General features: G+C 40.2%; 6 protein-coding genes and 2 non-coding genes across 9 annotated transcripts in view; 3 read left to right on the top strand and 5 right to left on the bottom strand.

The window, feature by feature from the left end:
* The first annotated feature begins 23,790 nt into the window (after nt 1–23,790).
* On the top strand, nt 23,791–26,990 carry LOC104447899 (UDP-glucuronate:xylan alpha-glucuronosyltransferase 2). Its single transcript, XM_010061642.3, is given in 5 exon segments — nt 23,791–23,821; nt 24,020–24,246; nt 24,343–24,967; nt 24,970–24,987; nt 25,816–26,990. Coding segments are annotated over 5 exon segments (1,839 nt in total). The 5' UTR covers nt 23,791–23,805; the 3' UTR covers nt 26,769–26,990.
* On the bottom strand, nt 25,635–25,707 carry TRNAR-CCU. Its single transcript has one exon. It is a non-coding gene; the product is annotated as a tRNA-Arg (tRNA).
* Nucleotides 26,991–38,231: 11,241 nt separating the features above from the next.
* LOC104447897 (protein WEAK CHLOROPLAST MOVEMENT UNDER BLUE LIGHT 1) lies at nt 38,232–43,861 on the top strand. Its single transcript, XM_010061636.3, has 4 exons — nt 38,232–38,327; nt 39,641–40,145; nt 40,254–40,420; nt 41,591–43,861. The coding sequence occupies exons 2-4, from the start codon at nt 39,650–39,652 to the stop codon at nt 43,466–43,468; spliced, it is 2,541 nt and encodes an 846-aa protein (XP_010059938.2). The 5' UTR covers nt 38,232–38,327; nt 39,641–39,649; the 3' UTR covers nt 43,469–43,861.
* Nucleotides 43,862–44,937: 1,076 nt separating this feature from the next.
* LOC104447896 (photosystem I chlorophyll a/b-binding protein 5, chloroplastic) lies at nt 44,938–47,049 on the bottom strand. The gene is made up of 6 exons (XM_010061635.3): nt 46,764–47,049; nt 46,526–46,658; nt 45,780–45,892; nt 45,589–45,696; nt 45,368–45,456; nt 44,938–45,270 (listed from the first exon to the last, which is right to left on the bottom strand). Exons 1-6 carry the CDS (start codon nt 46,988–46,990, stop codon nt 45,128–45,130), a joined length of 813 nt encoding a protein of 270 aa, XP_010059937.1. The 5' UTR covers nt 46,991–47,049; the 3' UTR covers nt 44,938–45,127.
* Nucleotides 47,050–47,613: 564 nt separating this feature from the next.
* On the bottom strand, nt 47,614–49,946 carry LOC104447895 (pentatricopeptide repeat-containing protein At2g04860). The gene has a single exon (XM_010061634.3). The coding sequence runs from the start codon at nt 49,828–49,830 to the stop codon at nt 47,632–47,634; it is 2,199 nt and encodes a 732-aa protein (XP_010059936.2). The 5' UTR covers nt 49,831–49,946; the 3' UTR covers nt 47,614–47,631.
* Nucleotides 49,947–49,966: 20 nt separating this feature from the next.
* On the top strand, nt 49,967–52,196 carry LOC104447894 (thioredoxin-like 4, chloroplastic). 2 transcript variants are annotated; one of them, XM_010061632.3, is made up of 4 exons: nt 49,967–50,108; nt 50,567–51,192; nt 51,307–51,360; nt 51,808–52,196. In XM_010061632.3, the coding sequence occupies exons 2-4, from the start codon at nt 50,707–50,709 to the stop codon at nt 51,916–51,918; spliced, it is 651 nt and encodes a 216-aa protein (XP_010059934.1). In that variant the 5' UTR covers nt 49,967–50,108; nt 50,567–50,706; the 3' UTR covers nt 51,919–52,196. The 2 variants fall into 2 exon arrangements, with proteins under 2 accessions (XP_010059934.1, XP_010059935.1); XM_010061633.3 differs by having other exon boundaries at nt 50,106–50,178.
* A 1,088-nt stretch (nt 52,197–53,284) lies between these two features.
* On the bottom strand, nt 53,285–56,410 carry LOC104447893 (abscisic acid 8'-hydroxylase CYP707A1). The gene is made up of 9 exons (XM_010061631.3): nt 56,092–56,410; nt 55,668–55,989; nt 55,331–55,480; nt 54,977–55,225; nt 54,756–54,845; nt 54,577–54,655; nt 54,036–54,142; nt 53,823–53,941; nt 53,285–53,596 (listed from the first exon to the last, which is right to left on the bottom strand). The coding sequence occupies exons 1-9, from the start codon at nt 56,283–56,285 to the stop codon at nt 53,500–53,502; spliced, it is 1,407 nt and encodes a 468-aa protein (XP_010059933.1). The 5' UTR covers nt 56,286–56,410; the 3' UTR covers nt 53,285–53,499.
* A 13,842-nt stretch (nt 56,411–70,252) lies between these two features.
* The window catches only part of LOC104447892, a 2,059-nt gene continuing 1,868 nt past the window's right edge, over nt 70,253–70,443 (bottom strand). Inside the window, exon 2 of the transcript XR_005545272.1 lies at nt 70,253–70,443. This exon is cut by the window's right edge and continues 225 nt beyond it. This is a non-coding gene — a transcript (uncharacterized LOC104447892).

The following is a 70,443-nucleotide window of genomic DNA, read 5'->3' as shown; positions in this document are numbered from 1 at the left end:
GGCCAAAACTTCAACCCTTAGATTGTGCGCTATGTGGCGCAGAGTGAATGCGCCTTGGTGGCGACATGAGAGCTCTCCAAAAGTTTTTCCATGATTGGCAAATGTACCTTCAAATTTCTCAGATATTATGGCTGATAGATTAGAAGGGACATTCCCTATTTATTTCTTTGATTAATTATGTAATGCTTACTACCTGATTGTTATTGATGTAGCAACCGATATATTAGTTGTATCATGTGAAAGCATTGTTATTTTATTGGATGTTAAGATTTTATTTGCTTTCGCTATTGCTGGTTCTTTGTGGGTAATTAGCTGTGGGTAGTAATAGAAGTTTTTGTAACTTCATAGAATTTATTTGCATAAGACAATTATATTAATAATAATTTTGAGTTAGGATTTTTGGAGGATGATTGGAAACATAGTGACCTTTTGATTCTGAAGCCTTACTCGAAATTATTCATTAATATGATGGGTCTATGCAAATAGGGATGCATGAATGATAGGCATTAATTATTCGTGCATGTATGTCTGATGTGTTCAGAACGATGGTTCAGCAACTAAGAATGTAATTGCTGATATGAACGGCTACAATTGTGAAATATTGAATATGAAGATTCAATATGTGCTGGAAAAGCAAGAAGCACTAGAAGCTCTTGACCATGTTATGGAAGATCTTGAGAATGCTGTGCGCCACTTTGAGCTGGTAGAGGACCGCTTAACGGCATTTGAGCTGAGAATAGATATTTGCAATGCTGGTTCTAGCTCATAAAGGGTTTTGAGCTCTAAGCGCAAGCGTATTGATTCGTTCAATATGTGAGAATGCAAAGGATCAAGTCCTTATTGCAAGAGATCAAGAATTAACCAACACAAGAGAGGAAAACGTCCTCAAGTGAAGAAAATGTCAAGGGTGAAATGTTACAACTGTGACAAGAAGGGTCACTATGCTCGCGACTGTCGTGAGCCAAAGAATGTAAATACCTCTTGTACATTTTAGAACTTTGATTATGTGTCAAGTTCTAAATTATTGGCTGAATCCAATCCTTTGTGGTGTAGATTCGGGAGCAACAGACGATGTAGCGAAGGATAAAGGATCTTTCGTGGAATTTCGACGAATACCAACTGGAACTGAGTGGATCTATGTGGAAAATAACTCCAGAGCTAAAGTTAAAAGGGATTGGCACCTGCCAACTGAACATGTGTGGTGGACGCAACTCGTTCCTACATGATGTTCTAAATGCTCTGGAGATTCGTCAAAATTTAATTGTCTGTTTTGATGTTGGTTAAGTTTGGTTTTAGTGTGAACTTCCGTAATAACGATGTAGATTTGTATTTGGATACAAACTACTATGGTTGTGGTCACTTTCTGGATGGTTTTATTGTACTGAATGTTGACTGTGGTGATGTCAATATATTATTCCCTTGTTTCACGTCTTCTACCTTATATGATAATGATGTGAATATGGTGGCATGCTAGACTTGGTCATATGGGCCAACAACATATGAATAGACTAGCCAAAGAGGGCTTGTTGGGCAATATTGAAAAAGTCGATTTGTCCATATGTGAGCATTGCCTAGTAGGGAAAATGACAAGGAAACCATTTGGAAAAGGTAAAAGAGTTGAATTTTCTCTGCATTTAATCCATTATGACGTTTGTGGTTCAATGAATGTGAGAGTAAGGCATGAGACTGTTTACTTCATCACTTTTAATATATGATTATACTCGATTCGGATGTGTCTATTTGATTTCTCATAAATCTGAAGCATAAGTTGTTTCAAAAGGTTTATGAACTTGGTGGAAAATCAATTAGACAAGAAAATAAAAGTATTGAGATCCGATCGAGGTCGAGAATATTTATCTGATGAGTTCAGAAAATAATGTGATGAAAAGGAATAGAAATATAGTTGTCTATTCCATATACTTCTCAACAAAATGGTGTTGCAGAGAGAAGAAACAGAACCCTACTAGAAATGGTTAGGTCCATGATGGTGTATGCTAACTTACATATCACTTCTTGGAGTGATGCGTTGTTAACTGCTGCCTAAATACTTAACCGGGTGCCTTCTAAATCAGTTAGTTCCACTTCATATGAGTTATGGATAGGTAGAAAACCGGACTTAAGTTTACTTAAGCCATGGGGTTATGCTGTCTATACTCATGAGTTCTCTCACAAGTTTGGGAAATTAAGTCCTAAAGGAAATAAGAGTATTTTAATGAGATACTCCGAACACTCAAAAGGGTATGTGTTCGTAGGTGAGCAGGAAAGTGGGAGAATAACTGAATTTGAATCACGAGAATGTCACATTCTTAGTGGATGAATTTCCTAAGAATGGCAAAATAGGGAAATATTACTTCCTATTTGAAACCTTGGATCTAGATAATGATATTGGTTGAGTTTCTCCAAGTGGGAGTAATATGAGATGTGATGAATTGAATTCAACTCATTCTCAATTACAATCACATGATGAGATGATATCGTCATTATCTAATCCGAGTGGGAGCATAATGGGGAATGATGTGCTAAGTGTACAATCTCCCATATGGCGAACAAGTCGCCAAAGTATTCCCCGTCGACGTTTTGACATTGAAGGGAAACTTTTATGATTGCTCCGTAAGATAAGGATGAGCCAAGAAATATTAATGAGGCTCTAAATTGCCCTAGTAAGGAAAAATGGATTAATGCAATGGAAGAGGAAATGGAGTCAATGAAATCAAACCAAGTCTGAGAACTGGTTGATCTGCCAAAAGAACGCAGAGTTATTGGAACAAATGGGTTCTCAAAATAACGCGAAAGGCTGATGGCTCAATAGAAAGCATAAGGCTCGCCTTGTGGCGAAGAGGTATAATCAACAGGAATGAATTGATTATGTAGAAACATTCTCTCTTGTAGTAAGATTTACCTTGATTCGCATAATTCTGGCAATAGTGTTTGGTATGGATCTTGAGTTACATCAAATGGATGTAAAGATTGCTTGCCTCAATGGAGAATTAGAGGAAGAAACATATATGGAACAACCTGCTGGTTTCATAGTGAAAGGCCAAAAGAAAAGGTATGTCGACTTTGGGGGTCGATATATGGCCTTAAGCGATCGTCAAGACAATGGTATATACGATTTCATAATGCCATAATGGCATATGACTTTACAATGATAGATGAGGATCATTGTGTATATATCAAAAGATCCAATGATTAATTTGTGATCATATCATTATATGTTGATGATATGCTAATTGTCGGAAGTAATATGGAGTTTGTCGATACAATCAAAAGTTGGTTGTCTTCCAATTTTGAATTGAAGGATATGGGATATTAAACCCATAGACACTCCTATTGCAAAAGGTGAAGGATTGAGCCATAAACTGTGTCCAAACACTCCACAAGAGAAGGAACAAATGAAACATGTTCCTTATGCTAGTGCTGTTGGGAGCTTGATGTACGCTATGATGTGTACAAGACCTGTCATGTGTTTTTACAGTTGGAATGGTGAGAAGATACCAATCCAATCCAGGTCAAGCACATTGATAAGCCGTTAAGAGAATACTGAGGTATCTAAAGTGGACTGCTGATTATATGTTGAGTTATTATGGAAAGGATCTGTGACTCTAAGGCTATTCGATGTTGATTGGGGAGGAGATTTAAATGAAAGGAAATCTACCTCTAGGTTTGTTCTCTTACCGAATAATGGCACCATGTGTTGGAGCAGTAAGAAACAAAAGTATATAGCCTTGTCCACGATGGAATTGAGTTCGTGGCATTATCAGTAGCAGTATAAGAAGATGTTTGGCTTAAGAGATTATTGGATCATTTAGGTGTTATTGGAAGTGCTGCAGATTTGTTATTAGTTAACTATGATAATCAAGCAGCAAAAGTGTACACTAAAGATCCAAATATCATGGCAAGACCAAACATATAGATACCAAGTATAATTTTGTCATGGACATGGTTGCACGAAAAGATGTGAACTTAAAGTACATACTACGCATAGAATGGTAGCAGATCCTATGACAAAGCCAATACCTAGAGATGTGTTTTGTGGCTATATGAAATCTCTAGGATTGCGTAGAGGCGATGTACTTGAATATTGCAATTTCCCTAAGTGTTCACAATTTGATGAATTTGTGTTTTCATCATTAATGTCTATGAATCTTTGTATGATCTTTATGCATCTTAATGCTCAGTGCATTACTTTAAGTTGAGGAGTATGTCGGACAGATATAAGATTAGCCCACTCACACGGGTAATCGCCTCTATTTACTATGTGATAAATAGAGATGAGACAGTATTTAAGCTTATTATCTAGGTGATAATCGAGAGCTCAAGCTTAAAATACACATGTCGCCTTAACTAAGTGTTAAGATGAGGACATAATACTTGTGATGTCCGAAAGTAAAATACCCCACATATTTTACTTTATCTGTCTAAGATGCCAGATGTGAGTTCTGATGGATTTTGTGAATGAGTAGATACGTGAACTCAAGTTAGACATTGGGTATGTCTGAACTATCATTTGTACGGTATTGAAAGTGTAGACATACGCTCCATGGGAAAGGAGTTGATATCGTAATACGTATTTCATACTACGTATGCATGAGACGACCAATAAGAGTGGCAAAAGTTTGATCTCAACTTTTTTTTTTTATGTCGTGTGAGACTCTTGAGGAAAAGAGTTCCTCAATTTTTTAGTCCCCTCATGACTCTTACTTATTCTCAAGATTTCTATTTAGTGTTTGCTATCTTAGGATGTTGCCAATGGTCATGAGTTTGATTCGATCTAATGGGACATTTCTAGAAAAGCAAGTTGAACTGAAATTGAAAGTTTGAAGGAAAGAGGAAGACCGATTTTGGAGAATCACATTGTAGTTTTGTATTCACCGGTTAACCAATTATGACTGTCTTTGTGATAATCATAATTGTGAATACAATATATATATCATTGTTTGAAAGAGATCAAGAGAGATATAAATGTGATCGATCGATCTAGGGTACTGCATACTAAATCTACTCGGAGTGTGATGCTCATTATGAGCTGCTATATATTCCTAACATATGTATAGCAACGAGCTCTCAAAGTATGCTGGTCGCACGGATTATTCACTGGTATGAATGTTGAAGAGAGGAAAAGAGAATTCTGTTCGGCCCACCATGTTAAGAGAAAGTCTATGATGGATTTTTCTCTGATGAGGCTGAGTAGGGCCTGTCCGCCCATGTTGGTTTTGTACCACCATGTGTGAGTGGGAGATGATGGATTTATGAGATGGGCCTGAGTTGGCCCGTCCGCCCAAGTTGGGCCCAAAAGCCCGGCCCACGGGAATAGGGCCCGTGGATGGGGGAAGGTATAAAAGGGAGAGAGAGAGAGAGAGAGAGAGAGATGCACCCTTTGGCACAATCAACGTACGCTTCTCTCCCGCGCGTTTTCTCTCCCGAAGAACAGTAGGCATACGGCTTCCAATTTCTTCCCTTCAAGGCTTCATCGACCGGATTTTCTTCCTCCATTGACGACGGTGTTTAATCTGTGGCTAACAAGGTACGCTCAAATCCGTGGTGTGCTTTACGATCGGTGATACGTGTTTTCCCGGGCTTCGTCTTCCGCATTCGTTTTAGGGGTTCGATTTAGTGTCGAATCCGGTTTTCGGGGATCAGTCATTCCCAACAAGAATCAATCGCAATCAATTTGAAAGAGTTTTGAGAATAGACATGATAGCAGTACACGACATCTAATGTATCTTATTGATTACTACTTTGCATCCCCAATTCCATTTTGAATAATTACTAAGAAGACGACACCCACATTCTCGGGAGTACATTATTCCAGCTTTGTCTTCACGAAAAGGGATTCCGATCAGTGGTCGAAAGTGCTTCCGAAATGACTGAAGCTATCTTTTTGATAGATGTTCGACATTGATATTTCCCCCTTTTTTCTCTTTCTTCAGGGGGTGAGGATGCTGACTATCTGAAATTTGGATGAAAAAACTAAAACTTCATCTGACAAAATGCCCCTAAGGCTATGTTTTGGAAAGTAGAAAATGGGGTAACGCAAAATTTGAGGAAAAGTCGAAAAAATTGCGAGTAGCAAAGAGGGACAATTTTAAAATTCTAAAAAAAAAAAATGATCCCCAATAGCAGCTTACTTAGGACCTGTTTATTTACACTTCCTAATAAGCAAGAGGTATTTGTGTTGCTTTCCTATCAAAATTTAGAACAATGTTCGAATTTCAGAAACCTATAAAAATATTATATGTGACCCTACATAACAACATTAAGTATTGTGGAAGTTTAAGGAGCTTCGGATTTGAAAATGTTAAAATGCATGAGCCACAAGATTTAGATCAAGCAAAAGGTAAAAAGTAATAGTCAGTCTAGACATACTATTAGTTGTTGTAAAACTCTAGGTTTTAACTGAAAATAGGCATAAAATTTCAGAAATATTTCCGCTTTCTTTACATAAAGTTATTAGACATTGGAGTTTTGTGCTTTGAGTCTCCAATTTCTGACACGGTACGGTGGTAATTCATTCTAAACAAAATTTAAATAATTTTATAAAAAATAGACCATGAGATGGATTTTGGACACTCTTATCTTCTGAAGTTCAGATAGTCTATATGGCTCGTTGAATTTCTCCTAGACTAATTCATGTTTTGTTATTTTTGTCATTTGTAAGAAGGGCGCCTCATGAATTCAAGATAGCATGCTTGGAGGTTTGTCCATTGATCACGTACTTCTTTTTATATACAAATTAAAGAAGTGTGTCTTGATATGTGCATACTTCCTTATATTTTTATATTACCATAAACCTGTCTTGGATATGCCTTTGTGGATATAAGATTCTTGAGAACCATATACTTTGAGTTTGAGAATTCTTAGTATTATATTTACCAGAAAATAGCTCCTCATGTGCAGAAAATTGATTTTTGGCTAAAAAATCTAATAGCCTGTTTTCACGATCACTACCTAACTTGGGAAAAACCTGTTAGAACCTGTGAAGTGACAATTGACTAAAGAGAAATTAGCAAAATTTCATTTGTTTAATTAGATTTATGCAATTTTTTGGAAACAGCTCTTGTTCATTTCGATGCTGCTTCATTCACAATTGAAGGATACTTGCAAGTTGCAACTCCTAGCAATCTGGGTGGATAGTCTGTTCTTTTCGAGGATCGGAAGTGATCTTTTTTTGCACAATTTATTCTTTAATTTTTTCATCCATTTTCATTAGTCGCACTAAACTATCTTAAAAGTTTGTGCCAACATGATCTGTCCTTGGTAACCTTAATTTGGGTTACGCCACCGGTGTTCCACTTAAAAATATTCCGTTTCGCTAGGTCCTGAAACGAGGATAGGTCATGTTCCGTTTGTAGGTTGGATGCCCCTTGTGCATAATAAGCTCGTGGCAAGGGAAAACCAGTTTGGTTCGTCGATGATATTCTCATATAATTGCATTAACCACTGCTGTTATCTACAGCGATTTAGCTTAAACAAAGTTCGGCATGTTGATTTATATCCACGATTTTGTCAGCTAAACTCAAGGCATCACTGTTCAAAACTTATTATACGGGTTTAATATATTCATTTTCTTTTCCATAAGGAGCTAGGGATTTCGGAATTACACAGAAAACAGTTTAGGCTGGAGCGACACATCACAGCAAGTACAAGTAATCATACAGGTTTGCAGACAAAAGCGGTTCAATTGGCTACAACAGTCACGCTCAGTTGCTTCTTGGCAAACTCGACGAGGTTGATCATCTCCTTGTCGTCGATGAATCCGTCTCTGTTGGCATCAGCATGACTCAGTGCCCGCTTGCTCTTCCACCCGGAGAACCACTTCCCGTTGCTGCGGATGATGTCCTGCAGCTCCTCCTTGCTTATCCTATTGTCTTTATTGGCGTCGAACTTCTTCAAAAAGTTTTTGAACTCCTCTAGGTTCATGGGGCGGGTGCCATCTGGTGAGGGTTGCGTGATCGTCATGACCAAGGAATATAAATCACAACTGCTCTGGGAATGCTATCCATGGCGATGGAAGGGTGCTTCAATTCATATAGCAGTCTCGCTTCTCTTTGTTGTCCTAGAGAGCATCTCTACCTTTTTCCCAAGGCGGTCATTTCGTTATTATAGAATAAGAATCTGAAGGGCCCCCTTTATTCGGCATTAAATGAAAGTAAAGAGTTCCTAAGAAAAAGAATTTGTCTATTTTTCGGGTTTAAATTATTATCCCTAATTTCCGAAAATTATCAAAAGAAATGCTAATCTATGTATAAATAATTATACATTGTGAGAGTTCTAGCAGTCTGTGATCAAAAGTAAAAGTCAAAGTGTGTGAGTGAATCTTTTAATTAAGTAAAAAGTAAAACTCAATCCGAACGTATCTTTAAAGTTCATGATATCATTATCGTGACTTTGTATAGTTTAAGTAAAATTAACAATATGGCGGTGGTGGTGAACCTGGTGGTCCAGAAACAGTCTGATGTAACTCGCATCCGAGGTGATCTAGAAACAATCTGATGTAACTCGTATCCAATTCATTATTTATACTTTTTCTGGTGTGAAATACTTATGCTGGTTGCATCTTTGCTTGTGGAGTCGTGGCCAAAACTCGAATTTCCCCTTCTTGAGGCAACAAATTGAAAGATTCTCTTATCTCTCTTTGGTGAACTCTATCGACCCTCCTTGCGTTCCGAGATTTTCTCCAATACGATTGGAATCACCTTCTCATATCCAAAGTAGATAATTGAAAGGAAATCTGGAAAAATTAGTGGGTCTTGATACTCATATAGCATGATTTCATTTACTTCTTGTTAGCTCTTCTTTACTATACTTGATGCTTTTTTTTTCCCACAAGGAATTCGATTCTTGCGATTAAAGGGTAAATTAACATCTTCAATTTACTCTCTATTGGTGGTTGTGCGTGATGCGCGGCTACCATCGGGAGAGGAGAGCCAAGGAAAAAGCTAGGGTCTTTTTTCTAGGGGTGAGCATCAATCCGTGGTCAACTTGGACCAATCCTGATGGTATTCGATCAGTCCCTGAACCTAGGACCTCTAGATCTTGCATTGCGTGGGTGGTCTTGGAACCTAGAAGTTTAGGATTAAACCTTGTATATATTATATATAATATATATTATATATCATATGCTTTTGTCTACTCTAAAGCCTAGTGCCTCTTCCCCTATTCTCTTTGCTATTTAGTTTGCCGTGTAAATTAGAAAGTAGAATGAAACTCAGCCCTAATCCGATCATAAAAAGAAAGAAACCTTCTTCACTCGCCTCGCTCGCCTGCTTGCCTTGCAGCCAACCTCTCTTTACTAACCTCACCTCTCACGTATATTTGCTCGTCTTGCGTATTCATTTTTATGATTTGTTGCTTTTAGCAAATGTAAATTTTTATTTTACTATATCTATATTTATATTTGATATGTGTTGGTGTTCATGATTTGGTTGTTTGATGTGGCATTGTTGATGGATATGTTTTTGAAATAATATATTTATTTTTAAAAAAAAATAAAAAATGAAATAAAAAATAATCGGTTGGTCTAGAGATCAATCGAATCGAACTCGTACAGTCAATTCAATCCTCAGTCCTCGGCTCAACAAGGTTGATCCTTGATCTTAAAAATTGGGGACCAATACTGTGTGGATTGGTCCTTGAGTTAGATGCTAGATTAGTCCAATCCATATTCAACCCTAGTTCTTTCTTTTATCGCGTATTGTGTGGGTGAGCATAATCTAAAGGCTAATAAGGGGGAAAATACATAGAAATGAAATGTGGGAATACTGTCCCTCATCTCTCCCTTTTGTGATTAGAAGAGTATTGGTTTCCATTTATTTCATAGAAAATAAATGATTTAAATGATATTTTCCAAAAAACTATCGTATCGAAAGAAATGCTTAGTCAACAAGAGATATTTTCATTATCAATTAAGTTTTAATATTTTTATGGATAATGAAAATATTTTTCGTTTGTTCGTTGTTGTATGCAATACAAACAATTATTTATTCAAAAATATTTTTTAAATTATTCATTCTTAAAGTAGTTCGTACAAACAAAACTTTTATTCTATATTAGGCAATGAGCATTCCGTGCAAAGGCGTTCTCAAAGGATTGAACCCCAAAACAAAGGGATTTTAATTTGGCATAAATGTCACTTTTTCCCTTTTCGGGGAAAGCACACGCTCCAAGCTTTCTTCTTTTCCGGATGACCCGATTCTAATGGTCAATCGTCACTTCTCTAATTTAGTGGGAAATGTCTACTCGGTAGTAGCCAGAATTGAAGTCCTAACATGGTGTCTACCTTCACCACTGTGAAACCCCCTAATTCCTTGTCTATATTTGTCTTCTCGACGAAGAGGGAATAGGAGGACAGCGCGGGGTCTCTCACCCTAGGGCGATTTTCTCGCATGTTTCCTCCGTGAGCCTTTTAAGTATCTGCTCAGGTCCAAACTTCTCTAATTTAGTGGAAAAATTTACATCACAAGCTAGTTAGATGTCGTAATTGATGTACATCATGAGCCCCATAATTTATTTACGAGTGCTTTGCTAACATTCTCATATGTGAATCTTGAAATAGCTAGTACGAGTACCTAGAGGGGGTGAATAGGTATACAAAAAATTTCTCGAAGCTTGCACGATATTTAAACAATTAGAGAATTTGCAACAGTTAAAAATTCAATCGCAAGACTGAGTAAGGAAAGAGAGAATTGAATACTCGGTTTATAGTGGTTCGGCTTGATTCAAGCCTACGTCCACTCTTCTGCACTGACAGCCGATTGGCTGGATTCCACTATGATCAAAGAGTTGTTACAGTGTTGATCTTCCTTGATTTCTAGGTGTAAATGATCTACCACACTCACTCAAGGCGTCACCAAGTATAAACACTCTCTGTATACAATTTCGCTCGTCTCAACTAACAATCAAGGATCTTCGACTCTGGAATTTTTCTATCGATCACACACTTAAGACAACTAGAACGTCTTCCTTTTATACTCCTTCATGCCATCATAGCCGTTGGCACTTACCAAAGGAATTCCTCCAATCTACCCGTTGGACGGAATCAATCAAGAAGATCATCCGAGCTATTTAAGGAATCGATGATAGCCCATCAATCTGTTCACCCATACAATCGGGATCTCGGTTTCCAAGAATAGAATAATCCAAGATTATTTCGTCGACCATCGGATCTTCAATTGATCTTAGATAAGAATTAAAGAATCCGAAATGATTATCCAACCAAAGAATCTATTCCAGAGGATAGGATCAAATCCTCAACCATAAACCTCGGCTTTGGATTTCCTTCAACACTGGATTAGAAAGACTGTCGGTGAGAATGTTTTTGAGTCTTGAGTCTTGAGTCTTGAGATTACAAAGTCTTGAGACTATAAAGTCTTGAGACTTTAACTATCGATATCCAGACTTAGACTGATAGAAATGTTTTGTCAGCTTCAAAATATTCTAGAAAGATTTCTCCAACAATCTCCCCCTTTTTGATGGTGACAAAACTTTCTTGAAGATTTGAACAACTTTGACCTGCAAAAACATTTCTCAAGCAATATGGCTAACTCATAAAGATTAATAAACAACCAGACTCTGCATCCACAGCAAATTGGTTAGTCTTTCATGAGTAATACCATGTAACAATACTTGATATAAATGCAACCAGTCAAGCATCAAAATCCACAGCCAATTCAGTCTAACACTCAAGTTCAAGTTCTCAAGTCATACTCAAACATAAACACAAAAGTCAAATAAAGTTTTAAAATAATGTTTGTTCAAATTGGTTCTCCCCTTTTTGTCATCATTAAAAAGAGGGTGAGAAAGGAGTCATGTCTCGCTTGGGAATGCACACGATCCGGAAATCCCCAATGGACTGGACTACTCCTTCGAGCTTCTTCGAGATCTTCTCGAGATGAGCTACCTCTTCTCTCTTGGCATTGGCTTGAAGTTGCGGAGCGAGGTCTTTGAATTTATCTTCCATAGAGGCGAAGATGCTTGTCCAAAGCATGCTTCAAAGCTTGGATTTCACAGTCTAGAATATATATCAGTTACGCATTTCCGAAGAATATTCATGATACTACGAAGATCCGCAGAATCATCCGTCCGTGTACCGGCATTGGCTTTCTCGGATGGTGTGTATGCGACGATGGCGCTTCGAACGGTCCGGGCAGATTTGGAATCGGCGTATCACCTTCTTCGAGGCAATTGAGAGACCTGAACTTTTCCGGGTCTTCCGGAGATTGTCTTGGATCTTCGGCAGCATGAGGTGGAGACCTCTCTTGCTCGCTAACTCCCCCTGTCTCTAAGACATCGAAAGGGGAAGAGTGATGATCATGCTCTTGATTTCCCTTCTCTCCAGATTTATCAGCAGACTGTTCTTTTTCTTCTTCTCCTTCTTCCTCAACTTCTTTCTCCTTTCTCTCTCGTTCTTCTTCTTTCTCGCTTTCCGCTGAAGTTCTGTCGGATAAGACACAGAACATCTTGTTCTTGTCAGTGCTGGAATAGTGGGATCTTCATCATCTTCATCCTCATCCTCATCCTCCAGGATAAAAGTTCTTTTCCTCTTTTTCGATGAAGCACCAATGGCCTTCTTTCCTTTCCTTTTGAAGCGGATGGACTGGAGATTTCACTTTGAATTTCTCCATTGCCTTAGAGAGTTCTTGCGGACGCATCTTCATTAACATTTTCAACCCTACCACCATCTTATCACACGTTTGAACACAAAAAGTATGTGGCAGTTCAATATTCAGATGTCTGAAGATCTTGGTCACCAGACCAGGATAAGGCAATTGTCCTTTGTCTTTTGACACTGCTCTGTACATATGGAAAAGAATAGTGTGCGGGAGAGAAAACTTCCGTCCTGAGTTGATCGCATACATCAATTTTGCTTCAGAAAGAGACACAGAAGTCTTTGAAGTAGACTTAGGTTTGAGACAATTGATCACAATCTTGTGAAGCACAATGTTGATGGCATTCATCCTGGAATAGATAATTTTCTTATCCACATCCCTATCTTTGACAAGATCCGAGTAGTTCGAGTGGTGAGACTTTGATTGGGAGATAGCGTCCCTGTTCAACTCCAACTATGTTCGCCAACATATTCACATCTACCACATAGACTTTGTCTCAAACACTGAATGAAATTCTATTCGCATCCAAAAAGCTAAGATTTGAATAGAAATAAGCGGTCGATGATCATACCCGTCTCGTAGAGTCGGAGCGAGAAAGTCTCAAGTTGAAGCAAATTCAACTTCTCTCTTAGGTTCAAGTTGATGGAATCCAGGAAGTCAAAATCGACACTTCTAGGGTTGATTACTCCTCTTTTCAACAGACTGAAATACACTTTTTCCTGATCCTTGGATTTAAACAAATCCATCCGATTTCCTTTCACCTTTGCTGCCACACCCATTTTAGGTTTAAATTCAAGGAACATTTTGTCATCATCGTTCCCGTCAATCAGATTTTGTCCTAGCATACGAGGATCTCTTGGAATGTTCGCAAGTGCTTCCCTCCGCTTTTCCTTTCGGGGCAATTCCCCATTCCTCCATTTTCTTCAGAAAAAGATACTCATTCCCATAATTTTTGTCCTTAAGGAAGTCATCTATATAGTTCAATGGAGTACTGTGCTTTTCAATGCACGATAAAGTTTATACATAAAGGAGGGCTTTTGAACTCTTACTAGGTCGGCATCCTCGATTATCTCTTCTTCCAGATTATGACTTGCACTTTGTGGGGCAGGAGATGCTGAATGACGTGGAGGAGAGCGAATCGGACTCGTCGCCGACTTGGTAAGTCTTCTTCCTCGGTGAGATCGAAATGAGTCGGTCCCTTCTTCATTCTTTGTGGTCCCCGTTTGCGATTCTTGATGATTTCCTCGAAGACGACATCTTTCTTTGTCTATTGGAGGATTCCTTCACTTGCTTTCCCAAGAAAATGACCACTTTCTCGACGATGAATAAGCAAGTAAAACAAGATAGAGAGGAGAGTGCCTTTTAGGGTTTTGAAGATTGGGGAAAAGAAAAGCGTATATATATAACTCGGTTTTGAAAAAGAAGTTCAATCGGTGCAAGGAAAGTGAACGATCACTTCTTTTCAAAATCAATAACGCCAAAATTATTAAACGAAGGATCGTACCTTTTCGAGTTAATATTAGTACTTTTTAGATGAAATACAACTTACAGTCTATAGCCATGGATGATTGAGTCTCAGGATTTAGAGTCTAAGAGATTAGAGTCTTAGAGTTGGTGAGTCTCTAGACTTTAATTTCTTCAAGCTTCAAAATGTTGAGTCTCGAGCGGATAAAGTCGAACTGATTCTTCTCCAAAGGCTTTGTAAATATGTCCGTTAGTTGACTTTTTGAATCAACAAATTGAATCGAGATTTCTCCATTTTGAATATGATCTCTAATAAAGTGATGTCGAATCTCAATATGCTTTGCTCTTGAATGAAGGATTGGATTTTTGGTGAGATTTATCGCATTGGTGTTGTCACATCTCGATTTCGTGCATGAGTCTTCAATGCCAAAGTCTTGTAGCTGTTGTTTTATCCATAGAATTTGCGAACAGCAGCTTCCAAGAGCTACATACTCGCTTCGTTGTTGAGAGAGCTACAAGTGCTTTGCTTCCTTGAAAACCAAGACACCGTTCGTTTCCAAGTAGTTGACAAGTTCCGGAAGTGCTTTTTCTATCGATTCCCGCAACCGGCCAGATCCGCATCCGAGTATCCTAGAAGATTAAAGTCTCCCCTCTTTGGATACCAAAGACCGATGCTTGAAGATGAAGCAACGTATTTGATAATTCGTTTCACGGCAATGAGATGTGATTCTCTAGGATCCGATTGAAACCTAGCACGAGATACAAACACTAAACAAAATATCAGGTCTAGAAGCGGTAAGATAAAGAAGTGAATCGATCATGCTCTGTACAGCTTTTGATCTACTTTCTTCCCTTCTTCATCCTTGTCTATCTTACGAGAACATGACATTGGTATGTCGATCTTTTTGCACTTTTCCAATCCAAACCTTTTGACAAGATCATTCGCATATTTTTCTTGATGGATGAAAGTTCCTTCCTTCATTTGTTTCACTTGGAGTCCAAGAAAGAATGTTAACTCTCCCATCATACTCATTTCAAATTCATCCCGCATAGACTTAGAAAATTTCTTGCAAAGACTTTCATTAGAGGATCCAAAAATAATGTCATCAACATATATTTGAACAAGTAAAAAGTTTTTGTTTTCCTTTTTGATAAACAAAGTAGTATCTACTTTACCTTTGACAAAACCATTTTGTAATAAAAACTTACTTAGTCTGTCGTACCAAGCTCGAGGTGCTTGCTTTAGACCATACGAGCCTTTTTCGATCAAGGCGAGTCGGCTTCTTTGGGTCTTCAAATCCGGGCGGTTGTTCCACATAAACTTCCTCATGGATAAATCCATTTAGGAAAGCACTTTTGACGTCCATTTGGAATAACCTGAAATTTTTGTAACAAGCAAACGCAAGTAATAGACGAATAGCTTCTAACCTTGCAACGGGTGCGTAAGTCTCGTCATAGTCTATTCCTTCTTCTTGCGTATACCCTTTGGCCACGAGTCTTGCTTTGTTTCGTACAACTTTTCCTTTTTCGTTCATTTTGTTCCTGAATACCCATTTGGTTCCAATAACAGTTTTACCTTTTGGTTTAGATGTCACTTCCCGAGACATCATTGATGTTGAACTGCTCGAGCTCTTCTTGCATAGCTTCGATCCAGCTTTCATCGATAAAGCTTCTTCTATGCTTTTTGGTTCAATTTCAGAGATGAGAGCCACAAGCACTAGATTCTTCATGCCTTTTTGATCCGGGTGCGGATTCCTTCATTAAGTTCGCCAATAATAAGATCTTTGGGATGACTGGATTTGTGCTTCCGGTTACTGGGTTGATGATCTTTTTCTTTATTTGATTCTCCATGAGCGTCTTGATGATGGACTTCCGAATCCGAGATGCTTCTTGAGATGTAGACATTTGAAGATCTAGAGCGGATTCAGTCTCTTCGCATCGAGTCCGGCTGGATTTATCTTGCACCGAATCTTGGAATTTGACATTCATTGATTCTTCCACAGACGGCTTTTTTGTTGTAGACTCGTAGGCTTTGCTTGATGTAGAATATCCAAGGAAGATGCCTTCATCCGATCTTTCTTCAAACTTACCAACTCGATCATTTGCATTTTTCAAAATAAAGCATTTGCAACCGAACACATGAAAGTATGAAACAATAGGCTTCTTACCTTTGAACAATTCATAGGGGGTTTTATCAAGAATAGGTCTTAGAAAGACTCTATTTATAATATAGCAAGCAGTTGAAATAGCTTCAGCCCAAAATCGTGAAGAAATTTTACTTTCAATTAAAAGTGTTCTAGCCATTTCTTGAAGAGATGTATTCTTTCTTTCCACAACTCCATTTTGCTCTGGAGTATACGGAGAGGAAAACATGTGATTAACACCGCATTTATCACGAGAACCTCGTAAAATCTTTATTTTCAAATTCACTTCCATGATCTGTTCTTATACTAGAAATAGCACATCCTTTTTCATTTTGAACCTTTTTAGCAAACTTTTCAAAGTACGAAAAGGTTTCGATTTATTTGCAAGAAAATATACCTGGTAAAACGAGAGTAATCATCTACAATTACTAGACAATATTTCTTACCTCCAATGCTCGAGTTCTTGTTGGTCCGAAGAGATCCATATGAAGCAACCGTAGTACATGATTAGTAGATACATGATTTATTTGCTTAAATGAATTTCTTACCTTTCCGTAATGCATGGAGTGCATAAGTCGACTTTTGGTATGGCAGTTTAGGTAGACCTCGAACAAGCTGCTTTGAAGAGATTTTGGCTAAATGCTTCTTGTTGATATGGCCAAGTTTTCTGTGCCATAGAATTGCTTCATCTTGAATTGAGATTAAGCATTGTTCTTCATTTGGCTTTACATCAAGGAGGTAGATGTTTCCATGCCTTCGACCCATGAAAGACTCGAGTCGAATCTTTGCTAATTCCAGAACATATGCCTTCTTGAAAGAAGATCTTGTAACCAGTATCACACAATTGGCTAATGCTGAGTAGATTGTAGTTGAGTCCTTCCACTAGAGAGACATTGCTTATTGTGAGATTTCCAATTTTCGCAGTTCCGAATCCCACAATACTTCCTTTGCTATTTCCTCCGAATGAAACTTTTCCACCATTTACTTTAATAAGCTTTATGAAACATTTTGAGTCTCCTGTCATGTGTCTTGAGCATCCTGTCAAGATACCACTTTACCTTCTTTTTGACAGAGACCTCAAATTCACGTCCGAGTCTCGATCCGATCCAGTACGTCGTGTCCGATTGCGCCATTAGACACGGGTTGGCATATTCCTCATCACTCTCTTCACACTCGTATCGCTCCAGGTTTCGGCTTTAAGAGCTTTTCGAGATTTCTCAGCTTTTCCTCTTTTCTTTTTCGAAAGAGGACGGTTGGGTCCGATGTGTCCCTTCTTTTTACATTCGAAGCAAACTACATCTTTGTTTGGTTCCTCATCATCAACAGACTTGGTCCGCTGTCTCTCGAAAACTTTGTTTCTTTGGGATGAACCTTCTGCCTTTTCTATTCAGTTTTCGAATCTTCTTATCATGAGGGCGAGCTCCTCATCATCCATATCATCTTCGAGTCGCATCATCGAATCATCATTTGATTTTAGTGCAATAGATTTCTTACCTCTTGGATCTTCGTCTTCATTAATTCGTTCCACTTCGTAAGATCAAGAGTTCCAATCGGTTCGTCTAGATAATGGCATGATTCTTTGCGTCTCTCTTATTGAAGTCTTTATATGATTCCAGTCCTTGGAGAGTCCACGTAGAAGCTTGTTCACCTTCATGGGATCAGAAATTTTTGTCCTTGGTTCTCAAGACCATTGACAATATCTGTAAAACGACTAAACATGTCGGTTATAGATTCTCCCTGGTTTCATTTTGAAGGATTCATATTGACCAAGAAGAATGTTAATTCTGGTCTCCTTCACTCGACCGTCCCTTCATAAGTGATATGTAACCTGTCCCGAGACTTCTTTTGCTGTAACACAAGAAGATATTCTGTTATATTCAGTTGGTGACAAAGCACAATATAAAGAATAAATTGCTTTAGCATCGAGTGCTTGTCTCTTGTTTATTTCTTCTTGAGACATTCCGCTGGTTTCAACAGTTTCTTTCCCTCTTTCAGAGATTGATGCAGCAGCAGGAGTGATTCCTTTTTCCACAACGTCCCATTCCAGAGGATCCTTTGATCGTAGGAAAGCTTTCATCTTGTTCTTCCAGATGTTGTAATCCTTTCCATCGAAGTAGGGAGGTCTGGTATTGCTTTGCCCCTCCATCAGCCCCGATGCTAGCATACTAGCCATGGATCTTTTACTCGAAGTAAAACACTTCAAACAAAGTAAGAACATGAGCTCTGATACCAATTGAAATAGCTAGTACGAGTACCTAGAGGGGGGGTGAATAGGTATACAAAAATTTCTCGAAGCTTGCACGATATTTAAACAATTAGAGAATTTGCAACAGTTAAAAATTCAATCGCAAGACTGAGTAAGGAAAGAGAGAATTGAACACTCGGTTTATAGTGGTTCGGCTTGATTCAAGCCTACGTCCACTCTTCGCACCGACAGCCGATTGGCTGGATTCCACTATGATCAAAGAGTTGTTACGTGTTGACTTCCTTGATTTCTAGGTGTAAATGATCTACCACACTCACTCAAGGCGTCACCAAGTATAAACACTCTCTGTATACAATTTCGCTCGGTCTCAACTAACAATCAAGGATCTTCGACTGGAATTTTTCTATCGATCACACACTTAAGACAACTAGAACGTCTTCCTTTTATACTCCTTCATGCCATCATAGCCGTTGGCACTTACCAAAGGAATTCCTCCAATCTACCCGTTGGACGGAATCAATCAAGAAGATCATCCGAGCTATTTAAGGAATCTAATGATAGCCCATCAATCTGTTCGCCCATACAATCAGGATCTCGGTTTCCAAGAATAGAATAATCCAAGATTATTTCGTCGACCATCGGATCTTCAATCGATCTTAGATAAGAATTAAAGAATCCGAAATGATTATCCAACCAAAGAATCTATTCCAGAGGATAGGATCAAATCCTCAACCATAAACCTCGGCTTTGGATTTCCTTCAACACTGGATTAGAAAGACTGTCAGTGAGAATGTTTTTGAGTCTTGAGTCTTGAGTCTTGAGATTACAAAGTCTTGAGACTATAAAGTCTTGAGACTTTAACTATCGATATCCAGACTTAGACTGATAGAAATGTTTTGTCAGCTTCAAAATATTCTGGAAAGATTTCTCTAACAAATCTTAATAAAGTCTTCCTTGAAAAAGAAAATATTCGTGCATAAAGCTAGTTACCTTTAATTTTTTAGAAGAGAATGCATGAACCCCAAAGGCCGCGTGCAACATGGAGAAGTACACCCACCTAACGTAGGGGCCCATGAAAAAAACCAAAATAATGGTATACTAAAATATCTTTCGTCGCTTGATAATAGAATTTATATGTTTTTTTATATAGATATAGTCTTCCTTCGCTAATCAACTTAATGTTTTGAGTTGAACTTTTTGTACCTTAATATCAATTCCAAATTCTGCCATTTCGTGCGTGCGTCTACTCCTTTAGTTTCATGTTTTCACGTGTCACTTCTAATCTAATTTGCATATATGTTGAGATATCCCACACCGCTCGACAATGGAGTTTATATACTCTTTATATGGTATAATCTCTACTTATAAATTTAAACATGTATGTGGTGATATTATTTCATAACGCTCGATACATTTGAGAAATTCCTACTTTCCATCCCCAATCCCGTTCTGAGAAAAGACAACACCCTTATTCTTTGGTGTACTTTATTCGAACTTTGTCTTCACGTGTAGGGAATCCGATCACTGGTCGAAGGTGCTTCCGAAATGACCGAAGCTATCTCTATTTTTCCAAAGTCGGTGAAGCATCTTATCTAGGTAGGACACAACATACTCTTTCTGCTTCCAATTCGTTATTAATCTAAAACAGCAGTTGGCTCCTCCATCCATCATCTTGGGCCCTCTTTCCATAGACTCAATCCTCATTTTTGTAATATCATCGCAGTTATAATTGTTATCTAGTTCAAGCAATTTTACATTGGATCGTACTAATTGCAACTCAACAACAGGAACTACCGCATGATTGTTTATACAGACTGGTTTGCTGCATGCTCAAATTGCATCGCTACTGAGGGAGGGATTTGACGCCCAAACAATGTTCTGGTACAATTTTTCACATCCGATTGAGTCTACCTCTTCGATCTGATCAAAGACGGGCCATCTCTCCACGGTCCGATCCCAGGTGGTCAAAAGCCGAGTAGGTTCCGCGTACCTAAGACCTCATATTCCTTTAGGCGTAACATTTCAGCCATCCAACTAGCCATGTTCCATTTTTTTTTTTTTAATCTCGTGGTAGGTCGAAATAGTGACATGTGCAATTGTTTATGCATGATAGTGCTCATTGATGAAGCCAGCCGAATGTTGTCTTGTAGAGAATCACTTCCAGAAGTTAGGACATGCACATCGCAGATTGCATAATTCATCCGATTGTTTATCATTAAAATTTGGATTTAGTCAATGTGGGTTGAAGTATCCAATTTGCAAGGAAATCTGCATTATTGATTTGGCCCAATTGAGGCGTCGATATTAGAAATATGTGAAGATAGCCTTGTTAAGCGGCCCTACATAGTAATATTTATAGACCCGTATGGTATGGGCATACCATACTTCTATTCTCCAATGATAGCTGCAATTCTTTGTCGGTACCAAACCGGTCCTAAATTTATCGTACACATATTAATTCAGCTTTAAACTTTTCAATTTTATTAATACAGTCTTTAACCTTTGGGTGAAATTCCAATACAGTCCTTCCAGCTAATTGTTGCAAGAATTTGCTGATGCAGCGATAAATGCTCGCCGTCTTACGTGACACGTTGGCGCAAACAACTTATAGATCGCTGCGTCAAGGATTTTCAGGCCGCCACTAGCCAAAAGGACTACACTAAAAGTTTACATAAAATTAGGATTACATTGACAAAATTGATAAATTTATGACTAAATTATCATCCGTATAATAGGTTTAGAATCGGCTTGGTAATTTTCCCAAACAAAAACATTATAATGTTGCGAAGCACATTACCTTGATTAAAGCTTTGAGATAGAGGATGGCCGTGGCACTGCATGCTGCAGCAGAGGTTGTGATAGAGCAGTGGAGCATATGTTTACTAATTTTCTTTTTGGATTTGAATGAATCAATTGAAAGATTTAAGACTTCATTTAATCTTTCAGTGAAGGTTGATGGCTTGATTGAGCCAATCGAAAGTTTCAAATCTCGATCGCATTCCTTACGTAAGATTTAAGACTCGTGGTACGATTTTCCCGATCTAAGAGATTCCATCGTATTCAATGATTTAGATATCGTTTTCCCGACATCCCCTTTTTGCCATCCGAATACGCGGCCTGAAGTTGCGCTTGCGCTTGCTCTTGCTCACGCCTAACAGAGGTTGCATCATGCAAGATGCATGCACGGCAATTTACCTAATTGAGGGCTGCTTCTCACTTGTCATGATTCTTGGAGGATCATCCCAAGGGCCGTTTGCTTTGAGTTGAGATTCCACACGTCTCTTGGGCGATCATCTTCTTTAGCGGGTCACAAGTTGCGGAAGATAGAATATGTCATTCATTCTTAAAGCATTTCTGCTCCGGACTGTACTTTTTTCTTGTCCAGAAATAGAACCAAACTTGTGGCCACAGACATTCTATTGATTGGTGATTAGTCTGGGCTTAAGATAGATATCAGATAAATATCAAGAGCAATTAATCCGTCATTTTAAGGTCATTGTGATACATCGCATCATCTTTTCTATTAATTGACAACTGATTTTTGTTGCAGCTTTGTTTTTTTCGAGTATTTATGGCTTTTATGCTGCATAGACATATATCAATTTGGACAATCGCTAGCTGACATAGATGTCGATAGTCTTATGTAACACCATCGATGCTGATTAATAATATTTTAATATATTTTTCGAAATTTTTATATTTTTATATTTTTTCATTTTTTCCCTTTTTTTTCCTTCCCTACCTTTTTCCTTTAGCCAGTCACTAGCTTGACTATCGGTTAGAGAGGTTGGCGGAAGAAGGAAGGGAAGAATTGAAGAATTTTTTTTTTTAAATTGTCGACATCAGTGCCAATGGCGCCACGTATGATGGCCCTCGTCCATGTTAGTACCAACATGTCAAAATTGATCGAATGAACTGAATTGATACAAATACAAAAAAATTATGACTCATTTGGCCCCAAAAAAAAAAGATTTAGTACTAAATTACCATAATTGTAATACATTTAAGACTTTTTTTGGGTGATTTTCCCGCTCCTATGTTCCCCTTTTACCCCTTTACAAATTACGCCTTTCGGTCACTAAAATCATTCTAATCACACGGACTAATCATGGTAAAATACCCATAAAATTGTTTTTCCTAATTCAAGTGCAAAGCTTCTCTCCCACCCAACAATCTTTCCAAACATCCAACTCATCTACCAAAAAAGAGATGAGCCGGACCTTTTCGCGAACCCTCAAAAACAACACCGCCGTCACGTAATCGTGGAAGCCCCCCTACGCATCATCACGATGGCCTACCTTTCCGAGCTCGAATGAAAACCGACAGATCAAATACATCTCTCAGCCCCGATCACGCATCATGATCCAGTTATCGAAAGATCGACATACCGACATTTTGGAAGGGCTTCGTTTCGTGCGTGAGCCACGACGATCGATCGGCCCCCTCCAAATCATTCGCGTGGGGGTGTGAGTTGTGATACCCGACCTACAGCCCCTGATTTTTTTTTTTTTTCTCTAGTTTAAACCCTTTGATTAAAGATTCGAAAATGATGATTATAAAACAAAGAGAAGAGGAGGAGGGAAATGATTAGAAAATGGGCATCGGTTGAAGCCTTTGCGATTTCGTAACGGGCGAGAGCGACGTTTTCATCGCAATGTGCGAAGTTGACGGGGCAACCAGAGAGTTGTTGCGAAGCTTACCCTTCCTTCTCAATAAGCTCCCTCCTTTCAATATCGGTGGCCTAAAATGATTTATCTAAAGATTCCATATCATATAATACGTGATATATATTACTATCTTACCGCCCCTCCATCATAGCCGTCCGATCGATTCAATCCACCAATCGAATTTTTTAATTTATCCACGTCTAGCGTGTTTCTTTTTAAAGGGACCATTCCATCAATTTTCTAAAGTCCACCATATCGAATTATGCTAATTGGGCGTATTTCATCGCCGATCTCTTGACGTGGGGATTAGTGCTAATAAGAAATTACGCTGGCTACGACCGATGAACCTTGGCACGACCCTTTCTTTAAAATTGGCAAGTTCAATTTGAAAGGGTCTCCGAAGCAAGCGAAGTAAAACCCATCTTGGACAAAAGTACTTTTGCTTTTGGTTGGTGGGATTAAGAGAATAGGTTTAAAATCGAAATAAATGTGATTCGCATTGCCAAATGTAAATTCGAAGCGATGATCCACGCGGCAAGGAGACAAAAATGGAACCTTAAGAAATCGAAAATCAAACGAATATTCCTATAAATCACAATTATTTAGTCCTACACCAAGCACCAGTTGTAGCACATAGGAGAGAAGCAGAGCATCATTAGGTCCGAACCGCTTTTGTCCTGAAGTCGAGAAAATCCAAACCGGAAGAAGGCTGACAAATGGAGCTCTCCAAAGGTCCATTTTATTTTTTTTTAAATTTCTTTTCACTATAGTACGTGTTTTTACTTTGGTCTCACTCCCTAATTTCTCCAACCACTACGGCCTAGAAATGACTAAATTAATGTTAATTCTGTGATTAACCACCCCCCAATCGCATTTAAATAAAGGGTGTCCGCGATTTGCATAGTGATATATATACAAAGCCCTCGGCAGGAACCGCAGCTTCCGGGCAGATTAAGATGGGCGAAGGCATTGGCTTTCAAAAGATCATTATGAAGGCCACGCCTTCCAAGTCTCTGGTCGTCAGGATCAACCTGGTCTTCCTCGCGTTCTTCCTGGTCGTGTACGCCGGGCTCCTCCTCCGACCGTCATCCGTGTTCGGCAACAACGTTGGGTCGCCGCTCATCCGGTGCTCCGACGTGCGTGAGTGCCATCACAAGGTAAGGTGAGCCACTGCCCGTGTACCCAAGTGGGTCGGAATTGGTCAAGGAAGCAATGTGTTTGATTTGCGTGTTTCGTCTTTCTGTTGTCAGCAGCGCGAGGACGGGGTCAAGATGAAGGTGGTGCTGGAAGAGAAGGCGCGCGACCGCCGGTCGAGGCCTAGTAGAGGTCACGAGATGGAGCCGCCTAGCTTCATGGAGGAGGTCGTGGGGCGAGGGGGCAAGAACAAGATCGGGATGATCAACATGGACGAGGACGACGTGATCGAGTGGGGGCGGTACGGGGACACGGTCCCGATCCGGTACGACCGGGTGTCGGCCCTCTTCGAGTGGAAGGACCTGTTCCCCGAGTGGATCGACGAGGAGGAGGAGAGCGACGTGCCCTCCTGCCCCGAGATACCGATGCCCGACTTCGAGCTCTACGAGACCCTGGACGTGGTGGTGGCGAAGCTGCCGTGCCGGAGCCCCGAGGAAGGGTGGAACCGGGACCTGGGGAGGCTGCAGGCGCACCTGGTGGCGGCCGGGGCGGTGGCGAGGAGGGGGAGGAGGGAGCCGGGGGGGAGGAAGGTGAGGGTGTTGCTGTGGAGCAGGTGCAGGCCGATGCTGGAGCTGTTCAGGTGCAATGACTTGGTGCGGAAGGAAGGTGATTGGTGGTTGTACGAGCCGGACCTGAATCGGTTGGATCAGAAGATGGCGCTGCCGGTTGGCTCTTGCCGATTGGCTCTCCCCTGTGGGGTCAAGGTAAAAGTCCCCCCCAACAAATTTCAGAATAACTTTAAGTTAATTTTTCTGGAATTTCATGATTAGTCCTGCTAAAATAATTTACCAAGAAATTATTGGTGTCCCCGTTGACCAAATGGGGTGAATTGCGTTGGGAATTTTTCCTCTAGAGATGGATGCTGATGGGACTTCATGGTCGCGTTGAGAATTTAATTTAGCGTGGAGAAAAAAAAATTGGAGAGCCATATTAGCAAATGTGTGAATGCGTCATGCACGTGTAGGAAATTGACATTTGAACAACTTAGTATAATAGTTTTATTTATGAAATCTTTAAAAATGTTTGCGTAATGAGAAGGGGAGTAATTGGTCAAAAAGTACACGGGACAAACAATATGTATTGATTTTTATGAAAAGAGAACAAAGCTTTTGATTTGAAATCTTGATAGGAAGATTTTGCATGGGATAGAAAATATTTAGATTTTAATATCAAAAAATGAAAAAGAAAATAGAGCAAAAGTTACGAAGTAACCCAATTAACCATGGTTAAATGATAGAACAAAATTACGTGTATATGTTTTGGGAATTAGGTTGCTTGCTTTTTTAGCAAGAAGCTTTCAATGAAAAAGATCAGAAGGAAAAAAAAGTTTAAAAAAAAAAAAAAGTGTGAACGCGCCAGGTAGGGGTCGAACCTACGACTTTCTGCTTAGGAAACAGACGCTCTATCCACTGAGCTACAGGCGCTGATTAGTCATGACTGTAATTATTTTATATTTCACCTAATTCCATAACAACCCTTTGCATTATTGGTTATTATTGATGCAATAATGGCTAATGAAATTTAATTCGCAGGCATCAACGAGGTGTACGACCTCTCCAACATCCTCACCACCACCGCCACCGTGCGGCGGGAGGCCTACGCCACCGTCCTCCACTCCTCCGAGTCGTACGTGTGCGGCGCCATCGCGCTCGCCCAGAGCCTCCTCCGAACCGGCACCAAGCGCGACCTCATCCTCCTCATCGACGCCTCAATCTCCGAGGTGAAGCGCGCGGCCCTCGCCGCCGCAGGCTGGCAGATCCGCCTCATCCGCCGCATCCGCAACCCGCTGGCCGAGAAGCACACCTACAACGAGTACAACTACAGCAAATTCCGGCTGTGGCAGCTCACCGACTACGACAAGGTCATCTTCATCGACTCCGACATCGTGGTCCTCCGCAACCTCGACTTGCTCTTCCACTTCCCGCAGATGTCCGCCACCGGCAACGACAACTCCATCTTCAACTCCGGCATCATGGTCATCGAGCCCTCCAGCTGCACCTTCAAGATCCTCATGAACAGCCGCAAGGACATCGTGTCCTACAACGGCGGCGACCAGGGCTTCCTCAACGAGATCTTCGTCTGGTGGCACCGCCTCCCCCGCCGGGTCAACTTCCTCAAGAACTTCTGGTCCAACACCACGGCGGAGCGGAGCGTGAAGGAGCAGCTCTTCGGGTCGGACCCGCCGAAGCTGTACGCGATCCACTACCTGGGGTGGAAGCCCTGGCTGTGCTACCGGGACTACGACTGCAACTGGGACGTGGTGAACCAGAAGGTGTACGCCAGCGACGTCGCCCACCGCCGCTGGTGGCGGTTCCACGACGAGGCCATGGACGAGGGCCTGAGGAGGTTCTGCGCCCTGACCGAGCGGAGGAGGACGGACCTCAACTGGGAGCGGCGGAGGGCGCGGCGGATGGGGCTGGCCGACGGCCACTGGAGGATCAATATTACGGATCCCAGGCGGCTTCGCTCGAATTTGATGGCGTAGATTAAATATGTGATTAATTCTTTTTTTTTTTTTTTTGCCCTCTTTTCCATTTCTTTTTCCTTCCCATGTTTCCGAGTTTAAATAAATATTTTTTCTTCTATTCCTTTTTTGGTGTTTTTTTCTCTTTTAATATACGAGACTAATGTAAATGGGGTTTCGCATCTCACATGTGAATAAGAGAGGAATGCTAGAGTATGGTGAATGTGAGAGGACAATTCTATATAGCCACGTCGCCTCGTTCACAAAGGTCATTTTTAAACTGTCGAATATGAACTCTTTCTTTATCAATAAAAGCAAAATTTAAATAATGTTATTGGCGATCATTGGATGAATCAAAATAGAGGATAAGATACCATGACATAAGCGATGATTCCTACAGAATCATGTGAGACTCCCATTTTTCAAGAACTGAATTTCTAAATAAGAATGCATGTGATCGATTTCAAACTTGAAACCTATCATATTGGGTTTGAATATCAAAAACAAATCCTATTGACCTTGAGACCAGTTGGAGAATTTATTTATTTTTTTTCATTTTTCTCTTTTGGTTTCGATTTATAATATACATGTGCCAAACACGAACATGATTCTTTCCACCTGAGGAAAATGTAACGAACATATTCAATTTCAGCAAATACTTTATGTTTTAAAAAAAAAGTAAAATAACATACAATTGAGAGTAAACAATTTAAAAACTATCTTTATTCCAAATTCTACTATGAAATCAGTCTTGCGGGTCCCAAGTTCCATGTTTTCCAAAAAGGATTTATCTAAAAAATTCTAAATCTATTGTACTTTTGCTATTGTTGTTCTAAATTTTTAGTCATGTTAATCGAGTCATCCAACCAATTCTAACTGGAAATTACCAATGTGGACATTAGTAGTCTATAGGATGGCTGGTGTTGATATGAACAGTTATTTATAATTTCTTTAAAAATATTTTCTTTGTATTTTGTATTTTCTCTTTTCCCTTTTCCTTTTTCTTTCTTTCATTTCCTTTTCTTTTTCTACAAAGTTCGGTGAGAGTTGTCGACTGACGACGAGGGAGGGCCACATGACCCTGATTTGTGACCTGCAAGGCTTGGAAGAAAAAAAAAAAAAAATTATAAAATGATGCAGGAACATTAGGCTTCATCGATTGATTCAAGTAAAAGATATCGATTGCGGAAAAGTTGCCGATTCAATAGACAAGTTGTTGACAAAATGGTTGCCAATTGGCTACCGAGACACTGTACACAAGTTTGTTGTCGATCTAATACTACTAATAGATTATCTAACAATCGAAGGTTGTTCTGGACAATTTCCTTTGTTGTTTGGTGATTTTCAAAGATGTCTATTGGAATGCCCAAGAAGATGAATAATTTAGAGTCTATTTTAATTACTTTGCGTCTAGTCAAGTGTAATTATTAAAGCCATAAGTGTGTTTTAACTTTCAAGTGTCAAAGTTCAAGTCTCTTGATACTTTAATGCATTTTATAGTTTCTAGGACTTTATTGTGCTTTTCTGTTCCTATGTCTTTAATTAATTAGGCAGTTTCTTATCTTCAATGTTTAGTCTCTTTTCTATTTAATAAACCTTTTTATATAATGACGCGAATTCTTAAATGTAAGATAATGAATTTTGAGTAAATGAATTATGAAATTTTTCTTTGTGTGAGTGAATATCTTTATAGAGTGGATTATTCTTGGTTTTTGTATCCTTAGAAAGTGGATTATTCCTCGATGGCTCACAAAAAAGCACTAGATCCTCGACTGGTGGTTTCCCTATAGGCCTCGGTGGTGAGTTTCTTTGGGTGTGCATGGAAACGTTTCTAAGAAACGTTTCGGAACACTTCGTGACGGATTAGTTCGGGGAACAAAAAGAAGCAAGAAACGTGTTTGGTTGCGTTTTTGTTCTTTTTTTTTTTTTGTTTCGGAATGAAATAAGAACAAAAAAAGAAACAACAATTTGTTGTTTCTTGCTCGTAAAACAAAAACGAAGGAAACGTTTCTTCTCTCTCTTCTTATTCTTTTTTCTATTCTTCTTCTTTTTTTTTCTTTTTTCTTTCGCGGTCGCCGGCTCGGCCATGGCCGGCGACCGGCCATCGAGGCTCGGGCTCGCCCAGATCCGGCGAGGCGGCGTCGCCGGCCCGGCGAGGCCGAGCCTCGCCGGATTTGGGCGAGCTCGAGCTCGCCCGGCCATGGCGAGGCTCGGCCTCGCCGGATCCGGGCGAGCCCGAGCTCGCCCGGCCAAGGCGAGGCTTGGCGTCGGGCGGCGAGGCCGAGCCTCGCCTTGGTCGGGTGAGCTCGGGCTCGCCCAGCCCATGGCGAGGCTCGGCTCGGCCCGGCCTCACCCGCGCCGGCGACGCCGAGCCTCGCCTGGCCGGGCGAGCTCGGGCTCGCCTAGATCCGGCGAGGCCGAGCTCGCCATGGCTAGGCGAGCTCGAGCTCGCCCGCATCCGACGAGCCTCGCCGGGCGCGGCGACTCGGCCTCGCCGGGATTCGGGGCGAGGCCGAGCCGCCCAGCCAAGGCGAGGCCGAGCGTCGCTAACCACGGCGAGGCCGAGCCTCGCGAGGGCGGCGAGCCTCGCCATGGCCGGGCGAGGTGCCGACCTCGTCGCCGGTCCGCCGGAGGCCGCGTGACCGGCCGAAAAAAAGAAAAAAAAAAAAGAAAGGAAAAAATGAAAAATAAAATAAAAATGTTTAAAAATTAAAAGAAACAAAAAAGAATAAAATTTACCAAACGTGTTTTTGTTCATTTTTTATTCGGACCAAACGTTACTAAACGCGTTCTTTTGTTCAAAAATTGTTCCCGGAACAAAAACACATTTTTTTTTTCGCCTCTAACAAAAAAAAAAGCAATGTAAACGTTACCATTCGCATCCTTTAATTCCAACGTTCAGTATTCTTGACCGGTGATATCCATAGGTCTTGGTGGTAAGCTTCATCAATCCCAATCTTGATCTTCAGCTAGTGGACGCCTCGGTTTCAATCGTAATCTATCATGCATTTTGTATACATCCATTCACATACACTCACCCATCATCGATAATCACTCAAAACCACTTTCACCCATCTTGCAACCGCATCATAAAATTTGTTTATGTCAGTAATTTCCTATGAAAACTAGCAAGATAAACTTAATTGGTAGAACTTGAAAAAAAAATTTAGGATTCAAATTAGAAAAATTTAAAATTTAAGAATTAAATTAGTAAAAATACAATAAATTCAAGACATTCTAGACAATTTTCCGCCATTTTTAGGTGGAACCAACTGGTTCTAGGTATAGACACAGGCCAGTTTCTAGTTTTCTAAACCATTTCTCGAATTGAACCGGCCTAATCGCTCGCTTCTATAAATTAGACAAGGACATTGACTTTGCCCATAATTAACACGCACAGCACCATCATTCTACTCCTGAGCGGTCCATTGCTATTGGTTTCCCCAGAAACAAAAGATGGCTGAGTGTCAACATTAGGATAGAATGTAGTGGGTGGGGCTAGTGGAGTTGTTAAAAGGGGGTTTCACTCATCATCCAACCAGTACGGTTGAAATTCGGCACCTTTCTCGGCAGAACTCAAGAGCATCAAACCCAAAGCGGTTGAACAAGAATGTCTTAACTAATCTGATAGGGAGGGAAAAAGTGAAGTGTTTCCTAATCCGAACTAACGCTAATTTCACACAAATCCTTGGGGGAAGTTAGCTCACGAGCTCGACCCAACTGGCTAATTACACGTAACTATGCTCGAAGGAGGGAGGAGGCTGGCTTCCCGGATCTACCGTTGACTCGCGTTGTTCTCGCTGGGGCCGCCGTCGATCCGCTTGCGGGTCGTTGTCGTTCCACGGGGTGACTAACAGCGACGGCTCCGTGAGAGATATGATTGGGTGCAAGGCAAGAATCGGGGGGTACAAGTTGATTTTCTTTTTGGGGATGTTGAAAGGATTAGTTCAACAAAACTCTGATTTTTTAGGTGCAACCACCTTAGAAAAATGGGAATTTTTCCGAAGGATCGCTGTTCCTGTGCTGTCGAAGTTTGGTGTTGTTCGGCATATCCGATAACTGCTGTGGACTTGGGCCTTTTTCTAAGTAGTCAATTTATGTCTTCTGTTAAAAAAATATTAATAAAAAGGGTTAATAGTACGAGGGAATTTCAAACTGATATACTCATGATAAATTTTACACAGACTAAATAAAACTCAAAACTAGTACTTTGATAACAAATTTATCTTTTGCTAATTTTCATTAAATTTATTGTTAAATTGCTGAGTTGAATGACATATGATAATCGACGAAGAGGCCACTTTGGAGTTTTATCCTCCGTTTCAATTTGTGATTTTTCATGATAGTAATCCAATTTAATAGAAATTAATAGAGAATAAATTTATCTTGGATATACTGATTTGGAATTTTTGTAGTAAAGAATTAGTTTGGAGTAGAATTATCATATATATCAATTTGAGATTTTTCATAATATTAATTCTAAAATAATAATGTTTCATCTTTCTTTTCTTTTCTTTTCATTTGTGTCCTCGAGAATTCCACACAATCGGCAAACAACTCACCATTTAAGGGTGTGACTACAACAATAATGATCCTGGATATTTTTTATTTGTACCCCAAGTTCTGCACACAACCATGGTCTTGTTTCCAATATCGAGCCTAAGCCAAACCGCGTTGCTTTTCGACGGGGCTTTATCTGGGCAATTATCTTAATGATTTGACTACATTTTGATCTTCTGGATTTTCTTTGTGAGCGCATGACAAAAGATTGGATCAAATTTAATAGAAAATTACCAAAAATCTCATATTGATACATTTGTGATAAATTTACCTTCGTTAATTTCCGTTAAATTTTACTGGTAAATTCTTAAATTGGATGATATATGATAGTTGACTGGTATACCATCTTAGAGTTTTATCCTCCATTTTAGTTTGTGATTTTTCATGATATTAATCCGATTTAACAGAAATTAATAGAGAGTAAATTTGTCATAAATATACCACTTTGGGGATTTCCGTGGTTTTAATTCTAAAAAAAAAAAAAAAAAAATCATGTTTTGTCTGTTTTTTTTTTTATCATTTGGGTCCTCCATCAGTGCCATGAAATCCATCCAGTCAGAAAACAACTCACCATGTAGGGGCGTGGTTACAATAGTCTTGATCCTGGACATTTCCTATATGTACTACAAGTTCTGGACACAGCCATGGTCTTGTTTTCAACATCGAACCTAAATCAAAACACGCAGCTTTTCGACAGGCTTAATCCGGGCAATTATGCTTATGATCTGGTGGCATTTTGCTCTTCGTGATTTTCTTTGCGAGCGTGCGGCAAAAGATTGGATCGAAGTATATTTTTGCATTTTGGGTCATGAAAGAATGAAATCTCCATCTCCGCATTTTGGACATTGTTAGAGCACTCATCTACTAATTCATGCGACGGTTCGATCAACATTAGCAATTCAGATGAATTGCCAGTGCTTTTGGTCTTAAAAGAGAGAAATTTTGCAGCGGGTCGCTCGCGATGCTCCACAAGAGTCGATCCAGTTTCACGTTCTGTCTTCGGACAAGGTTTCGCGTCAAGGTTTCGGGCCGGTCCGTTCAGCGACGGCCCAATGGGCTGGGCAACCGCACGACCTGGATCAGCTCGGCCCACCACTGCTGCGACACTGTCCAAAGCAAAGACCTTCTCGGAGTTTCATATTGGGTTTTTATTTTTTAATAAAGTATTTTTTGTAATTTGACTCTGTAACACTAAAATAACTCCGATTATGAGCCGGTCTGCAGTACCTTGGGCTTCTAAGTCCATCATCTATGACTGCATAAATCTGTTGGGCCAGCTTCATGGTGTTAGGATCCACTATGAACCGAGAGATTATAACAAGACGGATTGGGTTGCTAAGGCCCACCGTACCGGCACTCTCCCAATAAATTGGATTAAAAATCTCCCTCATTCCCTTTGGTTAATTTTATGTTCGGAGCTCGAATCCTTTTGTAATTTGTCTACTTCGATTTGAGTAGTGCATATTTCTTTTCTGATCAAAAAAAAAAAAAAAAAAAAAAACTTTGATTCATCGTCATTGTCATCATTATTTTTTCCACAATACAGAAGCCCACGTCGATTTTGCATCCCGGATTTGCAGAATTATCGCAATATAAATCTGGAACCGATAAAATGCCCGCTTAGACTCGGGCAGTCGATCTAAATAGCAAATTGTTTGTGTGTGATCTGTGCGTATAGTGCCCCTTCATTAGCCAGTAAGCTAACTCATCATCCCATTATAAGTAATGATTAAAGAAGCACGAGAAATGATTAAAGAAGCACATCCTTCCTTATTTTCTTGGTCAAACTAGTTATAATATATGGTTCGCCGATCTTTAGTGGCGAGCATGTTGTCCATGCCAAGATTCGAGTGCCGAAAGAAAAAAAAAAAATAGTTAGTTTACGTGCTTAGAACCGGAGCAAATTAGCGAAGAACGCTGCTTGATTTTTATAAATTGCGTTCGCAATCACCTCGATTTGGAAGAAAAATCACCCACGGGTTTTGTCCCGTTCAGACTACTCTCCTCCTGCCTTGGATGCAGATTTCAGCCATAAAAGTGAATCCCATCCCAAGAAATTTTCTCATGATTTCTCTTTTTTCTGTTGGCCTTAGGAGATTGGACGTTCAAACAGGCTCTCCCACATCTTCATCAGTCCATCCCTTCGAGCGATTTCTAAAGGCAAACTCCACTACATTGGTCCAGTATGCTCAGGATGCTAAAATGCAGAGAGTTTATTAAAGAAATTTAAGAAAATGATGTTACTTTTAATATCTTTCAAGATTGTATAAATATCCTTTATAATTATGTGTATCTTGATTGATATGTTATATTGTTTAATCATTTCATAAAACTTATAAATAGATAGATTAAAATATACATAGTTTCTCTTTTATGCATTTCTTTCTTATATTTAACTTAGTGCACTCCGTGTCTTCGGATTAAGTGGAGACAATCTTATAATCAAAGTTATTAGAATGAAAAGATGATATATATATATATATATATATATATATATATATATTATAATAGAGCGTGTAGATTGGGCGGTGCCATTTAATATATAGAAAAAGATGAATTTAAAAAATTGAGGGTAATTTTTATATCAAATAATCTCTTTTTCTAGGTAGTCCCCGCAAAACGGTAATTGCTTCGAAAGAGGCAGAAGGGGAACTATATAATAACCCCGTCGGTTAGGGCACGATTGCGGTGGCTAAATAATCTTCTTTTCCTATTAAATAATCCTTTTCTTGGTAAATGAATAATCTTTTTTTCAAGCTTTCTGCTGCGGAAAATGTGCACATATGCAATTAAAGCAGGTACAAAAAGTCAATCTCAGTTCCTCGATCCAACGGTCCTGTCGTGCGGCTGGCCAAGCTGGTCGGCGATCTTACGTAACCCGTGGTCCCCACCAGGGCCAACACTGCCCACGTACAAATTTATTAGGGAACCGACCTAGTCGTTCTCTTTTTTCCCTTTGTTTTTTCAAATATGAACTTTACTTTTTTTAAAAATAATTTTTGCTAAAGCTTTGCTGCTCGCTGAGATCACTACTAGTGTGGGATGAGCTTATGCCCCTCGTGGCTACGGTTCCTTCACAAATTTTCATCATCAAATCAGAAATTGAAGAGAAAAACCTAATCGGCTAAGCTAACATCCATTGAACGGCGAGAATTCATTGCGTTTCAATTTAATGGTGAAAGATTATGAGGATATTATACCCTTTGTGATTAGAACAGTAAAATGAGACATTTTTTTTTTCGAATCTACTTAAGATTTCCTAGCAGTGGTGTAACTTTGAGAATTCATTTGCAAGTTGCTATTAGCAAGAGTAGTCATTAGGACAACTCACTCAAGATAGAGGGATGGTACCAAGCACAACCCTCATTTCAATAGAGATAGTGTTGAGTCATATATTCAAGCTAGCATAGCTTGGTGGCCACTTCTGAGTACCACTTATTATATGGATACTTTGTGCAAAGAAAGATCATTATGTTTGTCTTTTGAAAATCTAATCATACCTAAGCATCGCTAATGTGTCGAGGTGCTAACTATTAGATAAGCGCTTTGTATTTTAATTATTTAAATATAAATTTAAAGGCAAATAATCAAATTGCTCAATAGCCCCATCATCATCTCCCCTTAAGCGACCAAAGGTGTCAATGGAACATAAATATGTTAGACATCAATTTGATGACCAACTTTAGGGAAAAATTGGAGAAATGATAAATGTCAAATTATGAATTCTTCTTTGTAATTTGCTTGATAGGCACGCTAGCATTTTACTCTTATTTCTTTTTTTGAAAAAAATGACATAAATAATCATTAAAACTTTGGTTTAATATATAATGTCATCTTTAAACTTTTAATTTGATCAATATAGTTTATAAATTTTTGGTTCATATTCAATTTAGTCAATCTATAGAACAATTTAAATAGTCTGTGGACTAAATTGAATTAAAAGTTTAAGGATGATATTGTACATTGATTTAAAGTTTATCGACCTTATTAAATAAATTAAAATTTTAGGTAGAATGTTGCATATTTGTGTAAGTATTTCTGTATTTTTTTTTCAAAGGCCATAAAGCAAATCAAGCTAGCTTACGTGTCTTCCACTAGGGGTGAGCGGTTTAGGGTCGACCCTGGACCGATCTGGACCGGCCCAACCCCGCCGGTCCGGTCCGGTTAAGGAGGGACCGGGTCGGTCCTGGTCTGAAATTCGGGACCAACACTGCGGGTTGGTCCTTGGTCCTAAGAGTTTTTTCTGGCCCAACCCCAGACCAACCCCGTATATTATATTATATTATTTATAATTATTTTATATATTCAAACCTAAGTAAAATGTCTATTATATTATATTATATTGAGATGTTCTATCAATAGCACTAATAGTAATTTCAATTTAAAACTTTTGTTAAGTATTAATTATGTGTCGTTTTTTTTTTTTTTTTTGTTTTGTTTTCAAGTGTTTAGAAGTTCAAGTGAATTAACAAGATGTGAAGTTATATATTCATGCTTTATATTAAGTATTTTAAACTTTTTATGATTTAATTGCTTTCAATTTGTGTTAAATGGTAGAAGTTTTTAAGAGTAGAGTAGTATCTTTGAGTTGCTACGGTGATTTGTTAATCAAGTGGTGTGAAGCTCATTTTTTGGTTGAGTAGACTCTACATGATCAAATGCTAGTCAAGTGGTGCGAAGCTCATTTTTTGGTTGAGTAAACTCTACATGATCAGGAAAACGCTTTTGCATATGGTGTTATAAATATTAAAGATAGATGATTACAAGAACTTTCCATCTTGTCCCATATCTCGATGAGCGGTTAGCGGATATGAAATTTCTATTATTGTGTCATCTTAAATTTGCTAAATATGTATTGGTATTTTATAATTTAGTTGCACAATATCGTATTGTTGATGGATCATGGATACGTAATTTGAATTTGTAGGTTTGTTTTTTTAGGAAGTATAAAAAATAAGACGAAAAAAAATTATCGATCGGCCCCGGTTGGCCTTAACCAGGACCGAACCCATTGGGTCGGTCCGGCCCTGGTCCTGCGCTCAAACGATGGTCGGTCTTGCCCAAAATGAGGGTGACCGACATCAGTATGGGTTGGCACAGGGTTAGGGGTGGCGGACCAACCCGGACCATGCTCACCCCTATCTTCCACAACCCAAGACTCAGACATGATATCCTTTCGTATATTAATAATGATGTAAACTGACGCCTGACTAAGACTAACCATGTGGTCCATAGACCAATGATGATGGAGCCAGGGCAAAAGACATGTTTCTTCTCTTGTCTGAAACTTCAACCTAACTATAAGCACCAGTAGCTAAACAAAAGCATATTCAGGGAATAACCCTAAAATCTAAAGGGATAATAACACAAATAATTATAAAATTTGGCACAATATATTATGTGACATGTTCAATTTAGCTCCTAAGCGATATGAATAATGTTCATTGTTGTTTGTCTATTAATCTAAAGTCCAGGGACAATATTGAATATATTCGCGTAATTAAGAGACTAAATTGAATATTTACTAAAAATTCATAAATCATATTGAATAAAATAAAAAGTTTATGGACGATGTTATACATTGAACTACATTTTAAGAATTAAATTAAATAAATTAAAAGTTTATGGATCACATTACATATCGAATTATAATTCAGGGACCGTTTGTGTATTTTTCCCAAAACTAAATTCTCTCAAATGAGAAAAAAGGAAACAACTACATAAAATCTGACTTCGTTTAATGCTGTACACCTTCCAGACCAAAAAAAAAAAAAAAAAAATGCTGTACACCTTAAACGTCTAAAGACACACACACACATATATTTATATATGCATAATTGTATATAACCTATATACATTTTTACATTTCAATTAGCAATTTAAGTTTTTGATGATGAAATGAATAGGTAACTTTTTTTCTTAAGAAAAGCTAAAGTACACATGTTGGTAGACTCATGCAATTATCAATAATTAAGGGCTTTGTTTGGCCGAATGCCCGTTTGCTTTGGCCTAAGAAAAAAATTACTCACTTGATTTTTCCATCCAAACTTAAAATGATAATTGAACTTTTGAAAATTATGTAAATGTCTCAAATGATCCTGTATATCAACATTGGAACATTTTAAATGGCTTTAGGCATCTCGCTCAAGCTAAATGGTGAGAATTGCGAAATTTAGAAAAGTTATGACCTATTTTGGCTTAGACAATTTTTTATTAAGTGAGGACAGAGTCTCCAATCATAATTCTTATATCATTTTCATAAATTTTATAGGAAAACATCTTAACAATCAAGATCTTGAAAAGTTTTATGATCAACGAGCGAGATTTATTTTAGTAATATTGTTCGACAATTATGGAAGGATTGGAGATTGATTTCGAGAAATCCTTAGAAACACCCTTTCTGGTTATCCCGAATGCATCAAACCGGTTCTCCAACCTCGGCTTCTGTCCCTTTCTTGCATTCCATTCCAAAGGACAAAAGGGAAGAAGAGAGAGGGGGGAATACTCGTGAAAACTCCAGCTGATTGGTCCCGCTCTTCTCTGCCTGAAAAAAAGCTTCTTTTTTCTTTTGCAAACGTCAACAATCTCGAAACTGTTCTGTCTTCTGCAATATTCAGAGAAAAGGTCCGATTTTTCATGAAACCCACAAGCCACAATCCCATCATTTCTCCCTCTCTCACTAGGATCTCAAGAATAAGGACAAGAACATCGTTGAAAAATCTGATATTGAAGCGCAGAGAGAGAGGGAGGGAGTGGGTGTGTGTGTACAGACAGATGGATCTGGTCTGTGACTGGGCAGAACGCTCCGTGCACGTGTTTTCACCTCTCCATTTTTAGCCTCTTCCTATTTTTAGCTGTCGATTTTAGCCCCTTAGTTGTTCCTCGTCTTTCAGCTCTGTAAATTTTCTGTGAAAAGAAAGGTAATTCTTGCCGTACGTTGCCCCTCGATTCACCAGAGATCGTTCGAAAGGTTTCTGTTTTGACTCATCATCGCTCTGGTGCTTCGTCAACGCGACCCGGGTATGTCTCTCTTTCTCTCTCTCTCTCCTCTTTCTCTCGTTTCAATCATGCATTTTGGCCTCAGAATTCCAATCACGTATCAAGACCATTTCTTGATTCCATCAGCTCGTGCTACAGTAATCTCATGTTTGATTATGGGTTGAGCTCATGATTAGTGCTTAAGTTGGTGTCGGCCGCTTTGGGTTTGCTTCCCTGTATTGAATTCGATGTGAGTATGTGCTCGAAACTTGTGGAGATCAAAGTTAGCTTGTTTTGCTATGATGCGTTGATTGAAATTCTGTAAGGAGATTCGCTCGAGTTCAAGGCTCCGTGGTCGAAGACGAAACTTCAAAAAAGTCGCGAAAGTCTCGAGCTTCATTAAATCGTCGAAGTTCATTTCTGGGTTATATAATTTGGCCCTTTCCCCTTTCCATAAGTTGGAGTTCATTTATGTAACTGGAGGTTTCTGAGTTTAGGAAGATCGAGTATTCGACCGTTTTCGTTTGTCTATTTGAGAGAATAGAATGGATAATCTGCTTATTCTAAGAGGAGTTGAAAAAGATGTGCTTCATCACTCAAAAACCGATTAAGCTGCTGTTTGTTTCTTGATTGTCGATGTTCATGTATGTCTGCCTGCCTTTTGATGCCCTTTGATTTGGGTTGCTCGTATTCTATGTTCATGTCATTCCCTAAGAGAGAGAAGCATTTGATATGCGGAGGATTTTGAACTTTTCTGAAAGATTAGGTATTGCTGCCTCTATCAATGATTTTCCTTTCAATTTCTTGCTGAATATCGTGCCTCTGAAAGTATGGTTTGGGAGGAAGTGTGTGGGGCTTGCACATCTGGACCGTGTGTCATTGATGATTATATCATTTACCATTCCAATATACTATTGTGCCATTTATTCTGGAGGTCTTGTCTTTGGTCCAAAAATTTTACAAAGAAAAGAGTACCAAGATGTTGTTTGCCAGAAGTTGCTTGATACTTATCCCAAATAAGAGAAATGTTCAATGTTTTCTACATTGTCACTCAATCTAGGATTAAGCTCATTTGTATTCTTATTTTGCTATCAGAGTATCAGCATGACCAAACTGAGGACCTATGACTGAGATTTCATATTGACTAAAAGATGAATAAAGCAACTGAATTTGTTTGATTGTATTCACCTTTGGCAACAACAATCTCGAAGGGGAAATTTTATATGATATAGCATTGTAGTTCGGTTAGTCAAGTTATATCATTCACCTATCTGCAGCGTGACATTATTTCGTTTCTTCGCTTATCTTTTGTTCTATTGCTTTTAATGTTCCTGAACTCCTTTCACTTGAATTAGTTTGTTCCTATGGAGGATGCTAAAATGGCTGATGAGATGCCTTCACAAGCACTGTCTCCACCTACCCAGAATGGGAATCATTCTGAGAAGGAATCTGAAGTACAACAAGATACTGATGGTAAGATGGAATCCAATAGCAACTTCTCAACAGTGGAAAATTCTGAAATTGATGCAACTCACGGTGCTTCAGAAGACACAGCTACTGAACATAGCCAACTTCCGATGGATGCCACTACTTCAACCCTGGTGGTTGGAGTTGATGATGTCAAGCATGATCACCATCACACTGAACGAGACAGTCAAGATTTAAAAGATGTGCCCGATGGTGCTCCCAAAAGTTCACCCTCCGGAGAAAACCGACTTCAGATAGAGAGCACTTCGACATCACCCACCAAGGATGACCGACCACCTACAGTCAGAGAAGAAGGCCAAGTAAAGGATTCCTCTGGCGAGCAGTCATCTCAAGATACTGATCCTGTTGGGAGTCTGCAAATTCAGATGGATGGTATGATGCTGCCTTCTGCTCCCTTGTCTGAAGTTAAAGATCCACAGTACAATAATAATGCTATGAAAACTGAGAAGCTTTCTCCGACCCCTGCCACTGTTAAAACAGCTGCTGTTGGATCGCCGAAGGTCCTTGATCCTTCGAGCAAAGCCGAGCAGGCAGAAAAAGACCGAGGGTTTATCGATACAGCAGCACCCTTTGAATCTGTCAAGGAAGCTGTTTCCAAGTTTGGCGGAATTGTAGATTGGAAAGCTCATAAAATCGAAACTGTGGAGGTACTCGAGATTTGCTATTCCATTACGTTATGCTTGTTTAACATCTTTGTTTTTTTTTTGGTAAGTTGTTTAACATCTTTGTTGAACTCTTGCGAAAGTGAGAATGTCTGTGCCTCATGTTTACCTGATTTCAAACTAACGACATTAAACATTCATCTGGAAAAATTTTCTTGCTCAACTTGTCTTTGGTGTTGAAGGAGACAATCGTGGTACAGGCCTGTAAAGGAAGTCCCTCTTGTTATTCCCAAGAACGTGCTGGTCAGGAAGGTTTACAAAGAAGAAAAATTTTCCAAATGAGATGACAAAAGTATTTGACCTTAGATTGCTGACGACTGGAAAAAGACTTTCTTGACAAATATCATAGCAGCGATTAAGTTGCTTCTCTCTTTGGTTAGAGAGCATTTCATCTTTGAATTCTTTGTTTTTATATAACATGGGGGTATTTGAATTTTCGGCTTGACTAGTTTCCAAGAATACATGTGAAGTGCCGTGGCCCTGTTCGCATCAGGTACCCTAGGGCTTTACTCAGGTGGCAAGTGTAGTGCCTAAAGTTACCCTGAGTGGGTGATGTATTTCAGTATGGGATTTGCCACATCCAAACCAAGCTTCCGACCTCTGAACTAACCCCTTAATTGAATGTGACATAATTTCTAGTAAATTGGTACTTTTATTTATGGATGTGTGGTTCGCAGTGGTCAATCAAAATGGTTTAACATCACTTTTGGATTATTTTCTCTTCTTAATTTCTTTGGAGTCTTTCGGATGCTAAGAAACAGAAATATCTTTGATTGACGAAAGGAAGATCGCCTGGATTTCAGAAAGTTGGACTGCCTTATGCTATTTTTCAGCATCATTGCATGTTTGTTTTTCACTTTGCATGATTATCAGTTTTTTTTTTCCTCTTATATTTTTTATTTATTTAAGGAGAATGAGCAAAGGAAGATTACTAAGGCATTTTGATTTTAGACCTGAGCAGGAATTTAGTTTTGTCGGGGTAGGAAGCAGAAGTTATTTTCTCTTCTTTTCCCCCTGTTCTACCGCTTTGCCAAGCGGTAGTTATTTTTTTTCTTAGGTTTCTGTTGTGCTTTCTCATCCTACATCATTGAAGTGCATCTGTAACTTCTTCTCAGCTGCATTTGATATGGTCTCTTCTTTTTTTGGTTTGTGCAGAGGCGCAAGCTTGTGGAACAGGAACTTGAGAAGGCACAAGAGGAAATCCCTGAGTATAGGAGACAGTCGGAAGCAGCAGAAGAGGAAAAGATGCAAGTACTAAAGGAGCTAGACAGTACTAAGAGACTCATCGAAGAATTGAAACTTAATCTTGAGAGGGCGCAGACAGAAGAGCATCAGGCAAAACAGGACTCCGAACTTGCCAAGCTTAGGGTTGAAGAAATGGAGCAAGGGATTGCTGATGAGGCTAGTGTCGCTACGAAGGCACAACTTGAGGTTGCCAGGGCTCGGCATACTGCCGCAGTCTCCGAGCTCAAATCCGTTAAAGAAGAATTTGACACACTACGCAAGGAATACGCTTCGTTGGTGACTGACAAAGATGAAGCAGTGAAAAAAGCTCGAGAGGCTGTAGATGCATCAAAGGAAGTTGAGAAGACAGTGGAGGAACTAACTATTGAGCTTATTTCTACAAAGGAGTCTCTGGAATCAGCTCAAGCAGCGCATTTGGAGGCAGAGGAACAGAGAATTGGAGCAGCTATGGCGAGAGAGCAGGATTCTCTAAATTGGGAGAAGGAATTGAAGCAGGCAGAGGAAGAGCTCCAGGGACTCAACCAGCAAATCCAGTCGACTAAGGATCTAAAGTCAAAGCTAGACAGTGCTTCGGCATTACTGCTCGATTTAAAAGCTGAATTGGCATCTTATATGGAGTCAAAGTTGCAGCAAGAAACTGATGAAGAATTGAGCTCAAAGGCTAAAACAGAAGATTCAAACGAGAAAACTCATGCTGACCTTCAGGAGGCAGTTGCTTCAGCAAAAAAGGAACTTGAGGAAGTGAAGCTTAACATAGAAAAAGCAACAGAAGAAGTAAATTGCTTGAAGGTTGCTGCCACATCATTAAAGGCAGAGCTGGAGAGAGAGAAATCTGATCTTGCCACCATTAGACAGAGAGAAGGGATGGCATCGATTGCTGTTGCATCACTTGAAGCTGACCTGGACAAAACTCGATCTGAAATTGCCCTAGTTCAGATGAAGGAGAAAGAAGCAAAAGAGAAAATGGCCGAGGTGCCTAAACAGTTGCAGCAAGCTGCACAAGATGCTGACCAGGCCAAGTCTCTTGCCCAAGTGGCTCGTGAAGAGTTGCGGAAAGCAAAGGAAGAAGCCGAGCAGGCAAAGGCTGCCGCTATTACAGTGGAGAGCCGGTTGCTTGCTGCTCAAAAGGAAACTGAGGCTGCCAAGGCTTCCGAAAAGCTGGCTTTAGCAGCCATCAAGGCATTGCAAGAGAGTGAATCAACTCAAAGCACTGATGACGTGGATTCTTCCTGCAGTGTGACACTTTCTCTAGAGGAGTATTATGACCTCAGCAAACAGGCTCATGAGGCAGAGGAGCAGGCTACTGTGAGGGTGGCAGAAGCTGTTTCCCGAATTGAGGCAGCTAAGGAGTCTGAGTTGAGGAGCTTGGAAAAGTTGGAAGAGGCGAACAAAGAGGTGGATATGAGAAAAGAGGCATTAAGAAATGCAATGGAGAAGGCCGAGACGGCCAAGGAAGGGAAGTTGGGAGTTGAGCAGCAGTTGAGGAAGTGGAGGGCTGAGCATGAACAGCGACGGAAGGCCAGTGAGTCTAATCAAGGGCCAACAGCTCCCAACAGGGCCCCTGATAGAAGCTTTGAGGAGAGGAAAGAATCTAATAGTTTCGTCAAAGCACCAGACATGGTTGCTGTACCTTACTTGTCGACCCAAAAGTCATATGTACTTGAAAGTAACAGTGGAAGCGGATCATCACCTGAAGTGAAGATCGTCAAAAAGAAAAAGAAATCTTTGTTTCCAAGAATTCTGATGTTGTTGGGTAGAAGAAAGGCACATTCGTCCAGGTCGTCATAACTTTTCTCTGAACCAGGTTGCGTTCTCTCCTGCTCTCCTTGTGACTTCTAGCCTCTGCTGTTTCAAGCATTTTTCTCCGGTGTTCAAGCTTGTTCTGCCACAATTTTATACAAATGTATATGTCAGCGATTGTTTTGTGGACTTACACTGATTTTGTAATTTTTCCTTCATTGTGTAACGTTTATGGGAAGTCGGCTTTGGGAAGAGGGTAATAATGGCCGTTGTTGTTGGGGGTGATAACATGGCTTCTGTAATGTATATCTTTGCTTTGTGAATACCGTTATGTGGATGACTTGAAAGTTTGGTCAGATGAGAAAGAAAGGGGTTTTCTATGAGATTGTATTGGATGAAGCTAATTGGACTGTTATCCTCTATGACTGAGTTTTGTCGTCATTATGTTGTTATCTGGGTTGACTGGATTTTTTTGTCATTATATTTGAGGCACAGTCTCAGTAAGGGCCATGCTGGAGCTATGCGAAGAACATGGTTTGGGGTTATGTTGCGACTTTCAACATTACGCTTAAACTTTCATTTGCTCGGCAAGGGTCTGAAGGGGTTAGGGGCATAAAAAATATCCAAACCAAACCAAAAATTTTCGCATATTTTTGGTTCGGGTCTCCTTTTGGTTCAGTTAATAAGTGAAGAACGGATGTCATTACAGTTTTGGTTCTGAACCGAAACACATTTTAGAGAATGTGAAGCATTCCAGAACGTCTCCTTCTCTCCTGTTGTCTGCACTTCAGTCACCAAGAACAGGCTCTCACATAGTCCTCCTCATGTGCAACTCGGATCACAATCTTAGTTTTCCCCTTTGTCTCGTCGCTGCTCCTCCAACCCTCACCATGCCATCCCCGTGATCTTGTTAGTGAGGCCTTCCTTGTGCTCAACCTGTGCTCGTCCTTCGTTGTTGGTCTTGCTTGTGGCCTCCTCCTCCCATGTGGAAGGTCTCTTTGTTCTTGTGGATGATTCTTGAGATTTTTCGTTCTCTCTCTGTGTGGTTTGATGTCGCGAACGTGGGATCTGATTTGGGTTTGGTTTTGGGGCGTGGTGAGTGCTCGAATGGAGGAAGCAAACAAAAAAAACAACCAATGCTGGGGGAGATATTATGGGCCTCATGTTTGAATAGGTTAGATTCTCAGGCATGGTGTTTCCTTTTTTAGAATACGAGCTTGATATGTTTTGTTGGCCACGGGAAGGACAATTTTGCAGAGGCAGGGAAGGGGAAGAGGAGAGAGATAGAGATCCGACCCGATGGATCTAGGTGGCTCGGTTCTCGCCATCGAGCTCAAAGGTGGGCCAGTGATCGCAGGCGATAAAAAAAAAGAGACATCCAAACCGTTCTACGGTTTGGGTTCAGGTTGTGGTTCGGTCACGATAGGCATGCCGCTTTTCATGTTCAGTTCGGTTCAGGTATCTGTTGAGCATGATGGCTTTACAAGAATTTGAGAAGTAGACACAAGTCATGTCAGTTGCAATATCGATGATAAACATTCCATCAAATACTTTTTTAGGATCATACAGCCTGGTATTTGCAGATTACATTTATTACAGACTGCTGCAAAACAACGAACCCCATCAAATAAACATGAACTGAATTTAAATGTCTGGTCGATGTTAATGGCTGTCAAAATATGGCAACAACGGATTACAGATAGATGTCTAAGAAGAGGAATTAGCAAGGGTCTGAATGATGGTTCGGTGCCATGGATCAGAGAGGTGCTCCACAAGGTTGTCAATGGGTCCTGCATGGGTCACAGAGGCCTGCACGAAGATGCCAAGCATGGCCACCATAGCCAACCTTCCTGCAACGGATAGATGGTTTTGAAGTGAACCATTCAAGTTAATGTAGTCAGACTGCAGAGAATCAGGTAAGTCAGAAACATTTGAAGAAAGCCAGACCATTCTTAATCTCTTTAAGCTTCCGGTCACGAGCATCCTTGGTATCTCTAGCCAGGCCAAGAGGATTCAACAGAGGGCCACCAGGATACCTGTTCAAGATAAATCTTGCTGATATTATCATTTCAATAGTTATATCTCGATTGCCAGACAACAGCAATGAGCTCTACTATGGTTAGATGGACTCCATCGGAGACCATTTTAAGAGAGAGTACATAGATTACCCAGGTTCTAAGCCCTCTAGTGCTGCTTCCATTCCAAAGAAGAAGGATCCCTCCTGACCTTGAGACCCAGGGCTAACGTAATCCATGTATCTTTTAGTTTCAGCATATCTGCACAAATCAAAGAAAGATAAGGTCTTGGACAAAAAGATAACAAAAGTTCAAGACTGGCTGGGCTTGGAGGAGAGTTTTACCCCATGAGAATCAGTTGGATGATGAACAGTGTCTGTGCATTGGCGATTTCGTATTTAGCTGCTCCTGCTTCATACCAAACAGGTAGGTCTCTTATTCCTGTTACACGAAGTAACTGCAACACATAACTGAAGATCATTATAGCACCAACAACCACAACAAAGTAATCTCTGCATAATTGAACATTGTTAACAGGAATTAACCACCAAAAAAAAAAAAAAAGGAATTAGTGCCTTTTTTTTATAGGGGAATTATTTGTCTTCACCAGCTTACCCAGTTCAGATTCAACAGTGCCAACTATATGTATAACGTGGGCAAGTTGTGACACTTTGATGCTAAACGTTTTTCTTGGTTGAGTAGAGTGAAAAATCAAATGATAGTCAGGTGTGGAATTTTGCAATTTGCACAACATTGGGAACCTTATCTGGAATTGGATTGCTATTCAAGGAATGTAGGAAACTTGTGATTCTCAACTGGTTTCTTCCACGCGCTAGATTTAATGGTGAATCAATCTAATCTCAGCTACACTCAGGAATTGCACTACCCAAGAATTTGTAACTGCAAATGACTTAAGTTTTGGGTTGGTTTCACTTGCAATGCTTGTCCTTCACTAGTTTTTCGTTACCAGCCCTTCTTTTATCAAGAAAGATAATGATATGCACCCTTCTCCTCAACATCACTGTAAACAACTATAGAATTCCAGCGAGAGAGAGAGAGAGAGAGAGAGAGAGAGAGAGAGGGCACCCACATCAGTGAAGAGAATTCCAGCGACGCCTGCCATGGCAAAGCGAGCATGAACCAGCTCAGCCTGTACATACCACCTCAAGCTCTCTGGATCTTCCCCAAGCCCCAGTGGATCGAACCCAAAGTCCCCAGCCAAACTGTTACAAGAATCATCAGAATCAATGAAATTTCAAATATAGACCAAAAAGCCATAACCGTAGTGCAAAATATAGACAGTTAAGATTGGAGGGCCCTAAACTCACGTTCCATCAAGATAAGGAGGAGGGTCTAGCCCTGGGAGCCACGTTGGCCGCTGCTGTGCCCGGACCACGGCTCTTGTGGCCCTGTCTTCAGGCCTTCCATTGAAGGATGCACCAGCCACGCTCCGTACACGAGAGTGTGAGCTACTGGTACCAAAGGAAGCAGCATTGGAAGAAAAAGGCTGAAATAGAGAGACCTTGGAGTTGCAGGTTAATGTGATTATTGCCATCTCTCTCCTCACGTTCTCTGTGGACTACTTGTAGGGTGTCCTGGGTCTTTGAAGGCATTTTCCAATCATACCGACGTACAACCACAAGGTCAATGACATCCACCAGTTGGGTTTGTTTCATTGCATGAGAAATATGATAGCCCTGGCCCACTTATCCCAAGTCCCCTTCCTCTTGCTTCAGGAAGTTAACACCGCGATCCTAGATACAGACAAGAGGAGTGGTCCCCTTCATAAGTTCTTGCTAATAGTCGAATGTTACTGAGCAATTACGCACAGGGGTTTTTACCCAGTATTTAGAAAACCGTACCCGACCGGTCTGTTTAACCGTTTTCTGGTTGTAACGAGGTTCCACCGTGTGTTCACTGGAAAAATCAGTGCGATCTCCATCGATTTTGTTTCGAGGTAATTATTAGGAACCCTTAAGACCTAGAACATGAAGCATGGGGAGATCCAAATATGTAAGGAGATGATTGTGGGCCCAATGCACCGGGTGCTCGGCCTGTCTAAATTTCTTCTCATAATTAATAGAGGTGATTCGTACATTTTATCTAGAACATGGGTTTTTTTTTTTTTTTTTTTTTTTTTTTTTTGGGGGCTAAAAAAGAGGAAGTATCCTGCTCAAATATTAGCAACAGCAGCAATCAGGCATTTGAATATAGGAAAGACAAATGCTGCCAAGAACTTCCATTAACGCGCACATCATCAAAGCGTAAGTTTCTATTATTGTCTTCCATCGAAGTGATCTCCATTACACTAGCTCCATAGCATCCATCCCTACCCATGTCTTTCATCATCCCCCTCGCTCTAGCTACATCATCCCATCTTCCTTTTGATGCATAGAGGTTTGACATTAGCACGTAAAACCCGCCACTTTGTTGATCCAAGAACCATAATTTCTTTGCCAAGCATTCACCAAGCTGCACCTCTCCATGGATGCAGCATGCACTGAGCAAAGCTCCCCAAACAGCAGAATCGGGCTCAACCTCCATATTCTTTACAAAAAGCAGAGCTTCCTCAAATAGGCCTGCACGACCAAGCAGAGTAACCATGAATGCATGGTGTTGCAAGGTCGGCCTCAAGGCAAGGTCTTTGGTCATAACATCAAAGTACTTTCTTCCTTCATTAATGAGACCCCCATGGGTGCATGCAGCCAAGACTCCCAAGAAAGTGATCTTATCAGGCATGAGTCCTTGTCTTCGCATTTCAGAATAATATGTGAGGGACTTACGTTCGAGGCCACACAAACTGTAGCCAGAGATTATCGAGTTCCATGAAGCCAAGCACGGCTCTTTGATGCTCTTGAAAACTCTTTCTGCAAGCTCTATTCTTCCACACTTTGTGTATAAGTCTATAAGTGCAGTTTCTACAAAATCTTCGAATTCAAGATGGTTTCTGAGCATGTAATTGTGGACCTTCTCCCCAAGCTGCAAGTATCCAAGTTGGGAACATGCACATAGTAAACTGGCGATTGTGATGGCATCTGGTTTGTGCCCAGACAACCTCATTTCACAAAACAACTCTATCACTTTACTTGCCATTCCAGCTTGAACGCAGCCAGATATAACTGAGTTCCAGCTAATCAAAGGTTTCTCGTGCATCTCGGAAAACAACAAAGAGGCAGCTTCTATGTTGTTGAACTTAAAGTACATGCTTATGAGCCCATTTGCAATGAGAGGATGGAGGCATAATCCAGTTTTGAATCCGTAACAATGGAAAGCAAGTCCAATGCTGATATGAGCAGAAAAGTGTGCGAGTCCATGAAGGATGCTAACTAAAGCAACTGCATCAAGTTTCATGTCTAACTGCTGTACCTCGAAGAAACACTTCATCATTCCCTGGATGTTTCCTTTCTCAGCATAACTTGAAAGAAGTGCAGTCAGGGATACTAAATTCTTCTGAATCAATCTTTCATACAGTGACTCTCCAGAACCCAAGTCGTCATGCTTTGTGTATGCACAGAGAAGTGAAGTCACGACACAATCATCACTGGCAAGACCTGTTTTAATAGCATAACAATGGGTAGAATCTAGATCAGCATGTGCGGACAGGAGACTCACTAAGGAAACTGAGTTGACTTCGCAACGTTCCTCCACCATATCTTTAAAAACACACATTGCATCGCTGAAGAAACCGTTTTGGCCATATGCACTGATCATCGTGTTCCAGGAAACAACACTTCTATCAACCATTGCATTGAACAGAGATTCTGTGCAATCCAACTCTCCGCATTTAGCATACATTGACATCAATGCGTTTCTCACATGACAATCCAAATCAAGCCCAGACTTAATTCCCAAACTATGAATGCATCTCCCTTGAGACAATAACTCGCGATGACCACAAGAAGGAACCAAACTCACCAGCGTGGCAGCGCGAGGACTAAAACCCTCCCCAAGCATCCGTATAAAGAGCTCCAGTGCTTCGACACCCATCCCCTTTCGTGAATACCCACAGATCAACGCGTTCCACGAAACAACATCTCTCTCGGGCATACACTCGAACACCCGGCGCGCATACGCGTCGCACCCCATTTTCATGTACAGATCAAGAAGAGCGGTGCTCAAGTACAGGAAGCGATCGAACCCGGATTTTACCAAGTGGGCATGAGCCTGATTCAACTCCGTTTTCGCGTTCACTGAAGCAGAACCGGCGGGACGGCGACTCGAAGCGGAAGCTTTAATCAGCAAAGAGAAAGTGAGATCGTTCGGCTTCAAATCCAACCGCAGGAGTTGTCGAAAACGGACCAGTGCCCACCTCGAATGCGAGGTTCCTACGTACGATTCGATGGCGGAATTGAAGAACTGGACGCTGGGGATCAGCAGCTGGAACGCCGAGCTCATGCTCTGGCGCGCAGCAGTCGAACGCTCCCTCGGTCGCTCCAAATCTCAGCATTCGAGAGAAACGATTTTAACGGTATCGAGACTGTTGCAATTTGGGCCCTTTACGATGGAAGCCCAATGGAGCTCGAGCACGGCCCATTTGAGTGGTCAGGAACTAGCGGGAGAAGAGGATATGGTTCTGGTCTGCTGCATGTCGTGTCGTTTTCTCGTTCAGGCTTGTGCTGGAGAAGGAAAGAAAAAAAAGGAGAACTTCAGGCGAAGCCAGGACTGCCAATCAGGTAATTGCATTGCATTGCATCGCATCGCATCGCTCGCCGTTTCGTCTTTCGTGATCTGCGCGCGGAACTGGTTCGCGTACAAATTCTCTTGTACTTGTTTTGTTGCTGCTGAGTTGAAATGAGTTGAGAACTGTTGCACCAAGATCTTTCATGCTGAATGCTTGCTTAGCAATTTTTCTTTTTGGCATGGTCATCTGAACTTGTCGTGTCAACTAATGGAATCCGCACAAATAGTCCCGTCTATGTGCCTTGGATAAGGCTCTATCTATATGATGGCGGCGGACGCGACGCTGTGCTTAGCACTTTTGCAAGAAACAGTTCTTCATGCTCACATGCTAATTGCCAATCTAAGTTGTTCTGAATGAGTTTCGCATTAGGAAATTGTGAGAAAACATAAAAAATGGACTTTCCGGGAGGGATGCTATGAGAATCTGACAAGTATCTCGTTGTTTTTCCAGCGACGACCTGTATTTTTCAATGCTCTGACCAATTCAGTCTTCAACCTGCATAGTATTCAGATTTTTATGCCTGCACCAGGCCCCGGATTTCTACTTCAAGTTGAGACGTAGCAATTGTTGAGGTTCTCTGCGTGACTTTGATGCAAAAGACAAATATTTTCATCCGTGAGGCCTCATTTGGATTCCATAGGAATCCCATTAGACAGCATGATCGCCAGTTCACCTACATGACTTCATGTTGTTATACCGGAAGAGATGATGTTAGGTTATGTGCTAAGTGGGCGAAAGTCCCACAACCATCCACCACTCATTCTGCTGCTTTGAACCTTTTAAAAGTTGGTCTTGATTGTCGAATGGTAAAAGTCGAGTGCGTAGCGTATGAAGATCAAGGGAAGTTGTTGGACGAGGAGGACGATGATCTCTGTCCTGTCGACTGCGTGAGAGAATTCAAGACTGATGAGGAGTTCCTTAGAATCCTTGGGAAGGCCAAAGAGACTAACGCTTTGGTGGTGGTTGATTTTTACCGCACTTCTTGCGGCAGCTGCAAGTACATAGAGCAAGGATTCGCAAAACTATGCAAGGGTGCCGGTGATCAAGAGGCTTCAGTAATATTCTTGAAGCATAATGTGAGTACTTCTGCTGGTCTTGCGATTGAGATTTGACAAAATGCGAGTTTTGGCTACTATGCTTCAACTAAATGTCTGGCACTTAACGGTACACAATGGGTATGTTTTCTGCAGGTAATCGATGAGTATGACGAACAATCAGAGGTTGCAGAGAGGCTTAGAATAAGGGTAGCCTTCTTGTGAAATTCTTTTGATCTTAGCATCGATAGATGACATTCAGGGTGAAAAATCTTCTCATAACCTTGGCTGCTCAATGTAAAAATGGTCATTCTTTCCTCATTTAGTCCAATTAAGTGGAAGATGTTAACTAGATTTATCCATTTGGATAATTGACATTGTTTCTCATTCTCAATAGGATGCAGATATGTAAGCTTCGGCTGTTGTACAATAGTTTTGATTAAGACTAGTCTGCATTTTCTGGTCTTAATTGAGGTGGAGCAAGTGCTAAAGTTAGCTCTAAGTTAAGTATACATTACAGGATCTAGCCTTTTTTTTTTTCAGAATTAATTTAATAATTTTCCAATGCATTCCCTCAAAGTAATTGATGTAACTGATTTATGCCTGTATTCTTCACTAAAGACACAACTATCAATCTGAGATACTCATATGTTGCAGGCTGTGCCGCTCTTCCATTTCTACAAGAACGGGGTCCTCCTGGAAGCATTCCCGACCAGAGACAAAGAGAGGATTACTGAAGCCATTCTTAAGTATTCCTCTTCTGCTTGAGCAGGCTGATGATGGGTTCTGGTTCAGTTTCCAAAAATTCACTTTTGTGCATAATGATGCTTGTAGATACTTTCAGCTCGTCATTGCGGCTCCAATGCCTATTCTATGCAGTTGATGATTGTGCAATAAATGAATGGTGTGATATTCCTAACGTGAGAGCAGAGCATAAAGATCCTTCGAAGTGTAATTCAGATTGGAATATGGTGATAAGTAAGTCTTCTGGTTTGCTTTCGTGTGCTGTACTTGCTTTGTTATGAATGGTGAAATCCATCATTGCATAACAGTCTTTCGACTGAGAGTGGTTGAGATTGTCTGGGCTATTGCGATGCAATCGAGCAATAAAAACACAACAATTACTAGTGAACAATCCCTTAAAGTATGAATGCATATAAGGGTGCAAGTTAAGCCGTGGCATTTGGTTGGTTTCTTTCCATTTTTAATGAGCAAATTAAGAATTTTAAGTTTAACTTTTCCTTCTTGATGCACTGATCCATTTCACATGTAGGGTCTTACGTTTTTGTCTTCCAACATTTCCACAGACACAATCATCAACCTCCTCAAACATTTTCCTCGTAGGATCACAACTCCCTGCTCCCTTAATAGTTTGTTAAAAAGAAAAAGCAAACAGATAAACGAATGCATAGATCAACCATCAGACAGACATAAGGCAGGCAGATGAGTGAGGAGGGATCCCATCCAGGTCTATATATGTTGGAGAATTGGATCCTCTTTGCGAAAAATATCAAACACCCCCCTTGAAAGACAGTTCCAGCATTCAACCGAGCTCTAGCATCCACATCTTGGACATGTCAAACAGAGTGACAAGCTATGGCTCATGAAAGTAATGACAAGCTATCGCTCATGAAAGTAATCTTTGTCCCAGAGAGTATGCTCTCCAGCTAGAAGGGCACACAGCAGTCTCAGTTGGCCAGTCTCGCTACTGCACGTGGCTGTCTTGCAGCCATAACCAGACTAAAAATTTTAAGAGAGACAATAGGCTGAAGGCACATGACCAAAAATAAAAGAATTATGCAAGGCCTGTTGCAGTCGTGAAAACAACAGTTCAATGGTTCTCTGCTGTCTTTTTCAGGCCTTAGTCTTCACATCTTCTTCTTTCTTTTAGATTACTTCAGATCTTAAATCACTGTGTCTAAATGCGAGGAAAAGTGGAGAAACAAATGAGGAACTAAATCGTCAAATTGATAACTCAGTCTACATTGATAAAAGAATTATGCAAGGCCTGTTGCAGTCATGAAAACAACAGTTCAATGGTTCTCTGCTGTCTTTTTCAGGCCTTAGTCTTCACATCTTCTTTCTTTTAGATTACTTCAGATCTTAAATCACTGTGTCTAAATGCGAGGAAAAGTGGAGAAACAAATGAGGAACTAAATCGTCAAATTGATAACTCAGTCTACATTGATAAAAAAGAGAAGCAGCCCCAAATTTTTTGGAGATGGGCTACAGAATGAGAAAAAGAAAAGACCAATAACTATCAAATTAGGGAAAAATAATAGAAGACATGTTAGAATCGAACTAATTTTATTTGGGGAAGATATTGCCGTCAATGTCTCAACGGATTCTTCAAGACGGTAGCTTCCAAAATCTGGCTGGCAGTCCATGTAGGGGAACCGGGAATGGACTGTACTGGACGCCGTTTTGGGAACCTATGACTTCCCACCTGCAAAAACAAATGGAAAGTCACTATCAGTACGTCATCGCATTCATCGAGATTCTTCCTGCACCAATGATCATATGAAATATCTTCTTTTCTCCTAATTTTTGCAGTGATCATTTTTTTTTTCTTGGCTTAGAAAAAAGCTAGTTCTCTTTCTTTCCATCCATTCTCAGCCAACCATATGTTTGACTCTCAGTTTCTCAAGACTTCTGGAAACTGGAAACAATACCTGAACTTGGTGACAACATGGTGAATCAGAGTCAGTAGCTCCAGCTTGGCAAGCTCATTTCCTGGGCAGGCATGAGCTCCGCTGCCAAATGGCATGAATGTGTAGGGTTTTGGTGTGACCTGTGGAGAAGAAAATACGAGAAACTACCGCTCAATGCATGAAATGGAGGGAAAACGCGAAGTGTTTGAGAATTTTTTTCATGCGGAGTCATACCTCAAACCTTGAAGGGTCGAACTTTTCGGGGTCACTGAAGAATTCGGGATTGTGATGCATGTTCCTGAATAGAGGCATCACCTTCCAACCTTTTGGAATTAGGTAACCTGTTACACCTTAGCGTTAGCCAGACAATATAATGCCACTTGGAAAGGAATTATTGCCTAATCTCACTTTCCTAGATCAAGCCAATCATATTTCAAGAAACATTAGGACATGCTCCAGCCGACTGGTACAGAATCAGTATTAACACACTCGTGTTGTAATTGTCCTGTCCCCTTATCTATACCATATATTCTTATATTGGTCAAAGAAATCCTCTCAACATCAATGAGGTTCCAATGGGTGTTCGTCTAAAGTCAAAGCCTGATTATGGAAATTGATCTGTCAAATTTGAAGGCCAATAATATCGGTTTGGTTTATATTGGCTCATCGCACTTTCGGGACCAGCGGATGCCAATTTTGACCACGTATCAGCATATTCTGTAGCCAGAAGCTTCCTTTCTTTTAATTGAGCCAATAGATAGGTTGCGTTTCTTACCCTTGTATTCTACATCAGCCACTGCTTCCCTGAAAGTGAAAGATATGATGCTTGCCATTCTCAGAGCCTCCAAAACAACCTGAAAATGTCCCACAAAACAAAAAATTAGTCGCTATTTCACTGCAAATACTATGGAGGAGATCAACATTAATAAAGCAGCTGAAGGAGATCTATCGCACCCTATGACTTATTGGCATTCTTCTAGTCTGACTCCAGCTCAGAGGCTGGAAACCTTCGTCGTTTGATCGGTGGATGGTATTCTGCTCTGCCTGCAAGAGAGCATTGTCAACAGTGAGACTTAGTTTAGTTCTATACGGCTTTTTCTGGCATTTGTCCAAGATAGACAAGAATTAAGGGAAAGTATTGAGGAGAATCCATGTATCAATTCCATGTGTCATACCTTCACACCCTCAAGAATTTTTGGGTTGTCATGCAGGTACTTGAGAATCCACGTCATGACACTAGCTGTGGTGTCCTGAGCGGCGAAAAGCACTCCGATAATGTTATCAGCGATCTGCTCATCGGTGAGAGTCTCACCGTTTTCGTCTTTGGAGTCCAAAAGATGTCCTAGGAGGTTCTTTCCAAATATCCTCTTCTCTTTCCTATCAGCAATGATCCCACTTATGATCTTGCTTAGATCCCTTCTCGCCTGTGGAAACCGAAAACGAAGATTGCTGAGAAGAATTAGTCCATCTATTTTAGAAAGAGTACCAGAAGTTATCGTGGACTAGGAACCAAAAAATTGTGTTCTTACAAGTAGTGCTCGTCTGTACGGAGTTCCAGGAATGATACTAGGAAACGAGTTGTAGCCTCTATCCACCATGTGATAGTTGTTCTTCAGCTTTTCTCTATAGTGATTCTCCAAATGGCCAAAAATCGCAAGGATACCGACTTCAAAAGATAACTGCAACAAAAAGCGCAACCATGAATGAGAAAATTGCAGATGATTGCAAACTTGCATGCTATTTATGATCTTCTGGTAACTTTATGTACTGTACTGCCAAATTGTAAACAGGAAAGGAAAGGCGGTCGGGCATCATAAAAGAGAGAATTATATATGTTAACTATAATTGCTCTAATCATTGACTTACCTTTTTCATTTCATGGAATGTATTGATTACATGGCCACCAACCCACGAGTCCAATGTGGAGATCATGACCGCCTCGACGTCAGCGACCATGTTCCGGATCACCTCCGGCGACAGAGATGCCTGGACTAACTTCCGCAGCTGAGTGTGGTACTTCCCCTGGTGGAAAAACAGGGCTGAGGGACCAATCAGCCGCTCCTTGCTCTTTGGGTACGTCGGCTTGAACAGATGAGCCTGTGACACCAGAACGAACTTAGCAGCCTCAGGCCCAGCCAGCATCACGCAAGGGCATCCTAGGATGTGGGTCTTGAAGATCTCCCCATACCTGAACCATCATTCCAAAACCACATTGAAAAGTCACACGTAATTCATTATGATAAAAAGGAAGATAGTATTCGACGTCAATGAGCCGAAACAAAATCAGAACCTTTTCTGTTTGGTCGCAAAGAAGACATTGGGGTCCAGAGAGTAGAGCTGGAGAGTCTCTCCAATGTAAGGCCAACCCATTGAACCCGGAGGGAGCTTGGACTTTCGCTGCGATTTTTTCCCGTCTCTGAGGAAGATAAACACTAGTGATAGAGCAAAAACAGCAGCGAGAACACATATGGAACCTCCACACATGATTTATTGTTCCTTCTTTCCTTCTGTCACCAGAGTTTAGATAAATCCCACGGGTGGGTTGTGGCAAAAATGCCAAACTATATATATAGCGTTTCTTCACTCTTTTTTTTTTTCAATCTGGAGAAGACGAGAGAGAGGTGGTGTGGTATTTATAGAGCATGAAGTGTGTGGACGATGGGGCCAAAGAGAAAAAAAAAAGAAAAAAAGATAGTCCTGAAGCACACATAGGTTTCCGATTATCTTTTTCTTTTTTTTTTCCCCGACTTTCGTACGTCCACGGTATTATAGTTAAGACGCGCAGAAGGCATTTTCGTTCTTTCCTTGGCTTGAGTTTCTTGTTAAATCCCATCCTTGTGTTTGGATAGCCTTTCCAAGATCGCCTAGATATCATTGATATCATTCGAATTGGACACCTGTCCGCATCCCTCCCTCAGGGCTGCCGTTTAGATTATAAAGAAAACTAAAACCCACATCGATTCGAACGTTACATCGGAGTGAGCTCATTCTATTTCGCTCATCCATCGTGATATGGTAAGTAAAATCCTTTAATTTATTGTGTAACTTTACGTACGTTACGGAAGGTCACTATGAATCTGAAGTTCCCTATCTTGGACCAAGCATTAATATATTCAGCAAAGGATTGGCACATCCACATTAATTTGCATGCCAATTTCGAACGAATAGGTATCTTAACATTCATGAATCCATCTTAACTCTAACTCCATGTAAAGAAAGTAATCTTCGCTATCGTGTCTTATACTAGTAAGAGTTATATGGTAACCTAATGAAAGAATTTCCATTCCCAATCAATGACAGCTTCAACCAAGACAAGCCACGAGTCACCTTGAATTAAAAGAGAAATTCTAGCCCATTTTGGGTAGCCTTGGTTGGCTATGCTTTTTGTGGAAAGTGGTGAGTAATATCCTCATAATCTTTTGCTTAACACAATCATTGTCAAGCAAATACAGGTTTTTGAAGAGATAGTGAGATGGGGTTCTTGAGATTACTAGAAATGGCGCGAACTGTGTCTTCTGAGGGCCATCTTTGAATTGGATGTATTCAGATATATACTATATTTTTTTTGAAGATGTATTCAGCTTTCAAATGGTCAAAACGTAATATTTCGGGAGGTAGACTTCTCTATGACCTGTAATAAAGTCTTACGTTTCAACAACCTTCCGATTCTGGTTGTTTGGACTGGTAAGCACGTAGAACCACCGTCTTAGGTCGGTGTTACTTATAGGAAGCGACTAGACTTTTCCTTTTGACCTTTCTGGACGTCCCTGCTCGAGAGCCGGACCAATCCAAGGAGGCTTGGCGAGGACTAACATACGAGAATGGTTGCCATGCGAGAGCGGTAGGCACGGCATCGTCATCACTTAATGTTGATTGATGAATTTGCCGGTGTGTTTACAGTTACATCCAGAAGATTTGAAGTTCTCGTCACTTTTGTTTGCGCATGGACAGTGAACACAATGTTGGGACTTCTTTTGGATTCTTGGATCACTTATGGTGTGTAATTAGGGTTTTGTTAGGAGGTTCGTACATAGGCCATTCCTTTCTTACCTTTTTTAATAATTAATTTTTAAGCACCATAGAATAATTGTACCTTCCATTCGACGAATTCTCCTCAGCACTGATAAACAGCTACATCCCTTTGCATCAATTAAGGTTCTACGTATCTAAAGGACGATGTATGCGTACGTGACCCTCAAGGTTGTTTTGGGAGAAATACTATGATTTGAATTCGAAACCAGCCCATTCAAATTAGGTATTTTACCAACAGTAGTAAAAAAGATAACATATGTCAACCTGGTGACTATTGTGTTGATCCTTCTTGAATGAGTCGTTGGTATGAACTGGTTATACATCGACCTTAGAATAAATAAAATAAAATAAAAGCATCTGGTCTGCTCTTTCCCCTGATATACATGCTAATTATAAGCTTTTCATTGCACTTTACAAATTAATATAACAACAACAACATTTAAAGGGAACTGCATTGAATGTCGTGAATCTTATCTATCGATAGTTATTGAATCATAACTTTTCAATTGGCGCCCACCAAATTCTAAAAAGCTTTTTTTCCAAACAAACGTAATTAAGCCAATCTTACTCAGGGTTTTTCAAAGTATGTTCAGAACATGATCATACTTTATAGTGAAAATGTAAGCCTTGATTGTACTGACTAAATGGTTTAAAGTTCGACTAATTGCACTTTCTAATAAAAGATTAGGACTTGTTACTTTAATTGAGAGGTTTAAGAGTTGATTGCATTTTGTACATAAACATCTTTCGCAATAGAACATTTTCAAGTATGACTTAGAGGGTATGCCAACCGAAAAGAAAAAAGAAGAAACTTGGAAGGGCTTCGTAGCTTAATGTTATATGTGGATTTGGACAAACCATAACCAAAGTCAAAAAACGCTTTTAATCATTCTCTTTGGTTCCAATTCTACGTTAGAGGAAGTGGCCAATTCACATGACCACTTAAATACACATGGTGAAAATGTTATGTACATGCACATGATCCTATGTGTATAATCATTCATATTGGACCGACATATGATGAGAAAAAGGAAGAATTCAATAATAAAAATTACATTGTTTACATTGTTAGATTGTTCGAGAATTAGGGTTTGCAAAGTAGTAAGAGATTGGCATGACAATCATTTTGTCGTGTCAATCCTCCTTGTTTTTTTCGTTTTTTCTTTTGGAGAAAGGAACCAAAGAAGAAAAAGAAGAGTTGAAGAGAATATTAAGAATCAAAGCCCTAGAGAATGAGTGACGCAATGAGAAGTGGCATCCAGCTCACCAGCTTCCTTAGGATCTCCGACCATCCAGATGGGATTTCTCCTGGGCCCCTCATTGATTCTGATGGGCCCCACGTGTCACATAGGTCACTGCATACGTGGCACTATTACCATCCACTTAGGAAAAATGATTCGATTTGACCCTCGATTTATACGGTAGGTAAAAATTTGAACAAATCAAATTCTCAAAATTCTCATCCAGTTTAGCACTTTCATCACTATACTAATAAAAATGATTTTCAATCAAGCACGGCCAATAGAATCTTCTCTTTGTAGTGAATTTTCTCATATTATTTAACGAGCTCAGATGCTATGAATATATCTATGAGTGTATTTATATAGTGATCACAAATGATAATGTTTCGATGAATAAGTATACCATGTCATCACACTGCATATTGTAACAAGCATCATACATATTCCTTCTTCCATTTTTACCACAAATCTTCAAAGGAACGAGATGGTCCCATTTAGGAGAAGGGGGGCTTATCACCAGGTGCTAGTCTACATCAGTGCTAGCTGGAGGTTTAACGCATGGCGAGATATTGGTGGTCCAATCTCTCTCGAAGGAAGTGAGATTGCCAAGTGGGACAACGTCCTTTACATGAGAGAGATTTTATTGGCCGAGCATGTAAATAAGCTTTGGCATTCATTTTCTTGATTCCTTTCTCGGTGTATGACTTGAAGTTGATAGCATCCAAATAATATAAACGGGGATGCGAATGATAGGACGACGACAACTTCTTCTTTTTCCTTTTTTGACCGGAACGAAAACGAGATAGATTAGAACTAATCTAGCAAAGTAATTTTAAATGCTTGAGGAATAAAAAAATCTATTACGACACACTTATGATTAGGTCAAAAGGATAGCCATTCATTGCTCCTCCCCACTTTTTCTATTAGCAAAGATAGAAAAATCATGTGCACATTTATGAACATAAAAGTCCCTTTAAGGATGACCTTAGACTAAGAATATCATGTTACGAAAATCACGTAGTGCTTAGTATGTGACTTGGCTGAAATCTCTTCGAATTACACATAACAATTGATAATAAGTATCAATCCAGATGATCAACGCAACTCGAAAGGTCAACAGAGTGATTGCATTTTGCAATTCATAATCGAGAATATTCATTTTCATCCGGCAATCGTTGCAAAATTGCTTGGAGGTTAAGTTCAACCCTACTAGTGGCTTTCGAGGATCACTTATACATTTCAATGAGGATTTCGTGCTCCCATCAAATTTCATGAATGTATGGTTGGAAGGCCATATAAGTCTAGATTCTAGATGAATCAAGTGTAGTGCAATTTAGTGTCTTCCAGACGAAGTTGTCCCAAAAACTAGAAGGCTTTGATTGTGAAAATGAGGAAAAGTGGGGTTGGGGGGGAACGAAAATGGAAGTGGAAAATCTGAAATATTTCAATTTCTTATGAGAAGGGAAAATTTACAATTTCTAGATATTTTTATTTCCCCGCCCTCAGTTTTCCTCGCTCCTATGCTCCCAAAGGAAGCATAAGAGGTGTCACGAAATCCGTGGTCGAGTCTCTTTGTCGTTTCATGTAAACGTTGAGTCCAGCGCATTGTATTTTGTTTTTATAATTAAGTAGGGTCAAAGGTCGACATTCTCACTTAATTTTTTGTCCAGGGATTTATTGGTATTTTCTTGAGAAATAAGATATTAGGAGTCTTAGGATTTGCCTAGTTTGGAGGATCCTTCCTGTTAGGAATGTGAATATATGAAGAGAAAAATAGAGAAGAAAAACAAGTGAGAATTTTCACATGAAAAACCTTTCGCAAAATTAAGAAAGAAAAAATTATTGTGCCACACTACACAATCTCTTTACTATCAGTATTAGTGTTATAAGCTCTAAAGTTACAAGCTTCAGCATAACATTATAGTTATAAAAGATGTTATCCTTATCTAGTAGAAGTCTAAGGGAAATTAAATATATGCCATTAATAGCAATAAAAACCATATTATCTACTTTAACATGACATGATGGGTGACCTACTAGGAAGTGTTTGCCCTCAAAAAATTGTTTTTACGATTGAACATTATTATCCTCTATTAGACTTCACAACTCCATCACTTTCTTAGGGCTAATCGAGGGTTCTAATGAATTTTTGAAATCGAACTAACCTGATGAGTTAGATCTCATATATCCTTAAGTGGATTTCTTAAGTGATGAGTATCTAACCTGGTCATAAATTATACATCCCGATGTGGATTCTTTAGATGATAGATATTTCCTTTATCGCATTTGTGTTACCTACTAAATCGACTTCCGACCCATATGATGTTTACATAATTTGCTTGCCTAACATCTTCGTCTGTGTACACCCGATTATTGAAGTTCCCACTTTTGGATCATAGGTTTGTGCTTATAAGGTGTAACCTCACCATAAAAGAGGAATTGAAGCTCTCACATGGGCTTTTTTGCGACCTTTCATTTGATATACAGTATTGGAAGATTTCCATGAATGCATTCCTTATTTTAACATATTGGTTCCCGCATGCCATATACATCCCTGCTTTGTATAATATGTTTTTCTCGCCTTGTATTTAGTAATATCTTCTAGTTATTTTACATTCGGATGATCTCGAGATTTGGATAAGAATTCAGATAAAGATTTTTAAGGATTTATTTAGGTCCATAGTCCCTACCTAGGGGACAAAATAGAAAGTTGATGCATCAAGACTCTCCTGTAGCATCAACAGACTATTCAATCATGTGCAAGAAGGACGTCGAGTTTGCACGATGTCCGGCACCCCTCGGACGTGTCTCCTATTAAGTCGTGGACCTTTCTTTCTCTCTTTCTCTCCAGCGGGGTTTGATTAACAATGCGAGATGCTTGGCCCAAAATAGCTTCAAAGTTGTGGCTGTCTCAAGAAGTCTTTTCATACCCTTTTTTAAGTATACATCGTACCCTTCAAAGCTGTGCTGACTCAAGTAGGATATACAGTGTAGGATTACATGTGTCGATTCGTGAGATGGAGTCGGTGATTCAAGGACCCCATGAATTCAGGCATATATGGTACAATCTTGATATTTACTTCAATAAAGGTGTACATTAGAACATAATGCAAAATACATCTATCATTATGTCATTACGAAAGAAACAAATGTATACTTTGAAATCAACTTAGCATTTCTCCCGAGCATGGTTTTCACCGATAAATGAATCAATTTGCATTTGATAAGGTCATAAGTTCGAATAGCATCGTAAAGAAACGTTTAACGAAAGACAGATTTCGAGCGTCTGCTACCTCTGCTTAGGGAGATTCTGATTATTTGACAGGAAAGTGGAGCAGCCATGATGCACGAGCTCAACAGTCTCCGAGACGACATCATCATCTGAAGGGAGAAGGGTGTAGGAGACAGAGGAGATATGTGGGGGAGGTGCTGATTGAAGGGAATGATAAGGGACAGGTGTCGAGGTCGAGAGGCCGGGGTCGTCCACAAACCGACTTCTCTCCATGAAACAGCTGGCAGATCTCGAAAGATGGGACTGAAAGGAACGATCTAACGCACGACTGTTCCTCGCGGATTCTCAGTTCGTACGTTGCTTTGACTTTTCGCATTTGACATTATGTCATTCTAGACTACACGAGGCGAATCTAAACCGAATCCCCTTCACATGGTCAAGCCTTTAAACTTCCACCGATCAATTCTTTTCATGGTTAATCTCTCGTTTGGTTGCGATGGTTGGAGAACACCCCCAGTGAAGGAGACCCCGTTTCATGCCAATGGCGAAAGTGGTGATGAGAAATGAGTACTGCCTAGTGCCTGCATCTTGGCATCATCTCAGCTACTCCATCTCGCTTGAACCATGTGAGGGACATGAAAGTGGCGGTGAGAGATTGAAATTGGGGAATAGTTCCATGAACCCACACGGAAATTGGATCGAATAGTCAGTTCCTAAATGGATTCATAGGATTAACGAACGGTTCTCAATCCTATTTTTTCATAATCATTCTTTAATGGGCAATTCCCACTTCTATGATAGGAATCTGTTAGAAAAATATGATTTTGCATCAATAGAGCAATCAAGTCGAATTTTGAAACGTGATATCACTTTCTTTAATAATTTATTTGTCTCATAAAGTTGCTAATAATCATCGTCAAACATCCTTCGAGATACAATAAAATCTCAAAATTTGAATAAAAAATAGCAATTTTAGCATTTCTTCAAAGTCTTTAAGAAATAATTGAAAATATGGCTATAGTTTTGGAAAGAATACTTCATTCATGCCAAAAACTAACATATATATAACATAGGTAACTCTTCACGTAATGTTGCAAAGGGAATAAAAGTATTCCTTCAAAAGAAGTTGTAAAATGAACAAATGCAACCCTTCGAGAAAGGTTATAAATTGAATAAATATAATTTCCAATTGTCTTGAAAAAATACATATAAATATTCGGATTAATAAAAATATTTTTAAATAAATAAAATTTTGAAGTTTCATAATTTCAAAAATAATTAATAAAAAAACAAACTTTCATTTAATAAAGGTTAATAAGATAATCATATGAAATAAAAAATGAATGAAAGGGTTGGTGCTAAGTGCGTCTAATATTTGTGTACCCACATGCGAGTATTGTGAGATCTAGCCCACACCCACTCTTTCTTCTTTAAACATACTAGAAAATGTTCACAGTTATAAATTGGTTCATCTTTTCTCTCCTTCCTATGTAGGACAAGCAAAAATACATTTTGTTTGTTTTACAAACAAACATCCAACGGAATTGCTCATTCGGACCATGCTCACCCCTAGCATAAGCGGAAAGACGTGATTACTTGGAACTCACGGAACTTCTTGCTAGCATCATAAATTAATTAAGTCTAGATTCTCGGCTGTGCAAATCGGATTTGGTGAAATTTGGATAGATGACCTTAATTTCATGAGCTAGAATCCCCTCGACACCCCCAACGAATCATGCCAACTCTGACGATTATTCCGACCGTGGTCTTCGTGTTCCATAAAGCATCAAATGACCGAGATTTGTTTGGATGGATGTCTGCTTGGACCAGCACGAAAGCAGGCCAAACGATTGGCATCCACAGGGGACTTTCTTACTCGCTGAATGCGTACGGCGCATGCATGCAGATTTGCTAATGCTTCGAGATTCTCATGAGTTCCAGTGATTTCGTGAAAATGGTGGACCACATAAAGTAATAAGGAGAACGAAATTATCCTGCTCCATGTTTGTCTTCCTATCGATTCGTATCTCCCTTTGATTCTCGTTATCATGAGCATGCAGAGTTCACCCCCCCTCTTGCACCGCAGAGGAAAAACTAGGGGAGGCACATGCGCACACATAAACCCTGTTGGATGGGCTCATTGAAAAGTGATCTGAGAAGGACACGAGCATGTTCGATTCCCGACGCTACCAACCGTTAACAAATCTTGTTGAGGCATCAACCTCGGCTTTTAGTCGCTTTTTCCTCGGCCTATGAGGTCAATGCCACGTTTCATAGGAAAAAATATTCGGTGGTTACAAAGCGCCATGTCAATCGCTGAAGTGACGCTCGTTTTTTACTTATACTCAATCATAAATTAGCACATGTTAGTTAGGAGTGAGTGATTATAGGTTTCGTACAGGTTCCATCTAAGACATAGAATCTATATGTTGGAACAATCCTCATTTTTTGGAATCTGGAATCTACCATGCATACTTTGGAATCTAGAACCTACTATGTCACAGATTCCAGGATCTACCCAAGTTCCATTTGTATTATTAATTGAACGATTATAATAAATTGCCATCTTTGATAACCACAATTTGTTACTACAATTTACTGACAATAATTTATATTTAAACACAAAAAAATACGAAATATTAATAAATTCTTAATCATATCTTAAATGGAAATTTAAGTTAGTGGTTCTAGATTATACGCTCACCATTGAATATCATGGAAAACCATGGGATCGTGCGAAGACATAAACCGAGAAAAATACAAGAACTTATTCTAAGTTTTAGATTACATGTTTCAAATTTCAAGTTCTAGGTTCTATAAATTTAAAACCTGGAAGCTACCCGTACAAATGGGTTTTCCGATTTTTGGAAGTTGAAACTTGCCTTGCATATCATGGAACTTGGAACTATATAGATTCCCATTGATCTGATTCTAAAGTTTCAGGTTTTACCCCAAAACCATGCTCACCTGTAGTATCAGCTGAGGTGGAGTAAAGGCCAAATCTGATTTTTCTCCTCTTCCTCCATCACCCACTTACCTTTGCCTTGTCATCCATCGCCGTTGGCGCTTCCTCCTCCATAACACAGCACCACCCCTGTTCAGCCACCATCTCCACCCTTTCCAGCGTCGCTTACGGTTGGCCCCAGCTACCTCTTTGTTATCACTCGCGGTTGGCTTGTTACTAGTCCAAATCTGGCCTCGGCCATGGCTATAAGCTTTGCTCGTCAATCCATTGACTGCAATAACAATGGCACTGCAACAAGCCGTGATTGGAGTCTACCCATATATGATAGCAACGAGCGAGCAACAAAGTCTAGATTTGGTTGTCGTGATTGTAATTGCGAGCAACGAAGGCAAGCGACGAAGTCCAGATCTAGTCTCCACGGTAACGATTGCAAACACCAAAGTCCAAATTTGGTCCCCATGACCTGAGGATTGCGGTGCAATCCAAGTTGAACACCCTTCGTCATCCTTGCTTGTCCATAGCTGTGATGGAATATTTAAATGTTAAATTACACATTCATCTAATAGCTTAACTTTTAGAACAATTGATTGCAATTCCACAAAATTTCATATGGTATCAGAAAAGAAGTTCATGAGTTCAAATCTTTCCAAATTTCAATTGCCTCTCCAATTAAATGTGTCAATACTTAGTACTAGGGAAAAATGGCAGACTAAGCATGAGGGAAGTGATGGAATATTTCAATAGTAAATCACGTCTTCATCTAATAACTTAAATTTTTAGAACAGTTGCTTGATTCCACAAAATCTTATCAACCAATACTTCCCAATTTGGCCCAACTAAACTTCTACATATGAAACCATGGTTGCAAATGACAACGGTTCATTTAGAACCAATGGCCATGGATAGCCAGATCCGTAGAGTCGGCCAAAAAGATGCCTTTATGTGGCGTGGCGCTGGCAGCCATGAACTACAACGGATTGGCAAAGACAAGTAGGTGATGGAAGAAGAAGAGAACAACTAGATTTTTTTTTTTTTTCATGTCAACTGACACATGTCAATCTATTATTCGGTATAAGTAAAAAAGGGGCAACATTCAATGATTGACACTATAATTTGCAACCACCGTATATCTTCTCGTTTCATGAGCTTATTTTACATACTTGAAAGACTCTCTCATACAAATGAAGTACGTCCATATACACACACGAGTCACAAAATTAAGTCAAAATGTAAAACAGGATTTAAAATAGAGCAAAATTAAAGGAGACATGTTGTTATATGCTTAATTATATCGAAGGGTTTTCTCGCCAAAGAAGACGGAATGATAGAGAAAGAAGGGGGGAGAGAGAGAAGGAAATGATCATAATTAAGAAAAGATTCTAAAATAACTCATTTTGTGGATAATATGATAAACAAAATCAAATCTTGAATCCCTAATAGAGAGAGACAGATTCTAATATAACCCAATAGGACACTATTTCGATTCCCCATAAGCTAGGACATGCTAGACCGGACATGAAGGGCTCGATCCACGTGGACCCCGAATCACGTAAGATAATCCTCAAATTTCACATGCAGAGCCAATAAAGCTGTGCGTTCTCGATCCACCCTCGTGAGCGAAAACCATGCACGATGATCGAATCGAGGACAGGCTCCCCCACACCGTGCGAGGTTTGTCACGGTTATAGGCAGCAATCAAGAGGAGGGACGTGTATGCATCGTTTGTCGCGTCGTTGCGTTAATCGAACCAAGAGAGACGTTCGAGTACGAGAGTGAAGTGATGGAGTGCGGACCAAAAGGCTTGTCGCATGCGGCGTGTGCTAACGTACGAACAAAGAATGATGGAAACCTACGTGCGTCGACAATCGGGTGCTTTGGCTTTTGCTTATCTTCTGCGCCTGTCTGCGTAAACGAAAAGGAAGGAAGAAAGAAAATCTGAGCAGAATCTTGCCTAGTTGCAGCAGGCCCTAGAGAGCTATAGATACTGAGATGCGTCCTAGGATTGTTCTCTCCTATCTCATTGGCGCATGCCAAATTAGGCAGACTTCCCCTATTCTTCTTGTGAGATTGATTGCAGGCTTAAAAGTTGTAACGATACATATAATAGAGGATTTGTGCCGCCTTTAACTATAACAAACGCGGACCTTCCTCTAGTGAAAATGGCCGACGGAGAAAGAGTTTTAAGTGATTAACCGATGCAGCCCGAAAGGCAAAAGGTTGAGTACGTCTAGATCTATCCCGACTCTAACTAGCTAGGCCGGTTTTCCACTGGAAACGTCCATGTGAGGAGGCAATATACCACCGCCCGACGACCCCACTTCCACCTTCGGCGTATGACCACAGTGTCTATCCAATGACATCTCTCTCTCTCTCTCTCTCTCTCTCGACATCAACGCCGCGCGGGTGTGTAGTCTATGATGGTAGTACACAACGGCTCCATGGTGGTCTGTAGTGGTTGCTCATGGAGGATGCACTTTTCCAATGGATGTGAAATTGATTATCATGTGGTAATTTTTCGGTGGAAAGTCTATGCAAAACTGGATAGGCCCAGGACTACTCAACTTTCTACGCAAAAGTTATTCTTCGATTAACTTTTGGGTTCTTTTTGAAGCAATATGTCGTGGTTGGAATATATAAAATAAGACAAAACTATTGAGCGCATATATCATATACGCATCGAAAGCATCTCTAAGAATCCAATCGTGATGCATATAAGCCCAAAAAAAAAAAAGATGAGAGAATTTAGAGGAGAATTTCTTTTTGACTTTATTGAGCTCGTAACGCTATGCTCTTCCAAGTGGACATCACAATCCCAAGTCGGCCAATAATGCAGTCACCAAGCATACCGAACTTCTCATGGTGTGCGCCGAGAACGTGCTATACAAAGTTCATTTACTTCACGTCAACTTTGGCATGCTCGTCGCTTCATATTTATCCGATTTCTGTCCTGATTTGATATGTTCACACGATTTTATCTAGTAAATCGAAGCAGAGAATCTTGCCTCTTCTTTCTAATTAAATATCGGCAACGACGAGTCTTAGCTTCATCATCTTAGAAACAGGAGAACTGGATCTCGCATTCCTCACGTGGCGGAGATGGGACATTTGACCTCAGCAGCCGTGCCTCTCCCGATACATTTGAAACCATAACGATGGGAATGTAGGCACCCGAAAGGCGCTACCAACATGTACCGGGTTTCTACAGGCACGGTGTCTCCATCCATGCATGGTCAATTAGGACAAAACACGAAGCATGCCCACTCAATCCTAGCGCGATTAATCTTTAAGAGAGAAACATGTAATAATGGTCGCCAGGCCATCAACCCAATACATCTTGTCGGAGATTGAACGTTCTTGACGAGGATGTGCGTCTCGTCTCGTTTTCCATGGATCGACGAGGGGAAATGGTGACAAAAAGAAAGCAAGATAAGGGGAAAGTTAAAAAACAAAAAAAAAAACAAAAGCACATAAAAAGAAAAAACAAAGATGGAACAAAGAAAAGGGTGATTGATCTCAATGGGCACTTTTAATTTTTGTAACATACGGCAGATAATGACTCCTCTCGAGGACCCCCCACCACCTCCATTCTGATCTCGATAGAATTGGGGGGTGGGGGCGAGGTAAAAAGGGACTGAGATATTATTCTCCGAAGACGTGTGCTTCACCGTACACAATGATGGGAGGGAGAATCTTGTGGATGAGGAGGGAACACAAGGTTCTAAATCCCTCAACATCCTAAATCATGTTCGCCCATCATCTAAATAAACAAAGGGGATTGACATTGGAAGAGGACCCCTCCTTTGAAAAAAACATTTCTAATCGGCCAGCTGTAGGATCTCCAAAAGCGAATGAATTATTGACCGAGACAAAAATTGGGAATCAAAGGCGGAACGACACCGATTCGTTCCGGGGGGGGGTGTGGAAGACGGTGGTGAGAATTGAGTTAGTGGTGAGATGAAAACTTTGGTGGTCCTAGAGAATAATGCTCGCTCGTGATATAACATGGGTGTGGCTCATATGCATGCTGTTTGCTGCCGTATCGATTTAGTTTTGAGTGTAGGGTTTTTTTCCATCAAGTTGGGAGATGATTTCACACTACATGATTGGAGTTGATGAAGATACAAATTGAGGAAGAAAATGATCCATGTGACGACCCATGTGAATCGTTTCCCCCGCAAGAATGTGGACAGTTCGTGGGTCTCCAACTCCCCAATTCATCATGAAGTTTTTGCATTTCGAGCACTGCTGGGGTCACTGAACATTAGCACTCGAGTCAAACGTGGTGTCTTTGAGCCACCCAATCATTATCGTTCCCGCCTCCTTTTTGGATGTGATCCTGTCCTAACCCCGATGACGAGGCATGTCGCGTCTATTTTCGTTACGGGAGGAGTGATTTGGGATCTCCTCCTCTCCTCTTGCTGGGAGAGGATATTTTTGCTGATTCTAGAATGCTTTGCTAATTATTTTTTATATTAATGGAAAGTTAAACAGAGGCTGCCCCCGTGTGGTGCTGAGCAAAGGATGCATCGCGTGCATTTGTCGGTTTTAAGTGATCGTTCAGTTTCAAGATGCTGACACGCTGATGTATTTAGCCTTATCGTTACTCACTCATAGAATCATAACCATGAATGGATGCAGTGAAAGAGAGAGTTTGACTAGAGCGCCTAATGGGCTTGTACACGAATACACTCCAGTGCCACAATGATTTTAGATAGTCCCAAGGAATTCATCTTTCTAACCTAAACTCATCAATATGTCTAGCATCCTCCGTCGAAGCTTTCAGCCTTTGAGTTTCGCGAAAGACAAGCGGAAGTACGTATGCTCGGTACTACAGGATCCCAAATCAAAAGATCAATCGCATAACACAGAAAGGATACCAGAAATTAGGAAAGGACCCAATGACCGTGCAGCTTCATGAGCAGCACAGGCTAATTGCGCAGCACAGCACACTGGAAGTACTTGAGCAAAACAAAAGTATCACTAATCTAAAATCGAAATTGCTTTTGATTTCATAAATCCCCAAGTAGGGGGGAAAATATTCAAAGAATTGCAAAAATGATACAGCTGATGTTACCTATCTGCAACGTAATGATAGCTCGCTCTTGAGGCTTTATCCCTTGGCCAGAAAGGCCCATTACGATAAACAAAATGGCAATATGCTGTGCGGGCAGC

The sequence above is a fragment of the Eucalyptus grandis genome, chromosome 8, assembly GCF_016545825.1.
Source record: "Eucalyptus grandis isolate ANBG69807.140 chromosome 8, ASM1654582v1, whole genome shotgun sequence".
Classification (NCBI taxonomy): Eukaryota; Viridiplantae; Streptophyta; class Magnoliopsida; order Myrtales; family Myrtaceae; genus Eucalyptus; species Eucalyptus grandis.
The sequence above is the reverse complement of the archived record's forward strand: the minus strand, read 5'-3'. Positions and strand labels throughout refer to the sequence as shown.

What these genes read in the sequence shown, in the direction of transcription:
- LOC104447897 (XM_010061636.3), top strand. Translation starts at nt 39,650, where the DNA reads ATGGAGGATGCTAAAATGGCTGATGAGATGCCTTCACAAGCACTGTCT. An exon ending in TCTGCAAATTCAGATGGATG is followed by an intron (nt 40,146 to 40,253) that starts GTATGATGCTGC and finishes CTGTTAAAACAG; the next exon opens with CTGCTGTTGGATCGCCGAAG. An exon ending in ATAAAATCGAAACTGTGGAG is followed by an intron (nt 40,421 to 41,590) that starts GTACTCGAGATT and finishes TGGTTTGTGCAG; the next exon opens with AGGCGCAAGCTTGTGGAACA.
- LOC104447896 (XM_010061635.3), bottom strand. Translation starts at nt 46,990, where the DNA reads ATGGCAATAATCACATTAACCTGCAACTCCAAGGTCTCTCTATTTCAG. An exon ending in CCTCCTTATCTTGATGGAAC is followed by an intron (nt 46,659 to 46,763) that starts GTGAGTTTAGGG and finishes TTCTTGTAACAG; the next exon opens with TTTGGCTGGGGACTTTGGGT. An exon ending in GCTTAAAGAGATTAAGAATG is followed by an intron (nt 45,271 to 45,367) that starts GTCTGGCTTTCT and finishes TATCCGTTGCAG; the next exon opens with GAAGGTTGGCTATGGTGGCC.
- LOC104447895 (XM_010061634.3), bottom strand. Translation starts at nt 49,830, where the DNA reads ATGAGCTCGGCGTTCCAGCTGCTGATCCCCAGCGTCCAGTTCTTCAAT.
- LOC104447894 (XM_010061632.3), top strand. Translation starts at nt 50,707, where the DNA reads ATGCAAAAGACAAATATTTTCATCCGTGAGGCCTCATTTGGATTCCAT. An exon ending in TAATATTCTTGAAGCATAAT is followed by an intron (nt 51,193 to 51,306) that starts GTGAGTACTTCT and finishes TGTTTTCTGCAG; the next exon opens with GTAATCGATGAGTATGACGA. An exon ending in CAGAGAGGCTTAGAATAAGG is followed by an intron (nt 51,361 to 51,807) that starts GTAGCCTTCTTG and finishes CATATGTTGCAG; the next exon opens with GCTGTGCCGCTCTTCCATTT.
- LOC104447893 (XM_010061631.3), bottom strand. Translation starts at nt 56,285, where the DNA reads ATGTGTGGAGGTTCCATATGTGTTCTCGCTGCTGTTTTTGCTCTATCA. An exon ending in CATTCCATGAAATGAAAAAG is followed by an intron (nt 55,481 to 55,667) that starts GTAAGTCAATGA and finishes TTTTTGTTGCAG; the next exon opens with TTATCTTTTGAAGTCGGTAT. An exon ending in CATGTTGTCACCAAGTTCAG is followed by an intron (nt 53,597 to 53,822) that starts GTATTGTTTCCA and finishes TTGTTTTTGCAG; the next exon opens with GTGGGAAGTCATAGGTTCCC.